We start from the raw sequence: 72,089 nt of genomic DNA, 5'->3' as shown, positions 1-72,089 counted from the left end.
CAAGCACCCTTCCACCACCACCGACATCTCTTGTTCTTGGGCATTCCCTTTTAAAGTGTCCCGTTTCTCCACACTTGTAACAGGTTGGGCTTACTCCAAAGCCAAGGACCTGGTTGCTGGGTCGTGCTGGTGCCTTACAGAAACGAACAATGTGCCCCTCTCTGTCGCAGTTTTTGCAATGCATCTTTCGGCAAGCCCCAGTGTGATGGAAGTTACACTTGTTGCATTTCGGAAGGGTTCCAGCGTATGGTCTCATGGGATTTGGCATGGTGAGGGTTGTGGCAGCATGAACAGCAAAGATCTGTTGCTTCTTAGCGAGGCCTTGGGCTGATTGGTCCTTCTTGTTGTCCCAAAACTTTCTTTCGCTGTTCCCTCCTCTTTCTTGGGTAAGGGTGGTTGTCATAGTGTCATGGTTGGCATGATGGTCAATGAGTTGTTGTGCTAACTCCTTGGCGCTGTCGAAGGTAGTTGGTCTTGAGGCCAGCACGCTATCTTGAATTTCGGGGGACAATCGCCAGAGGTATCACTCCAACTTTTTGTCTTCCGGGGTGACCATAGCGGGACAAAAGAGTGCTAGATCACAAAATCGGTTGGTGTAAGTTGTAAGGTCGGAGCCTGCCATTATGAGATTCCATAGTTCTTGCTCCAGCTTTTGCACTTCACCTCTTGAGCAATATTCCTTCAGCATCATCTTCTTTAAGTCCTCCCAACTTAACGAGTTAGCCACTGCAAGCGTAAGCGACTTAACTCTGCCGTTCCACCAAGTGAGAGCTCTTCTGATGAAGGTGAATGTCACGTACTTGACTTTGCTCGCTTCGGGGCAAGCACAAATCTCAAAGATTGCTTCGGTTCTCTCGAACCATTGAATTAGCGCGAGGACAGCCCCACTTCCATCGAAGGAATCGGGTTTGCCATTTGTGAAGTCCTTGTAAGTGCATTCCTTTGTGCGTACTGCACTATCCTCGTGGTTAGGGTTTGTGGCTCCAGATCCCGCACCACCAGTGCTATTTGTGCCAATTTGTGACATTGCAGCTACCACGGCTGCTTTTACTTCAGCTTGGAACATTTCGGGATCAAACTAAGGAGGTGGCGCTGTGCTGCTCGAAGGTCTGGGTCTTTTCCTTGGTGGCATCGTTCTGTCATGAGTTTGCAAAAAAAAAAATTGATCAGATGGTAAGTTTCTACTAGTAAAGACAAGTCAGTTGTTATAGAATTAGATTTTTCCTGCATTATTCTCTGATTTATGAATGCCTTATATATAATTCATAAAGGAAGTCCATATGAATGAACTTCATGAGTTAGTAGGTTTTGTGGTCTCTCTTAGATTTTTCACGAGTGTGCTCAAGGCGATTGGTGTGGATCGTATGTATTCTTGTATTTGCATCAACCTCTGCGATACTATGGAGAGTTGTTCTACCCTGAATCTCGTTTCGGGAAACTCTACGGACCAGGATTGGAAAAATTCTATCTGCTGAGCTTCCTTCATTTATGTTGTAGAAGCTTCGTTTTCTATTAAACGACATATGTTGGTCTTGTTCTTCGCTCTAGGTTTCCAAGCAATCTACCCAAGGAGGCGTCGAGCCTTGAAAAGTTGGACAAGGGTTAGGATTTGGAACAAGAGTCATCGGGGTTAAGTTCTCCACTTCAGGATCGGGGTCAGAACCATCAGCATAGCCTTCAGTTTGGTGACCATTCCCAGGGGTTGGGTAATCATTCTCTGGCTCCTCTCCGAGTCATTTGGTATTGTCGTGGTTAGGGTAGTACGGGTCGTCGTGTGGATGGAATCCAGCCATGATATCTTCGCGAGAAATGGGGATATAAGAAATAACTAAGCAAACGTACTAATTAGCTAATTATACGATGATCTTTATCAGGTACTTCAACATATTGTTTAGTGCATACTAGTTATATGTATTCGGGACAGGATAGACCTTCGAATAAGCGACCCTAACTCTAAATCCCCAATCCAACGAGAACAGGAAGTAAAGCAAAGATCCACAGATTCTAAGTCTATGACGTCCTGGATACATATAATTTTAATGTATCCCCTAAGCAATTATTGACTTATTGATAAAAATCTATTTTGTTCTCAGATAAGTAATTATAATAATGCCAAAATACCCCTATGGTATTTCATTGTGGTAATGTTGGTAAGTTTTTAGACTTGTTGCCACATCAGAACCATTCTTGGGCAAATTCTAATCACTCCTCGGACCAGCATAGTTGATCAGGCTATGCCACTCCCAAGACTGACCATACATCCCCAAGCTTACCTGTGATATCCAACAATCATTACTTTTGTTTTGTTTTAGAATGATGCTGACCTTAGTATGTATGCATGCATTTATACTTTTAACAAGAAGCTATTTATTTCTAAAAGTATAGTTGTTTTGAAAACTTTAAATCAGAGACCTTAGTCCCGATGCGTTTATAGTTTGTATATCTTATGTGGTTCGATATACTTAGTTCACTATAAACAATGCTCTGACAATCTGTCACACCCCCAAACCAAGGATAGCGGAAACGTCCGGGGGTGGAGGACTTCATGTACAGTATCACAACAATGTGTATAATAGTGCTCAAAGTAAATACAACCATTATAAATATAATTGAAAGAGTTACACCAAAGTATATGTTTACATGTTTAAAAATCAATTACATTATGATGACAAAAGTAAATTGTTGACGGTTTAACGTCCCATCCTCAAAGAGCTGAAGTTTGCCTGTTTCATTGATTTCCTGAGAATACAAGTAGTTTTGAAAAAGTGTCAACAATTAAGTTGGTGAGTTCATAAGAGTTTTGTTTGAAGTAGAAACCGTTTTCCTTGTAAAATCGATATGGTTTGATTTCCAGAAAATCCAATATTTTCTTAGTTAAGTGTGAATAGAAATATTCCTTTATGATGCATTAATGAACCCTAGAATGACCCGTAGAGTTCCTCTATAATCGTCCAGCGTATATAAGTTATATATGGTTTAAATTAGATAAAACGTTGAATATAGTGGGTCTGCCCTAGGTCCACAACCAAACGAGGAACAGGAGATGAGGCAAGCACCATTAATTGTAGGCCAATCGAGACAAAATTCTTATAAGACTCAAACATGTACGCTCAGCGATTATAGTTGAAGTCTAACAGTTCTAGATGCAATATAGTTTTAATAACATAATAACTACCTTAAGTGAACCTGGTACTTTGTATCTGTACCCCTTTTTGTATAAAGACCCGGCACTTTGTATTTGTACCCCTTTTTATATAAAAAACCGACACTTTGTATTTGTACCCCTTTTTGTATATAAACCCGGCACTTTGTATTTGTACCCCTTTTTGTATGAAAACCGGCACTTTGTATTTGTACCCCTTTTTGTATATAAACCCGACACTTTGTATTTGTACCCCCTTTTGTATAAAAACCCGGTACTTTGTATTTGTACCCCCCTTTTTGTACGAGTATGTTATGTAAATGATCATAAACTATACCTATTATAGTTTATTAAAATGTTTGAAATGTATATGTACCCTAACTATACCTATTATAGTTTAGTATATTTCTTTGTGGTGTTTAAGAATCCCATTCTATGGAAGTCAAATGTATAGTACAATATAGCTATGTTTAACTTGTTTTGTCTTGTACTAACGATTATGATGGAGGATTCTTATAAATTCAGCAAGTAATTTCCTATTATATAAATATATCATAACAAGAAATACATGTAATATATGAAGTTATCAAAGTTTTAACACTTTGCTCAACATGTTACAAAGTGTTTTGATAGTTGGAAGCTGTTAATTAATTCTTAGTCCTTCAACATTGTTTTAGAAAAATCATAGAAAAATCATACGAAGTCGAAAACCGGATCCGTAAATTCTGAGAGTTCACAAAATGTGTCTAGTTTACTCATAATTTTTATCAAGATTTTTAATGACCTCAAATTTGGGTGAAAAAGTCCATAATCACAGACTGGTCCGGATTGGTGTTTGAAATGATAGGCAGTTTGGTAAAATTCACCATAAATTGTAGAAAAATCGTATGGAGATGTGTAAGTAGCCATTTTAAAGCTAAGAACTTGAACTATTTTCAACTTGTACAGTTTGGAAAACAAAATTGTTTCAGATGCCCAAAACAGTCCGTGAATGGAGTTGAACTTTTCTGATGAAGGCTGTTAGAAAAGTTTAGTTATGTTCTTAGTGTTTTAACTTGTATTCCCCCCATGAAAACTTGAGAAAACATGAAAATGTAGGGGTGTGAACTCACCCTGAGTGATTTCAGTAGATAAGTGTTGAAGAAGAGAAGTGTTCAACCCAAGAACACTTGAAGAATCCCTTGATGATTCGAAGCTCTAACGCTAATATGATGGAGTTTGTGTAAGATATTCATGATTTGAGTAGAATGAAGTGAAATAATCATAAGGGGGATGAATTATACTTACTAAGAGTGGAAGAACACTTGAAAATCAGCATTGAATCTTGAAATTGGAGTGGAAAAAGTTTGAGAGAAAAGTGGTGTTTGATACTTAGTGAAATGAGGGCAAATGAGAGAAATGAGGAGAGAGGATGTTTGTTCCAGCTCTAAAAACGTGGGAATGAGTGTAAATTGAGTGTAAGGGACATTGAAGTGGCCTAGGTAAGGTGGGGAGGTGTGGTTAGTCAAAGAGTGGTTGTGGGGTAGTTGCTTGTGACATTGGATAAAGCAAAGTCAACACTCCACCTTTAATAATTCACCCATTTGATTTTTATTATTTAGATAATGATTTTCATCAAAATATGTTTAAATTATGAATATTTAGAGTTTATTATGTTAAAATAAAATTTATGGAGAAATTCCCGCTTTAAAATCACGAAAAACGGGCTTAAAATGTTAAAAATATCAAAAATGGGCTAAAAGTGACCAAATTCCGAATTCTGGCCGAGGTTCGGCCTTCTGATGCTGAAACCGAGAGGAGGGAGGGTATAAACCGAGAGAGAAGAAGAGAGAGGGCAGAAAACGAGAGAGGAGAAGAGAGGGAGCAGAGACCGAGAGGTGGGAAGAGAGAACAGAGAGGCGCGAGAAGACAGAGAGGAGAGAAAGAGACAGAAAGCGAGAGGTGAGAAGGCCGGGAGGCGAACAGAAGCAGAGAGGCGAGTAGAGAGACAGAGACCGAGAGTAGGCGAGCAGAGACAGAGAGGCGGAAGGCGAACAAAGAGTGCGAGAAGCGACAGAGACCGAGAGGCCGACTAGAGACAGAGAGGCGGAAGGCGAGAAGGAGCAGAGACTCAGAGGGGCAAAGACCGAGGCTCGGTCTCGCATGCCTCAGCCAACAGAGGCTCGGTTCTGGTCCAAATAGGCCTCTCTTCTTGGTTTCGGTTCCTAAAGCCTATTTTTCTCGTTTTCTCCCCGTTTTGAGCCGTTTTTGACCCGGTTAAGGGTCGGAATGACCCGAATGATCCCAAAAAGTTACGGGAACTTTTGAGAGAGATTTGGGAGAGAGTTCTCACACCTGGAGAGATTTGGGAGAGATTTGACATTCTTGGAGAGATTTCTCATACAAAGAGATATTTGCGAGAGTTTTCACATACTTGGAGAGATTTGGGAGAGATTTGACATTCTTGGAGAGATTTCTCATACAGAGAGATATTTGAGAGAGATTTCACATACTTGGAGAGATTTGGGAGAGATTTGACATTCTTGGAGAGATTTCTCATACACAGAGATATTTGAGAGAGATTTCACATACTTGGAGAGATTTGGGAGAGATTTGAAATTCTTGGAGAGATTTCTCATACAAAGAGATATTTGAGAGAGATTTCACATACTTGGAGAGATTTGGGAGAGATTTGACATAGAGAGAGATAGAGTAAAAACGATTGAGAGAGGTTCCATGTGGGACAGTTGTGAGTGTCCGGCATCGCAATGCATGGTTCGTAAACCCTGTTAAGCCTTGTTTAAGGATCTTACACACTCCCGATGAGTAAGCATCATTGTTTTATCGGTTTGGCTTGCCACTTACCGCAGTTTTTAGGTTAAAGAGATCTAGTTGTACGTACTTTTTGATTTATGTTTTCTTATCAGAATAGCGAGTTGTTTAGTAAATACTGAACGTAAGTCCTAGTACACAAGGGTTAGTTGAGTTGACTTGTTGACTTTATTTGACTTTGAATTGAACAGAATTTGACGGTTGTCACATTAAGTCGTGATAAAAGGAAATAAATATACATAACACATATTTCCATTTACTTGGAAAATATTAGTTTATTATTACGACCACTAAATCGGCTGTGACCAAAAGCCCCGTTTAACGGCAGTATCGGGTAGAATTGCACTGTGTCCTGAGTCAAAACCCTATGTAAGGGTGAGTGGAGTCCATTGGAGACTTTTTACACTCTCTCTCTATACTCTCTCTCTAGACCCGTTTTCACCCCGAATCCGCAACCAAACGCTTCCAAATTGTAAGTCCGCTTACCCTAGGTTATTCTAAACATATTGATGTGTGTTTATAGCCCAATAATCAGACTTAGAAGCAATGGAAAAGGAGTTTATGGCCTATGCATCTCCTTCGGCCGTAAACACCCAAAACAAGGTCAAAATGACCCAAACTTGTCCCAAATGGCTTGGAAATAAATAGAAGAATTAGCCTAGGAGTGTTTGCACATTTAAAACAATCATTTTGTGGCATAAAAGAGAGTTTACAGCCCAAGCACATGCTTAGGTCATAAACACCTCTAAACCTTGTTTAAATGTCCCAAAAACACTCCCAAACCACACTAGGGCTTAACACATAAATTAAGGGCTTATTTCGTTGAGTTTAGATCACTTAAACACATCAAAATGATGGACAAAAATGAGTTTATGTCCCAAGCACATGCTTAGGCCGTAAACTCCCCAAACATGCCCAAAATGTTGGTTTTTGTCCCCCAAATGGCCTTAGACTATTTCTATAAAATGCTAGGAAGGATTTAAGGACTTAAACACAACAAATGGATGGATAAAAAGGAGTTTACGGACCAAGAAATTGTCTAGGCCGTAAACTCCCCAAAACCCACCCAAATGATGGTTTTAATCCTCCAAAATAGCATCATACTTCATTAGAAATCACTAGAAAGGCATTAGGGGCTTTAAACTTCCCAAAACTCTAAGGATTAGAGTTTACGGCCGTAAACTCCTTTAGGAGTGGTTCCTTGGCTGTAAACTCATAGATCATGCCCTTAGAGGCCTCAAACCCACTCATGCCTTTTGGGAAAAGTGCTTAGAATAAATCAATGAGCAAGCTAGAAGCATAAAACACACAAGAATATGACCTTGGGAGTTTACGGCCGTAAACTCCCTTGAGTTAGGCCGTAAACTCCAAAATGGGCCATATTAATGCTTTAAACCCATTCACACACTTGGTATTTGAGTTTAGCAAAGTTCCACAACTGATAGGAGACCCGTAGCACCCTTAAACGCTACCCGGGACCCCAAACACTTAACCAAAACTGTTTTCCGCTCCTTTGAGCGCGTATATTTTTGTAATTAGCATTAAATGTACTAATTGTTTGTAAACATATGTTATCATATGTTAAATAGGTCATTGAGTGTGTTCGAGTCCTTACGTGGCACCGAACGCCCAAACAACACTCTCGTTGGACCTACTTACACCTGGTAAGTTCATACCCCTGAATGAACCTTTTAAATGCTTTTAAATGTTTTATAGGGGGGAATACATGTTAAACATGCCAGTTATCAGGTCAATTACATGTGATTGATAACCCACATGCACAAGATTTTACCACTTTGCACTGTTTTACCGAGTGTGACACTATAATGATTTTTACTTATTTCATAACTTTTACTTATACTGATTTATCCAAATTCATTCTAAATTGGTTTATAAAGGATCCTCTAAGGTTTTTAAACATATTTTACAAAAGAATTCAATTTGTGATTTTCTCTGTACATAGAGGCTTTTCATTAAGATTTCCCTTTTTGACGTATACTTTTACTTGTTAAATACTACTACTTCGCTTATACTTATTTTATACTCTGACTCCTTAACACTTTCACTTATACCTATAGTCGCTTATACTTGATGACGCTTATACTTATTCACGCTCTTACTTAGTGATACGATTGCTTCTTCACTTATACTTGATAACGACTCTACTTCACTTATACTTGATATGCTTTTGCTTCACTTATTATTGCCTCTACTTCGTGATACGCTTGTACTTGTTCGACACTTCTACTTCACTTGCGACCGCTCCTACTTCACTCGTTAGACACTCCTACTTCACAAGAATCACTTATACTTGATACACTTATACTTTACGATTCTATTATTCCACACTATATGAATTCACACCACGATGATATGTCTTCAATTATTACACACTCAGTCGTAGTTAGATGTACGTCTGTGCTTACATAGATACATATAAGTAACGATTGAAAGACTTAGGAAGGCTCATCCGCCCTATTTCCTTTTCTTCGTTGAGATGTGGTCTGGTGGGATCGGGTGGCCATCCGAAAGTCGTTTGGTTAATTACTTATATACTATGTATATGAGTATGGACATACATGAAATTCTCCAGTCAGTTCTGTTAAGAGTCTCTACCTCTAGTCTACACTTACATTAGAAACCCACTCCCTCCTAGTAACACACTATCCTCTATTTGGGATGCATCTTCGGGACGCAGCCTTCTCCTTCGTCTAGTTGGTAACCAGAGTCTCCTGTAGGGAGAGCGGACATTGTGTGTATAGGCCTATATGGGATTGACAACCCCGCACCCTGACTGCTAGCTACATTCCACGGTCTACCAAACCAAGGGGTGACAAATGTCACATTATATAGATGCATGTAGGGCGTCTAGAACTCTAGTCAGTATGGTTACGAGTATCCTGGGTTGCCTTATAATTCATGGCTTTAAGGTAACGATATTTCGTCAGCAATTTACACTGTATGCTGATTAAACCATTTTCAGAGTCACACTGTTTTGACCTTGCAAGATGTATCTTTCATTTGATACTATCTGGGGTCTGTTATCTCTGTTTGACCTTACAAGATGTATCTTTCATTTGATATTGTATGGGGTCTGTTATCTCTGTTTGACCTTACAAGATGTATCTTTCATTTGATACTGTCTGGGGTCTGTTATCTCTGTTTGACCTTACAAGATGTATCTTTCATTTAATACTGTCTGGGGTCTTTACCCATTGTATTCACAGAATCCACTGTATTCACGGTATTCACTGTGTTCACCGTTCTAGACCTTGCTAGACGTATCTTTCATTAGATATTGCCTGCGGTTTGTATTCACTGTTTAGACTCTACTAGTTGTACCCTTCATTTGGTACCTGCTGGGGTCTGTGTCTCCACTTGTTAGACTGAACCAGGTGTATCGTATGTTTGATACTTTCCTGGAGTCTATGGTTCTTTCCCTTAGTCAGCAGTCCTCACTGCTGAGGCATATGATATTCCTTGATGTCGTTGCTTTCCTCAATAATCAAATTCAGTATTTTGATAATGATAGCAATTTAGGGAATACTACTTTTTACCCTACATCACTGACCAGTCTTGGTAGAAGGCTGCTTTTATTAAAGAAAATATAAGATTTTCTGGAAAGGACTCTAATACACTGAAATCTCTTAAACTATTACTTTCTTAAGTTATTTGAATGAAATGTCACTAAATGCTTATGAACTCACCAGCATTTGTAAAAATGCTGATACTCATTTTTCAAATCACTTGTATTCTCAGGTCAGCAATTAGATAGGTACACCCTCGGAGCTGTTGATGAAGATGGCTTAGTACCTTGCCATATTTATTATATTTACTTGCATACTTTGAATACTTGTAATGTAACCATGTAAAATATTACTATTAATGCAATGTTTTGTTGTACTTTGATTACTATAATGCATGTGTTGTGATACTTGACATGACGTCATCCACCCTAGAACGTTTCCGCCGTTTCCGGTATTGGGGTGTGACACCGTGACAACCTTGTTTCCAAAAGGCGTGGTCATAAGTCATTTTTGTACTAGTTAAACACACTTGTCATTCCATCCTGTGTCCAAAGTTGTAACTTGCAAGGCCTGTAGAGGTTGGCATGTTCTGCTTATTTTACTTTCTCTCCATTCTTGTAAGAAAGGCCATATTTTACATTAATTCTTTCCTTGACTTTCTACATAAGTGTTTGCATAATATGAATGCTTAGCTAGTAGAAATTGTTGGTTCGTTTGATGCATATTCCTCCTATATAGCGTTGCCAAAACTCATGGCATTCATGCCCTATCCCTTGTTCTCCTTCTTGCATGGTGTTGGAAGATGGGTACCTTAAAGTTTCTTCTCCTTTACTACTTAATTGCAAGTGAAGACTAGCATTTTTTAGTATCTTAATCTTGATGGTGGATACATTATAGAGAAGATTAAACTTCTTGTTCTTTGCTATCTTCATCAACTCTTCAAAACCAAGTGGGATGAAAGTATTCAAAGGTTGTAGTTTTAAGCATATTATGGTTGTCATAATCTTTCTAGTTCATATGTTTGAATCCTCATGTTGGTTTTGTTAAAATGATCATAAAATAAACTAGTTAATTTTAGTCTTCCCTTTTGCGTTTTAAAATTGTTTTATAAAAAAGATCATTTTTAGCTTCTCAAAATTCCATGAATAAGGTAGTGGTGATGGGTTTTGAGAACTACAACATTCTTATGGTGTACATGCAACCCTAATGCTTTGGATATATGTTTTTCTCAAGTTATACATGCAAATCAAATCATCCAAAGCATGAACCCTCACTAGCATATAGTTTTTAGAATTTATAACATCAAACAAAGTTAGAAAAATACCTTTCACTTGTAGCTTGTAAATCTTGACCTTGAAGAGCTTAGTGCCTCAACTGTTGCACCTCTAGTGAGTTACAAATACCAAGTACCAAGTTGGAAGAATATAAGAGAGGTTAGGAGGATCAAAATCGGTTGGTACTTCCTCTAGGGTTCAAGTGGCCGATTTTAGGAGTCCTACGGGTTCCTTATATAGTTGAGCTACTAGGGTTTCAGGTAAAACCCTAATCTGGTTGCTTAATCCTCAAGCAGACCACAAGATCCTTCCAAAATGCCCTTATGGACGAATTCCATGTGGGCTACTCAAGGAAATTCGTCCACCCCATCCTAGGGATCCTTAAGCCCAACTTTCAATTATTAGATAATTACATACCAGTCCACTTAAATTAATTAGTCTCTTTTGATCTCCAAATTAATTCCAAGATAATTTCTTATCAATACTTATTAAATAATATAATTTCTCAATTAATATATTATTCTTCTAATATATTAATAAGTCACAATTAACCTCTTTCTCAATGATTCATCTAGTCAAGTTGCTATGGTGAAGGCAACCCAAAAGGACCATGCTACTATCGAGTCAAGTACATACCAATTATAGTTATGGGCTTAGACACATAATCCAACAGTCTCCCACTTGGATAAGTCTAATAACTATAACCGCAAGTACAAATTCAAAATCCTATTAGCAATCGTAGATCTCAAAAGCCATTATCGAACTATGACCTAGTCAATAATGTGTCCTTTATATAAGGGATCATGTAGTCCTACGTACTCAAGATATCGTATGGACAAAGACATGGAATAAAGTCATACTAATTGTCTAATAGTTTGTTTCCTGATTTTTGATTTTTTTTGACATAGAACTTAATTGAACACATCAATTCAGTCCTGACCGGGCCCGACACATAAGTAAACAAAAAATCATCGAGGGGCCTAAGATATTGCTTTTAATCCTCTTAGGATAAATGGAACAGATAAACTTTGAGTTGTATGCTTGTACTATTTACTTATTAAATCGTTCACAAGAATACGTTTTAAAACATCAAGTTACTGATGCGCTTACGTACTATCAATGCACAATCAACTTGTAAACAACGCATATATCTCGGTTTAAAGACTATACAATATTATTGTATCTGAATCACATGTGATAAATTCCATTAAGCGATTAATGTGAGTGTGGAGTTAATCCAATACTCAACTCTTATATCAGGAGCACTCATGAACGTTGTAGCAAACCTTTGTTATGTCTAAACACTTAGACAATCTACAAACCAATTCATGATAATCTAACCTCATTACATACTTCCTATGTATGATAAACTTTGTATAATTCGAACAATCTATCACACCCCAAAACCAAGAATGGCGGAAACGTTCTGGAGCAGAGGACGTCATGTAAAGTATCACCACGGTGTAAAGTAGTAAACAAGCAACAACATCATCCATTGAATTAATAGTATAATTTTTATACAAGTGGTTTCTTTCATAGAATAAGACATGAAAATAAGTAATCAAAATAAAAGACGAGTCTTGACTGCTCCGTCTTCTCAAAACTTGGTCATCGTACCTATCTACTGGTGACCTGAGAATACAAGTTATTTTGAAAGAGTTTATGTAACGCCCGGGTTTCAGGGCTAAGCATATTTATCAATATAATAGTCTAGGTCAACTCTTGTAACTCTTTTTGAAGTAATAAAGATGAAATATTTGAGTATTATGTGAATTATGTGTATTTATGTGCTTATTATTTAATTATAAATGTATAATTAATAAAGAATAAAAATAAGCGTCAAAATTAAAGTATGGGATAAGCCTGATATCTTTATATAAAGTTGTAGTGGTCGAAACAAGGATTCTGGGGATATAGAGAATGCCAAAATCCAAGTTATAACGAAGAAGTTATGGCTTGACGAAGTTTTACGGCAAAACCGGCACGACACCGGGAGACGTAAATAGTGAATTTACAATGAAGGGATTTTTAGCCTTAGTGATCTAAACCAAAGTTGTAGTATATGTTAAACCGAGAACATCCATAAAAAGAGCGCCCAAATACGACTTCGTATAAGGAAGTTATGATTTTTCTAAGATTCGGATTGGAAGTGCACGACCCGATATTCGAATTTTAGTTCGAGAGGTTTTTGGCTTACACGACCTAAGTGAGAGTTGAAGATCTCATTAGTAGGAAATCAACGGTAAAAAGACAGACGAAAACAGAGTCCGTATGTAGAAGTTATGAATTTTACGCGGACGTTTAACAGTATATTCTCCTTGTACTGTTAAATTTAAGATCGGTGGAGAATTAGCTGATGGAGTCAAAATGAAAGTTGTAGCTCTTATTAATACCTACGCATGGATATAAAGAACGTCAAAAATGGAGGTCGTATGTGAAAGTTACGGGTTTTAAAAGTCGGAAGTGTGCTGTGCGAAAATGGGTGATGTGGCACAATCTTGGCCATTGCTTTCTCCCCAAGGCTTGCCACCGGATGGTGACATGTGGCACCAAGTTCAGCCACATTTCATCCTATAAATACCACCTCTCCCACCCTCATTTTCTTCACACCTTTCTCATTCTTTCTTCTCTTTACTCCCTCTCTCTCTCTCTCTAGAACCTCTCTCTAGCCCCAAAATCCCTTGAAAAGCCTAGGGACCTCCCTAGCACGAGGCGGAAGCCCCGGAGTGCTTGAAAGCTCCGAGAAGAAGAGCTTTTCGGCTCGGGAACGCTGCTCCAAGCAAATCCTGGTTTTATATAAAACCCATTGTAAGTGAGCTACGCCTACGCTACTTTTTAATATAGCTTTTATTTAATTATAGTAACGTTATTAGGAACTTATAATAAATACTTGGGCTATTATTATGGGTTATATAAGTATTTTTTTAACGCTTATATAATAGTAATAATAGCTAGACTATTAATTAGTCTCAACAAATAATAGACTAAACTATAGTGGTAATAATACTAGGTTTCGTCGAAGGAAATTATTTTAAGAAGCGAAGCGCTGTCTGATTTCGGAATCACCACCTTTTCAGGTGAGTGCATAGTTACTTTCATCTTACACATAGATATGAAGTATTTTATATATTACGTGCTATGTGTGCATATTATATGTATACTTGTTATCTATGCTGGATAAATGTTTTATACAAGTTTTAAATTATTTAAACTGTATATGTATTTTATATCTAGAAATCTGTTGGGGTAAAACATGGGTAGATGTAATAAGACGATGTGTGATAAAATGATGAGAGGCCTCAATGTTGTTGTTGTTGTTGTTGTTGTTGACGACCACGAACTCTTCTAGACATTCCAGTGGAACGCTGACACGCTCGCAACCTGTAGGTGTTTGTGAACGATGTGTTCACCGGTGTACTCCATCCCCCACATGGTTTCCTTTAGGACATTTATTGCTGAGGAATCCCCTTAGCAGTAGTGTCCATCCCGATGATGATCCTTAGGCTAGGTCCCTTATGATAGGTGTTTAGGGACGTAAAGTGAGGATAACGGGAATGGGTAATTGGGTTATTGTTGATTGGTGAAATTAATAAACTTATTTATTGTGGGTTGAAAACCCTATGTGCTCACCAGGCTCCCAGCCTGACCCACTCAGTTTCTTTTATTACAGGTAGTGGCGCATGAGCATAGATGTGATGTTTTAGATGAGGGATTATGGATATAGGCCTGTAGATATGAAATAATGTAGTAACGCTTATCTTGTACTGTTTATGCTTTTGATATGTATTGAACATGACATCCCAAGTCTTTTAATGAAATACATTTCCTTGGAAATGCTTTTCATAAATCTTTATCATATTTGTTTTGGGACAAATTCCGCAACACTTTTATTTAAGATGTTACTCTGATTTTCAAACAAATCATAAACAAAATCGGTCTTTTCTGGCCGTGAAAATGAGGATGTCGCAGTTGGTATCAGAACATTAGTTTAAGCGAACTAGGAATTTGTAGGATTTCTAGACTTAAACTTAGAATGCTAAGCGATGATTGTGAGGTGTGAGCACTAGCTTATTTTAGGAATTGTGCCTAAAATGCTTTTATGTGCTAAATACCTTGTGCCTGGTATGCTGTTAATTGTTCGGATCTATGGTCAGTTGCCGACCGGATCTTGAAACCTTATGTGTTTAGGATTCTAAACGTACGACTACGATATTGGAACTAGCATGTAAACGTTTCGGAGAGATAAGGATGATTTGAACATCAGTCCAAAATAAAGATCTAAATTCACCATATTCGGTGTATAGATCAAGATGGCAAGGACCCGTAGCGGAAACGTAAACGCAAATGGAGATAGGAACCAACCCCCAGTGGTTCAGCAAATACCTGTTGTAGAAGAAGTTGCACCTGATCCAGTCACCATGGCTGGAGTTCAAGCCATGATTTGGGTTATGCTAGCTGAACAAAGGGAAGAAATGAGACAGATGCTCCATGAAAATAGGGACAAACCTACCATACATATTGAACTGACGGAGCCAGTTCCCGAGCAATCCGAGGATGGGAACTACAGCCACCATGTGAGTCAAATAGGGACTCAAGATGAGCAAAGGGATGGCCTAGAAGGGAGAAACAACAAGGATAGACGGATGTACAAAAATTTCATGGGTACGAAACCACCAAGTCTCTCAGGAAGCCCAAAGACTGTTGAGATCATGGACTGGATCTCCGAGATGGAGATGGTGTTTGAAAGCTGCGACTGTAGCGAGAAGCAGAAGACTATCTTCGCTGTGAGACAATTAAAAACTGGAGTCTTGAGCTGGTGGAAGCTATTGGAAGATACAATGCCGCGAGGAGAAGCTCTGAAATGTCATTGGATGAGTTCTTGGAACAACTGAAGGCGCAATACTGTTCAAAGATAGATCTGATTGATCTGAACAATGAGTTCCAAAATTTGAAGAAGGGGAGAATGAGCATCGATGACTATGTTGTTGAATTCATGGAAAAGATAAAGTTGTTTCGATACCTAGTGCCAACCGAACTTTCCAAAATTGAGAAGTTCGCAAACGGACTATCGGCTGACTTTGGCCCAACAGTCAAGATGGCAACCACTCTGAAATCAGCCGTTCGAGCAGCTAAGAATGTGGAGACGCAACAAAAGGAAAGAGGCCTGGAAAGGTCTGAGGTTGGTGAGAACCGAAAGTTCGATGGATCCTCGAAGTCCAACAAGAAGAGTGGATTCTCGATGTCTGGTTCGAGAGGAGGAGGATCAGAAGCGAAGTGGTGTGACAAGTGTAAGAAGAAGCACTCTGGGAAGTGTGATGGAGGGGTCACTTGTTTCAAATGCGGAAAGCCTGGGCACTACGCCAACGAATGCACGTTCACTAAGAAGGTCTGCTATGAGTGCAACGAGGAGGGGCACATTTCAAAGGATTGCCCAAAGAAGAAGGAGGCAGGAAGACCCAACATACCATCGAAGCCGAAGGCGAGAGCCTTCCAGATGATGCTCGAGGCTACGAAGGAAGCAGCAGACGTCGCTTCAGGTACCTTTCTTGTAAATGGTTTGCCTGCAAATATACTATTTGATTCTGGAGCCAACTACTCCTTTGTGTCGCATAAATTTAGTGGGAAATTAGCATTACATGTAGAAAAACTTGATAATGCCCTGATTGTAGAAGTTGCCAGTGGCAAATTCGTACCTATTAGTAATCGTATTAGGAACATCGTCATCGACCTAAACGGAAACGAATTCCATGAAGAGCTATTACCCATAGAGTTAAACGGTTTCGACATCGTCTTGGGTATGGATTGGCTTAGCGCCAATGATGCTGAGATTCAATGCCAAAAGAAGATAGTGAGGGTGAACCCACCCGGAAGGGAATCATTTATGGTGTACGGGGACAAACGTAGAGTGAATTCTGGAATCATCTCCCTGATGAAAGCCAAGAAATGTTTGTCCAAAGGATGTGCATCATACTTGGCATTCGTAATCGATGCTAAGAAGGAAAAGAAAGAGGTGCAGAATCTACTGGTTGTGTGCGATTATCCGGAAGTCTTTCCCGAAGATCTTCCCGGATTACCACTGGCTAGATAAGTAGAATTTCATATAGACTTGTTACCAGGAACAAGAGCGATAGCGAAAGCACCATACCGATTAGCACCGACGGATATGAAGGAGCTCATGACGCATCTTCAGGAGCTGTTGGACAACGGTTTCATTCGACCTAGTTCATCACCCTGGCGAGCTCCAGTGTTATTAATGAAGAAGAAGGACGGAAGCATGAGGATGTGCATAGCTTACCGAGAGCTGAACAAGGCAACGGTGAAGAACAAGTATCCATTACCAAGGATTGAGGACCTATTCGATCAGCTGCAAGGTTCGAGCTACTTCTCAAAGATCGATCTTAGGTTGGGATATCATCAGCTGAAAGTGAGAGATCAAGATATCGAGAAGACTGCATTCAGAACGAAATATGGACACTACGAGTTCTTGGTTATGTCGTTTGGACTAACCAATGCTCCTGCAGCATTCATGGATTTGATGAATAGGGTTTGTAAACCATTCCTCGATAAATCTGTGATAGTGTTCATCGACGACATTTTGATCTACTCGAAAAGCCAAGAGGAGCACGGAAAGCATCTACGGGAAGTGTTGGAAGTGTTAAAGAAGAAGAAGCTTTACACTAAGTTCTCCAAGTGTGGTTTTTGGATCCGAGAAGTCCAATTCTTGGGTCATGTGTTTAACCAAGATGGGATAATGGTTGACCCAGCAAAGATTAAAGCTGTAATGAAGTGAGAATGTCCAAAAATTCCCACGGAGATTCGGAGCTTTCTAGGATTAGCCGGATATTATCGACGGTTCATCCAAGGCTTTTCTTCGATAGCTGCTCTGTTAACAGCTTTGACCCATAAAGGAGCTATGTATACGTGGAGTGAGAAACACGATGAGGCATTCGAGAAACTAAAGAAGAAGTTATGTGAAGCACCGATACTTTCTCTACCCGATGGAGTCGAAGATTTCGCGGTTTATAGTGACGCTTCTGGAGTCGGGTTGGGTTGTGTTCTGACCCAAAGAGAAAAGGTGATAGCATACGCATCTCGACAATTGAAAGAGCACGAAAAGAACTACCCCACTCATGATCTGGAGTTGGCAGCGGTAGTATTTGCCTTAAAGATATGGAGGCATTACCTCTACGGCACGAAGTGCAAGCTCTTCATTGATCACAAGAGTCTCTAGTATCTCTTTAATCAAAAGGAGTTGAACATGAGGCAACGACACTGGCTAGAACTACTCAAGGACTGCGACTGTGAGATACTTTACCACCCAGGTAAAGCAAATGTTGTTGCTGTTGCTCTCAGTCGGAAAGTCAATCTTGAAAGGAAAAGGCCAAGAGCATTGAGAATTCAAGTTGTCTCGACAATTGTGGAAAGTATCAGGAAAGCCCAAGAAGAAGCTTTAGAGAAGAATGACCGAAAGGAAGAACGTTTGGGAAAAATGTTAGTGTTCGGTGAAAACAGTCAAGGACTGAAGGTATTCCAAGATCGGATTTGGGTACCTATGACGGGAGGAATAAGAGATCTTCTGATGAAAGAAGCACACAAGACCATGTACTCAATTCATCCCGGTAGCACTAAAATGTATAGGGACCTAAAACCCTACTAGTGGTGGCCGATGATGAAACTCGACGTTGCAAAGTATGTAGCTGAGTGTGTAAAAGATGCGAGAGTTAAGGCACAACATCAGAAACCGTATGGAAGTTTAGAACCTTTACCCGTACCCATGGGTAAATGGGAGGATATCACCATGGATTCTGTGACTAAACTGCCCAGGACGAAGAATGGTCACGACATGATTTGGGTAGTCGTGGATCGTTTCACTAAGAGTGCACACTTCATAGCAGCCAATGAGAAGTGGTCTATAGATAAGCTCACAAATGCTTACGTGAAGGAAATTGTAAGACTTCACGGTGTTCCTCTTACGATTGTATCAGATTGTGATAGTCGTTTCACGTCACGGTTTTGGAGGAGTCTACAGGAGGAGTTGGGTACAAAGTTGTGTTTAAGTACTGCTTATCATCCACAAACTGATGGTCAGAGCGGAAAAACGATTCAACCACTGGAAGATATGCTGAGAGCATGTACCCTCGAGTTCCAAGGGAACTGGGACGAGCAGTTACCTCTGGTAGAATTTTCCTACAACAATAGTTTTCACTCGAGCATCAAGATGGCACCTTATCAAGCCTTGTATGGACAAAAGTGGTGTACGCCGTCTTGTTGGCTTGAAGCCGGAGAGAAGTAGTTTATGGGCCCCGAGATAGTCCATGCGACTGCTGAGAAATTGAAGGTGATTAGGGAAAGAATGTTAGCAGCCCAGGATCGTCTGAAGTGCTATGCTGACTAGAAAAGACAACCGATAACCTTTGAAGTTAGGGATTCGGTTTTCCTAAAAGTCTCACCATGGAAGGGACTTATACGATTTGGGAAACGAGGAAAGTTGAGTCCAAGGTTTATTGGACCGTTCAAAGTCCTTTAGAAGATTGGGAACCAAGCTTACAAGCTCGAATTACCCAAAGAAGTAGATGGTATTCATAACACCTTCCATGTGTGTTATTTGAGGAACTTCACGGGAGATGTTCCCGACATAATTCCAATCTCAGAGTTAAGGATGGATGAAAACAAAAGCCTGATCGAAGGGCATGAGGCAATTGTTGACCGTAAGATTAAGAAGTTATGACACAAGATGTTTGACTCAGTGCTAGTCCGATGGAAACATTCGAATGGGCCGAATCTCACTTGGGAAACAGAGGATGACATGATGAGTCGCTATCCACATCTGTTTGCTGATGCATGATTCCAGGACGGAATCATCCTAAGCGGAGAGAATTGTAACGCCCGAGTTTCAGGGCTAAGCATATTTGTCAATATAATAGTCTAGGTCAACTCTTGTAACTCTTTTTGAAGTAATAAAGATGAAATATTTGAGTATTATGTGAATTATGTATATTTATGTGCTTATTATTTAATTAAAAATGTATAATTAATAAAGAATGTAGTGGTCGAAACAAGGATTCTGGGGATATAGAGAATGCCAAAATCCAAGTTATAACGAAGAAGTTATGGTTCGCTGAAGTTTTACGGCAAATCCGGCATGGCACCGGGAGACGTAAATAGTGAATTTACGATGAAGGGACTTTTAGCCTTAGTGATCTAAACCAAAGTTGTAGTATATGTTAAACCGAGAACATCCATAAAAAGAACTCCCAAATCTGACTTCGTATGAGGAAGTTATGATTTTTCTAAGATTCAGCTTAGCAGTGCACGGCCCGAAACTCGAATTTTAGTTCGAGCGGTTTTTGGCTTAGGCGACCTAAATGAGAGTTGAAGATCTCATTATTAGGAAATCAATAGTAAAAAGACAGACGAAAACAGAGTCCGTATGTAAAAGTTATGAATTTTACGCGGACGTTTAACAGTATAATCTCCTTGTACTATTAAATTTAAGATCGATCAAGAATTAGCCGACATAGTCAAAATGAAAGCTGTAGATCTTATTATTACCTACGCATGGATAAAAACAACGTCAAAAACAGAGGTCGTATGTGAAAGTTACGGGTTTTAGAAGTCGGAAGTGTGTTGTGCGAAAATGGGTGATGTGGCACAATCTTGGCCATTGCTTTCTCCCCATAGCTTGCCACCAGATGGTGACATGTGGCACCAAGTTCAGCCACATTTCATCCTATAAATACCATCTCTCCCACCCTCATTTTCTTCACACCTTTCTCATTCTTTCTTCTCTTTACTCTCTATCACTCTCTCTAGAACCTCTCTCTGGCCCCGAAATCCCCCGAAAAGCCTAGGGAACCTCCCTAGCACGACGCGGAAGCCCCGGAGTGCTCGATGGCTCCAAGAAGAAGAGCTTTTCGGCTCAGGAACGATGCTCCAAGCAAATCCTGGTTTTATATAAAACCCATCGTAAGTGAGCTACGCCTACGCTATTTTTAATGTAGCTTTTATTTAATTATAGTAACGTTATTAGGAACTTATAATAAATACTTGGGCTATTTAATTATAGTAGTTTTTTAATGCTTATATAATAGTAATAATAGCTAGACTATTAATTAGTCTGAGCAAATAATAGACTAAACTTTAGTGGTAATAATACTAGGTTTCGTCGAAGGAAATTATTTTAAGAAGCGAAGCGCTGTCTGATTTCGGAATCACCACCTTTTCAGGTGAGTGCATAGTTACTTTCATCTTACACATAGATATGAAGTATTTTATATATTACATGCTATGTGTGCATATTATCTGTATACTTGTTATCTATGCTGGATGAATGTTTTATAAAAGTTTTAAATGATTTAAACTGTATATGTATTTTATATCTACAAAAATGTTGGGGTAAAACATGGGTAGATGTAATAAGACGATGTGTGAAAAAATGATGAGAGGCCTCAATGTTGTTGTTGTTGTTGATCCAGTCATTTAGCGGAGTATAGATGACGACCACGGACTCTTCTAGACAATCTAGTGGAATGCTGACAGGCTCGCAACCTGTAGGTGTTTGTGAACGATGTGTTCACCAATGTACTATATCCCCCACATGGTTGCCTCTAGGACATTTATTGCTGAGGAATCCCCTTAGCAGTAGTGTCCATCCCGATGATGATCCTTACGCTAGGTCCCTTATGATAGGTGTTTAGGGACGTAAAGTGAGGATAACAGGAATGGGTAATCATGTTATTGTTGATTGATGAAATTAATAAACTTATTTATTGTGGGTTGAAAACCCTATGTGCTCACCAGGCTCCCCAGCCTGACCCACTCAATTTCTTTTATTACAGGTAGTGGCGCATGAGCATAGATGTGATGTTTTAGATGAGGGATTACGGATATAGGCCTGTAGATACGAAATAATGTAGTAAGGCTTATATTGTACTGTTTATGCTTTTGATCTGTATCGAACATGACATCCCAGGTCTTTTAATGAAATACATTTCCTTGGAAATGCTTTTGCTAAAATCTTTATCATATTTGTTTTGGGACAATTTCCGCAACACTTTTATTTAAAATGTTACTCTGATTTTCAAACAAAGCATAAACAAAATTGGTCTTTTCTGGCCGTGAAAATGGGGATGTCACAGTTTATCAGCATAAATCTAATGAATTCATAAGTATTTTAGTTTCATTTATTTAAAAAAAACTTGTAATGAAAGACTTGTAATTGTTTGAGGAAAAGTTTGTATAAGTATGAAAACCCTAGAAAATCCCATATTTCCTACTAGTATAAAAAGTAGTCTTCTACCAAGACGCGGCTGTTTTTTAAGGTATGCTTCTTTGTAAGAATGACGGTTTTTCCCATATATAACTATTATTATAAAGATATAGTCTACCTCATCGTTTAAGTGAATGTATCACAAAATAAAGGTAATAAGGAAAATAATATATACATTTGAAATCATATCAAAATATATTCTACCTCATCGTTTATATGAACGTGTCACAAAGTAAAGGTAATAAGGAAAATTGTATAATCCTTAATCATGTATCCATTTGTCTAGGATAAACACGGCGTGGTAAATCACCGAACAGTACAACCGTGAACATCCGTAGATGAACACACCTGCTGTAGCGAGCAACCAGGTGTAGGATGGTCAGTCCAGGAGTGTGTAGTAGTATCTCTTCACATAGTATGTAGTAGTGTCTCTTCATATAATATGTATTGGTGTCTCTTCATTTAGTGTGTATTAGTGTCCCTTCATTTAGTATGTATTAGTGTCTCTTCATTTAGTGTGTATTAGAGTAGTGTATGTATTACTGTATGTATGTATTGGTGTAGTGTATGTATTAGTGTCGTGTATGTATTGTTTTGCATTAACCTATGTATGAACGGACTCTTAGTGTGATTCCTTGTACTAGGAATAGTAAATAGTATCTCATAAGTATACCTATTATAGTTACTAGTAATGTACGTGGATAACTGAAAGTATGCCTTTGCTACCCAAAGGTACTAAATTGACTGATAGAACTTTTATGTCTATATATGTATACATAATATATAACTAATATTTAGACGACATTCGGACAAATAACTGATACCCTAAGGCCACATCCAAACAAGGAAAAGGAATTAAAGTGAGCTAGCACTGCTTATTCCATTAAACATTACTTATATAACTATACATATATAGACATGCATTTGACAATATAAAAGTTTAAAAGAAGTTTTTTAAAACCTTTGAAAAGTGTAATAAATAAGAAGTGATGACTTGATGTCAGATTATAAAATGGTTTACAAGCAGTTTATTTGATATAAACAGTTTAAAGTATAAGAAATCTTTTGTCTGGAACATAGTTTGAAATACGTGAAAACCTTTGTTTGAAACACAGTTGTAACAGATTTTGAAAGGAAAGATACATTATGTAAGATAGTCTGATAAAGAGTTTAACATGTATAGACGTTTGAGAAAGTCATTTAAAAGTAGTATGCTTGGTAAAATAGCTAAAAGTGTAGTAAATCGATTTGTGTACTGGTTATTAATCACATGTGATTGATATAATAACTAGTATGATTCAATTTGTATCCCCCCCATAAAATCATTTAAAAACATTTAAAAGGCTAATTAATGTCACACCCCAAAACCAAGAACGGCGGAAACGTTCTGGGGCGGAGGACGTCATGTACAGTATCACAACAATGAAAAGTAGTAAACAAGCAACAACATCATCCATTGCATTAATAATATAATTATTATACAAGTGTGTTCTGTCAAATTTTGATAAACACTAAAGCATAAATCAAAATGAAAGATGCGTCTAGATGGAGCACCATCTTCCTGAACCTTGCATCGGTACCTGTCTATGATGACCTGAGGATGCAAGTAATTTTGAAAGCGAGTATCAACTTTGAAGCTGGTGAGATCATAAGTCTTTAAGTGTCTTAATTTGTATGTAAATACTTATATGTATTTGAAATCTAAGTATTTGTATGTATACGAATTGTAAGTATTGAAAATGTAAATGAACTATAAGTATGAAAATGTTTGTAAAACAACTGTAACCGTTTGAAAAGCTCTAGAAATCCCTATGATTCCTATTAGTAACAAAAGGAGTCTTCTACCAAGACTTAACCATTCTCAATGTAGCCTTCTACCAAGACCTAACCGCTCTGAATGTAGTCTTCTACGAAGACCTAACTGTTCTGAATGTAGTCTTCTACCAAGACCCAACTGTTCTGAATGTAGTCCTCTACCAAGACCTAATTGCTCTGAATGTAGTCTTCTACCAAGACCTAACTGTTCTGAATGTACTCTTCTACCAAGACCAAACTGTTCTGAATTTAGTCTTCTACCAAGACCAAACTTTCATAGTATTACCCTTTTGTACCAGGGCAACTAACAATGTTAATTGAAGACATCCGTAGATGTACATTTACCTCTGTTGCTAACAGCTGGGTATAGGAATAGTCAGTCCCTAAAAGTATACCAGTAATGGTATCAACCGTTGACATCCGTGGATGTGCTTTTACCTCTGTAGCTAACAGAGATTCTAGGAATGGTCAATCCCGCAACGTATCCTTTGGTACTAGGATATTAAATTGAATCTATCTGGTCGATTATGTGATTGAATCACAAGGTAAAGATAAGAATGAGGATTATATAACAGAATCTATACATATAATATGTACTAGTAATTCTTGTAAGTGTACTCATGTAAATGTGATCATGTGACCATATCTATGTAATAATATGGTAATGTTCTAGTTGTAGTGTACGTTCTCTCCATCTAGCAAGTATTGTAATGTACTGTAATGTTCTAGCTGTAGTGTACGTGCTATCCATCTAGCAAGTATAGTAATGTACTGTAATGTTCTAGCTGTAGTGTACGTCCTCTCTATCTAGCAAGTATAGTAATGTACTGTAATGTTCTAGCTGTAGTGTATGGTCTCTTTATCTAGCAAGTATAGTAATGTTCTAGAAAGTATTGACTCATGAATGAACTGACTCATTGTATGGTATCGCGTTCTACTAATAGTTCTAGTATCTTCCTAAACTACCCATATGGTAGTCTACTAGTAATCTAACTGGGACGTATGAACATGGATGTATACCCTTGCTACCTAAGGGCATTGGATGAACTGGAAGGACCTTTTATGACTATATATGTACACATGATATATAACTAATATTTAAACGACCTTCGGACGAGTACCCGATATCCTATCAGACCACATCCAAATCGAGGAAAAGGAAACAAGGTGGATAGCCTTCCTAAGTCTTTTAAACATTACTTATATAGCTATACATATAGAGGCATGCAATTTATAATATAAAAGCATAAAATAAGTTTTGTAAAACCTTTGAACATAATTATTATCTATGAAAAGATCGACTTGATGTCAATCTATAAAACGGTTTGAAGGCATGGGTTTGATAAAACAACTTTAGCATAAGGAAACATTAGTTTGAATCAAAATTGTAAATAAGTTTGAAATAAAACATACTGAGTAAAATGTACAGTGTAATAAGGAGTTTTAACCACATAAAGTGTTTATGAAAAACATTTGAAGTAAACTGTTTGGTAAAACGGCTAATGAGTAGCCAACCATTTGAATGCTGCTTATTAATCACATGTGATTAATATAATAACTAGCATTATTCTACTTGTATCCCACCCCATAAAACATTTAAAAATTGTTTATAAACACTATATTCATGTCAATATGTGTCCTTATATATCATTTAGGACTTATTGTGTCTCAGGACTTCATTCGTGGAACTTCTTATCCGTACGCACATACCCGTTTGAATCACCCACATCAGGTGAGTTCATACCCCGTAATGAATCATTTAACTAGTTTTAAACTGTTTTAAGGGGGGGGGGGGATACAGGTTGAACATAATGATAATTGTGAAATTATTTGTTGTTAAACATTCTTCAAAATGTTACTTATGTCATTTATAAGTTGTCTTTACATTTCAAAACTCTTTTGAAGGCTGTGTTACTTTATAGTTGTACAGAACTCCGTTTTTAAAGTATAAACATAACTTGTTAGACAAATGAGTCTTTTCATCATCAGTACAATTAGAACATTAGTAAACTATTATAGGTATAGTTTAGGAGAATACTATTCATTACTTCTACTATAATGAAGCACGCAATCAAACAATACCAGAACAGAACATAACAAACAAGATAATTTTCTATAGCATGACAATACGCAGACAGGATCTAATTATACCAATGAATCGCTAACGTATTAGTGATAGTTATATTGGGTATACATGATCATATAACTTTAAAGTGAATTACACAGCTTGCATGGATTTGCTCGGGTCGCAGTGGGTTCCCTCAATCCCCTTTCGTGAGAGCGTTTAGTAGGGGTTCTAGCTTTCACATTATGACCGTAATAAAACAAATATGTTTTTAGGTTAATAGTACCTCTGCATGTCATTATAAACGACATCAGGGTACTCACTTCTCCCATTACTTTCATAAAGTGTCGGTAACACTTGAAGGTTAATCTATTTCTCTTCGAGATGGTTATCAACTAGGGAGAATATACTTTATGTATGACAAAGGAACAGTCGAGTGTTGGTAGAAGGCTACTTTCAAAACAGTTGAGTCTTGGTAGAATACTACTTTCAAAAGAGTAGACTCTTGGTAGAAGACTACTTTCAAAACAGTTGAGTCTTGGTAGAAGACTATTTTCAAAACAGAAGAGTCATGGTAGAAGACTACTTTCAAAACAGTTGAGTTTTGGTAGAAGGCTACTTTTAAAAGTTAGGACCATGATTCTAACTTTATGATTCCTTAATGTATACACCATAGAATACGTATATGCCAATAGATTCCGACAGCTAATAGGATGTGTGCCTTCACTTCATTTCCTGTTCTCGTTTGATGTGGTCTTGAACTGAGTTCCCGCAATCTATTATTTACCCGAATCTATATCTATTTATGCTTAGTATACATTAAGTCATCATAAGGATACCAGGTATGGATCAGGTTATGGGACACAGGGTCAATGTAGAGTTTTTCTAGTGCAAAACTTTCGTTTCAAAGTTAGGACTTTTGGTATACAAAACTAGCGATTTTCCCAATTAAGGGCTTAATCCATTTTATTAAGCCAGTACAGTTTTAAAGACTTTAAGTGAGTTAACTCTATAACACCTTAGTTTATAGACCATGTTTATATATACAACTAGTATCTGACAGCTAGTAAGATGTGTTCTCTTCGATGTACGTCCTATTCCCATTGGATATGGGTTTACACCGAGGTCACCCAATCTACTATCTACCCGATATCAAATTATATATAGCAGTATAAACAAAGCTATTATAAAAGTAATCACCATAGTCAATATTTTATTATAAGAAATATATGTTTTCTTAAAAAGGAACTCTCCATTTGATATAAAGGAACCATTACAAATAACTCCATGAGTAACAAGTGAATACACCAAGGTTATATATGACAACGATCTAACAACCAATGGAAGGTGTGCTATCCGCCTTACTTACTGTACCCTATTGGGTTGTGAGTTGAGGGCAGATGCACAAAATCGATTGTTTGTTTACTCCAAGTACATATAACTTGTACCCACTTATTACCCTATTGGGTGTGATAGTAAACTCTATGTGTTCTTAATCTTTTTAATGTTTAAGGTCCTAAACACTTCAAGGAAGTGATCTAGACTAGTATCCACGGCTAAGGAAGGGACTAGGGCTCACTTTGCTCCCTCTATTTGGGTTTACAGCTCAAGAATATGTCTTGGCCGTAAACTCCTTTGAAATTGTATTTCTTGATGATATCTTGGTGTAAACTAGTTGGCTTATGTATAGAACAAGCTAAGACAAGAGTGCTTATAGTATAGAAGCTTGTAAGGGTGCTTAAAGTCCAAGAACACTAGTGTGTGCTCTTGGTGAAAATTGAAGATCTATGAAAACATGATTTTCACGGATGAAATCATGATAGAATGCTAGATTAAGAGGTGTATCAACAAGTCAAGGAAGAATAATTACTAGTTTTGAAGATTTAAGATAAAGATCCGGATGATAGTTGAGAGGGAAATCAGGTTTTCTCTAGCATGGAAAGTGAGAAATGAGGTAAAAATGACTAAGTGTCATATATATACTTCTTAGAGTTTACAGCCGTAAACTCCATGTTTGGGCCATAAACTCCAAACGCTTGGTGTTTTGGGACTTCAATGTTGCACATTTAAACCTGGAGTATACATCCTATGATTACCTATGATGTATTAAATCTCAGAATGCTCAAACGGACACCAAACGGGCTACAAGTTAGTAGAAATGAGTTTGACTTTCAATAAAGTGTTTGACTGTACAGGATAGAAAATTTCGGGTTGTCACATAATCTTATTATTCTGGCACTCGAAACATGCAAAAGTGAAACAACAGTAAACAATTGACACAAGATAGTAACTTTACTCATAAATAAAACTCTTTTATTCAATCATCAAATGTCAATTTTATTTTTATCTATTACAAGTTTCTAAAAAAATATCTAATCACTAAAACTAATATCGTCCTTAAGACCAATGCTTCTCGCATGTTAAAAGCGCTTAACCCTGCTTAGACCCTTTGTGAGGGGATCTGCTGGGTTCACTTCTAACGATACCCTCTTCTACCCGATGTTTGATGAAGTGGTATTTTCTATCGATGTGCCTGGATATCCTGTGATCCCTCGGTTCCTTGGTCAAGGCAACCACTCCTTATTTATCGCAGAAAATCTCCATAGGCTCCTTTTTGGTCGATACGACTCCAAGTTCTCTAATGAAGTTCTTCAACCATATAGCCTCCTTCGATGCTTCACTCACTTCTATGTATACTTATTCGTATGTTGAATCAGCCACAGTCTCCTGCTTGGAACTTTTCCAAGTCAATGTACACTTATTCGCTGTCCGTTTCCATTTTCCACTTTGCAGACTCAGGGCCTGCCATGGCTTCCTTTTAGTTGTTAGGTTCATCCATATTTATTTGTGTAATATCACTAATAAACGTATCACCCTTAGTAGTTACATGGAAACCATATAATACGGGAGGAACACTAACTCTCCTCGCAACAAAGACAACATTGTCACTATGTCTGTACAAGAGATATCCAAATGATTTATACGGGTAGCCGGTGAAAATACAATGCTTACTAGGAGGTTCAAGCTTGTCATGAGTCTCTCGTCTTACGAAAGCGTCGCAACCCCAAACCTTGATATGTTCCAATGAGAGAACCTTCCCTGTCCACTTCTCATGAGGTGTTTTGGCAACCTTCTTAGTTGGGACTAGATTAAGGATATGGGCGGCATTCTCCAAGGCATACCCCCAGAATGAGATAGGTAATGAAGATGGACTCATCATGGAACGAACCATGTCCAACAAGGTTTGGTTGTGCCTCTCAGCCACACCATTCACCTGAGGTGTCCTAGGCGGCGTCAATTGTGAAACAATTCCATGATTCTTAAGATAGTCACGGAACTCGATACTATGATACTCACGACCTCGATCAGATCAGAGCATCTTTATCTTCCTGCCCAATTGATTCTGCACTTCTTGATTAAACTCTTTGAAAATTTCAAAGGTTTCCGACTTGTGATTGATTAAGTAGATATACCCATATATGCTATAATCGCCGTTAAAAGTTACATAGAAGCGATTAGCATCCCTTGTGGTAGATCTGAAGGGCCCACACACATCGGTGTATATGAGATCTAACAAACCCTCACCACTTTCCAAGAAGACAAGATTCACACGTGTCATCCGACTTTAGGTTAAATGACTCCAATACTCCATCGTTTTGGAGTTGGGCTATGTGCTTCTTTTTGACATGTCCAAGATGACAATGCCACAAGCATGCCTTCTCCAAACCATTGGACGAATCAATAAGCAACACATTATTTCCTAAGTTGTCTACAACCATCACAATTTCATATATACCATTACATGGCAATGATTCAAAATAAGATTTACCATTATAGAAAGATTAATATAAGCAATTTCATTATTAAACAAAAATCTAAAACCTTGTTTATATAAACCATGAAAAGAAATAATGTTTCTCGCCATTTTTGACGAGTAGCAACAATTGTTCAACTCTAACCCTAACCAAACACTAAGCAATAACGAATAAACTCTAATCTTGGTGACAAGTGACACTTTCCTATTCCCGATGATCAAGTTTATCTTCTTACACTCAACATCCCTACTTCTTCTTAGACCTTGAAAATCATAACAAATGTTAAAACCACATCCTACATCAAGGACCCAAGAACTAGCATGTGATGAGTTATTAGACTGAATAGTGTAAATAGTTGCGAAGGTGGACTTTATCTTCCCCTCCTTGATGTCTTGTAGATACTTCGGGTAACTTCATTTCTAATGCCATTTGTTGTGATAGTGAAAGCACTCTGCTTCTTTAGGATTAGATGAAGGAGCAGCAGAACCACCTTTGGTTCCACTTGAAGAAGAACCATCAGGAGACCTCCCTTGTGGCTCTTAGAAGGAGCTTTCCTCTTCTTCCCCTTCCCATGTCGAATTGCCACGAAAGGGACAACAATAGTAGCATTTGGTGCGACAACTTTTCCTTTAAAGCTGGTTTCAGCAGTTCGTAACAACCGTTGAAGTTTGCTCAACATCACCCCATCCTTGTTCATATGATATGACAACACGGAATTTTAAACCAATGTAATGACATTCAATCAAACCCTGTAACCCCGCTTTTTTTATAGTTAATAAAATAGCTTCGAAAATAAAATGTTCAGAAAGTCTCAATTGGGATGCCTAAATGATAGATATCGTGTCAAGGTTTTCAGGAATATTCAGAACACTCAAATCTAAGTTATAACAAGGAAGTTATGACCAACCGAAGATTCGTGTGAAAACCGGTAAAACCCTGATAAACGTAAAAAGTGAAATTTCGATAAAATAATTTTCAGCCTTAGGTATCTAAACGAAAGTCGCAGATTATACTAAATCGTGAACGTGCATAAAAAGAACGTCTAAATCTGACTTCGTATGAGAAAGTTATGATTTTTCTATGTTTCGGACATAGCAGTAAACAATTAAAAACTCGAAGTAAAGATCGATAGATTTTTGGCTGAAAAAACCTAAACGATAAACAAAGTCCTCAACAATAGTAGCACAATGGTGAATTTTCATGTGACGGCCTATTAAAAATAAATAATTAAACATAAAGTCAAAACTAGCCGACGGAGTCTAAATGAAAGTTGTAGAGTATAGTTTCACCTACGCATGCATATAAAGAACGTGGAAAACGGAGCACGTACGCGAAAGTTATTCAATTTAGAATTTTGGAAATTTAAACTACGCCCCGCATACCAGAGGACAGGAGCCTCGTCCCACAGCTATGCATGGGATGACGACTCACTACGCCCAGCGTAACTAGGGTGAGTACGCCCCGCGTACGAGGGGGTTTCAGCCCCTATAAAAAGGGTGCAAGGGTTCGGGGATTACTTGCTCATTTCTTCTCTTTCTCGTGCCGAAGCTCTGCGAAAAAACCCTCGGAGCCATCCCGAAGTCCCAGTTTTCATATTCAAGTTCGGAAGGAAGTCTTACGCTCCCGAGATTCCCTAGAATCCTTAGAAAATCATTTTTCTCTAGTCGAAGTTCTACTTGATTTTCGTCTAACCCTCTTCAAACAACCAAGTGAGTTCATACCCCAATTTCCATGCTTTTAACTGATTTTAAATGCTTTCTAACACTTTACCGGGGGGAGGGGGGGGGGGATACAAGTAAACACACGGTTAATCCCGTGTGCAAACATAAATCTTTTATTATACACTTCATGTTGTCTTTATAACTACTACATGGATTTTGTTAACATGCAAACATCTTATACTACCATACCCTCTCGGGATGAAGCTTAATTATGAATATTTGAAGGTTTATTTATATGTTATCATGTCAAGGGTAACGATTTTTACTATAACCTTCGTAAACATGCAAGAACATACAAATCATTATTATACCTTGTCAAAAATGTAGAAAACGATAATTATTTCAGAGACAAACATATTCATTCTAATACGTGACTTAATTGAGAATTCGTGAGTCGTTTATCTTCAAAATACCTTTTAAGGTACCGTTAGAAGTCCTGTTTATACCCAGAATCTCCCGTCCGGAGAACGTGACAAGTGTGTATAGATCTATATAGGACTAATGATCCCGCTCGCTGATTGCTAGCTATAGTCTCCGGGGTGAAAAGTGTCATCTTATTTCGACACCTGAAGAACGTTGCTACAGGAAAATTATGATAGTACGCTTATAAAAACTCACTGGGTAGACAATTATTATGGTATTACGTTCACACGAGAAAAGTAACAGATACAATTCTTTTCACATTCAAACACGATATTTTTATAGTTTTGTTTTACAATAAGACTATACATCATCTTTTGAGCATGTCATAATTGCTTACAGGTTACGGTCTACGACATTTGAGATTGCATTTCACTTTTAGGAAAATATACGATTTTCTTGGTTGAAATACCTACAATTTATACAACAATCATTCATACTCATTTCATACACTTATAAGAAAATATCGGATATTCTGGAAAACATACACGAACTTTCGAATGGCATTCATTTTCTCAAACCACTACTTATGAACTCACCAACTTTGTTGTTGATACTTTTTCTATGAAATAACTTGTATTCTCAGGAAACCGCTAAACCAGGTATCAACTACTTTTGAAGAATAACGCGCTGCCGTTAGTAACATATTTTGGATCACCATATTGTATTTGATTTCCTTTGCAAACATGTAACACATACGATCATGTAAAATTATGGTGGTGTGTACTTTCTTTACTATTCATTTGTCATGATACTTGGCATGACGTCCTCCGCCCCTAAACGGTTCTGTCATTCAGGTTTGGGGGTGTAACAAATTGGTATCAGAGTATTATTTATAGTGAACTGTGTATATCAAAACCATTTTTGATATACAACTATAAACAAAACTAGGCAAAAACACTTTGAGTGAGATTTATACTTTTAAAATGAAACTTTTATAAAGTATACATGCATACATTATATAACAGGGTCAATATCGTAATAAAAACAATATAGAAGTATTATAGATTAGTTGTGCAACACAGGTATGCCTTGGAATATGTAATCGGGTCTGGGATGGATATAGCCTGATCAACTATATTTGTCCGAGAGCCGACCAACATATGCTAGGGGATAGTTATAATGGATACCAAGTCTAAAACTTACCTAAACTATAAACTTTAGAATCAAACCTAATATCTAAATACTATATGAGTATTTTGTAAATACAATAGTTTAACTTACACGTTTAGATTTACATGTTTTAATTTTTAAACAATTCTCATATCTTTATTCTCATGCAGTCACAATGGCTAGATTCATCAACCAGGGGACCCCTTCTACCCAAATCAAGGCAACGAAGGGTGGGTAGAGGATGACCCAGAAGAGGAGGAACCCATGAAAGAGGAGGAAGAGGATGGCCCGGATGGGACAGACTCATAGCCAGAGGTAATCAACCCACCAGCCGTCCGACCTCCTGCTGTTAGAATGGGTTTTCAGGGACCAACTCCTATTTGGGGAAGCCACATTCACCACTAGAGTCAGCAACAAGGAGTGCGTCCTCCCTACGGCATGTGTCGAAACTTCCATAACGTCAGTAATGGAAGTTCAACTGAATGAACACTCCCAATCATTGTAGGCAAGCTAGCTAACCAATCCTACCAATTAGAAGTCTCAGTGAACTGGATTCGTGAAGTCAACATAGAGGTACAAGGTAGCGCTGCCGACATTCGTCGCCTTGACAGGTTACAGGAAAATGCCCAACTCCACATCGACCCACTCCAAAATCAAATGAATACAATTCTCACTGAGGTAAGAGAAATGAGGGAGCAGCAAGCCACCTTTGAAAGGTTCTTAATGGGAACCAAGCAATCAAATGCGGAGTCAAGCTCCAACCGCAACCCACCTCGCAAGTTGTTCTTGCCTGACTCCCAAAATTTTGTTATAGAATAGGATCTCGGCTAAAAGTCTTACTTTTTTCTAACTTTTGTAATAGGACACCTTTAGAAAGGTCAAAATTTTCCTGGCTCTAGAATGTAACCTGATATATGTTTAATATAATGATTTACTTCCTTCATATGTTAATTCCTTGCATACCACTCAAACTCATAAGTCTATCTATAAACTCTTATTATGAATCACACACGAAAACCTTGTTTAGGTCAAAACTAATTAATGAAATGTTGAAAATAGTTAACCCATTAACACACGAATTTCAATTATTTAAGACTTATTGTCTTTCATTATTTCTTTGACAGCACGATGCCTCATCATAGGTTAGCTCGCAGGAACGCGAAACCAACACCGCCACCACCACCCCCAACTTACGATCCCGCTATGGTACAGGCTGCCATCACCATAGCAGTAGCAGCTGCGCTAACCCAAATAAACACTAATGGAACTGGGGGAGCGGGAGTAGTACCAATCATCAGAATGATGGCACTGGCCATGGTCATATTAGGGAATACACCTACAAAGAATTCTCAAACGGGAAGCCAAAAATGTTCAACAACACTGAAGGAGTCATTGCACTTATGCAATGGTTTGAAAAGACTGAGACAGTCTTTGAAATTTGTTCATGCCAAGAAATAAGCAAGGTCAAGTTTGCTGCTTGTACCTTGACAGACCGAGCCCTCACATGGTGGAAGGGCCATGTGAAATCCATATCTCTTCCAGTCGCCAAAGCCATGAGCTGGTAGGACTTGAAGGTCATACTGTTAGAAGAATATTGCCTGAGGGGTGAAATTCAAAAACTAGAGCAGGAACTATGGATCTTGAAAATGGTTGGTTCTAACCTAGCCGCCTATATGGCCAGGTTCAATGATTTGTCAGCCTTATGCCTAGGAATGGTCAACCCAGAGCCGAAGAAAGTGGAAAGGTACATCTGGGGGTTGTCAACCCAGATTCAAGGGCATGTTTTGGCATCCAACCTAGTCACATTCAACAGTGCGAAACGCCTGGCTCAACAACTAATCGATCACGAGGATGAACGGGGTACTATCGTCGTTATTGCTAACCCACCAAAGGAGGTAGAGGACCGAAGGAAACCCTGGAACAAGAGAAAAGGGAAAGCCCCGCAAGAGAACCCCATGAAGCAGCAGTTAGTGACAGCTCACGCTGTTACTGTCCCTACCACCCCCGCACCAATAAAGTCGTACGTCGGCAACCTGCCGAAGTGCAATAGGTGCAACTTTCATCACCACGGACCCTGTCGTAAGATGCATTGTACCAAGTGCAACGTGAAGGGACACACTGTCCGCTTTTGCAAGGAACCAACCCAACCAGCCGCTTTGGCAGCTAATGTGGGAGTAGGTCGTACTTGTTATGAGTGTGGAGCAAGGGGACACTTCTGAAGGGACTGCCCAAAAGCAAACAATGGGAATACTGGTGGAAGTGGTCGAGTATTCGCAATGGGCCAGGAGGAAGCCGTTGCAGACCCCACTAGTGTTACGGGTACGTTTATCCTCAATAACTCATATGCATATATGTTATTTGATAGTGGAGAAGAGATGATTTTTGTGAGTCACAGTTTTAAAAAACTACTCAAACAAATCCCTCAATCATAGTGAAACTTTTATAGTAGAAATGGCTAAAAGGAAAACAGAAAACGCTAAGGAAATATACTAAAATTGTACCTTCTCGTTAAACAATTAATCCTTTCCAGTCAACCTCATGCCAGTCTCAATAAAACGTTTCGACGTTATCATAGGCATGGATTGGCAAACTAATCATCATGCGGACATTTTTCGTTATGATAAGGATGTTCGCCTTAATCTGCCAAATGGAGAAGCCCTCGTTATTTATGGCGACAAACCTCGTATAGTCTCTTGCATCAAGGCTCAAAAATATATGCGCAAGAAATGACACGCGTTCTTGGCACATATTGTGGATGTGAAACGAGGAGTAGAAGACATCAATAGTGTGCCTAACGTCTGTGACTTTCCCGTTGTCTTTCCTGAGGATCTTCTGGGAATACCTCCTACAAGGCAAGTCGAATTCAGAATCAACTGATTTCTTGGAGCCACCCCTATAGCCAAAGCGTCGTATCACTTAGCCTCAGCACAGATGGAAGAACTATCCAGTCAACCGAACGAAATTCCCAGCAAAGGATTTATCCGACCAAGCTTCTCACCTTGGGGAGCAGCAGTGTTGTTCGTGAAAAAGAAAGACAGATCGTTTAGAATGTACATCGACTACCGAGAACTCAACAAACTTTCCATCAAGAACCAATGCCCCTACCACGAATAGACAATCTGTTCGACCAACTCCAAGGAGCAAACTATTTCCCAATATCGATTAGAGATTGGGATATCACCAGCTACGAGTCCTAGAAGGTGATATTCCCAAGACGGCTTTCCAAACAAGATACGATCACTATGAATTTGCAATGATGTCGTTCGGACAAACCAACGCCCATGCCGTGTTCATGGACTTAATAAATCGAGTATGTCGTTCCTTCCTGGAAAAATTTGTGATTGTGTTCATAGATGACATACTCATATACTCAAAGAGTAGAGATGAACATGGGCATCACCTGAGACAAGTCTTAGAGACATTACGAGCTGAGAGACTTTATACAATATTCTCAAAATGCGAATTCTGGATTAGGAAAGTGGACTTCCTAGGGCACATGGACAGCGAAGAGGGAATCCACGTGGACCCTTCTAAGATCAAGGCTATCAAGAATTGGGCTACGCCCACAACGCCAATCGAGATTCGTGAATTCCTAGGTCTCGCTGGCTATTACTGTAGGTTCATACATAACTTCTCCAGCATTGTGAAACCTCTTACCTCCCTAACTCAGAAGGGTGTAGCCTACAAATGGGGAGAAAAACAAGATACCACATTTCATACCTTGAAGCAAGACCTGTGCATTGCACCCATCTTGTCCCTTCCATAGGGGACAGAAGACTTTGTAGTATATTGTGATGCTTGCAATCAAGGGCTGGGTTGTGTGGTAATGCAGTGAGGAAAGGTTATTGCGTACGCCTCATGACAACTGAAAACACATGAGGCCAACTACACCATTCACGACTTAGAACTTGGAGCAGTGGTGTTCGCTCTGAAGATCTGGAGGCACTACCTATACGGTACGAAGTGAACTATCTTCATAGACCACAAGAGCCTCCAGCACATATTCGATCAGAAGGAGCTCAACATGAGCCAAAGACGTTGGGTTGAGCTAATCAACGACTACGAATACGAGATTCATTATCATCCGGGAAAAGCCAATGTGGTGGCAGATGCCCTTAGTCGTAAGGAGTACTCTGGTTGAAGAGTGAAGTTATTATCCTTGATGATCCATTCACACTTGTCAACACAAATCAAGGAAGCTCAACTGGAAGGCTTGAAACCCGAAATCATGACAGGTGAAGCACTTAGAGAGATGGACAAGAATTTTGAGATCAAGAGTGATGGAGTTCGTTACCTCATGAACCGAATCTGGACACCGAAGTTGGGTGGGTTCAGAGAAATGGTTATGGAAGAAGCACACAAGACCCCATATTTCGTGCACCCAGGTTCAGATAAGATGTACCTGGATCTCAAGAAACTCTACTGGTGGCCAAACATGAAAGCAAAAATTGCTACCTATGTGGGAAAGTGCTTGACTTGCGCCAAGATCAAAGTAGAACATCGGAAGCCCTTAGGTCTACTCCATCAGCCCGAAATACCTGAGTAGAAGTGGGAGCAGATTTCCATGGACTTCATAACCAAACTACCCAACACGCAGGGTGGTCATGATACCATTTCGGTGATCGTCGACATGTTAACCAAATCTGCCCACTTCTTTCCTATCAAGGAGACCAATAATATGGAGAAACTAACAAGAAGCTACATCCGAGAGATCGTGGGACCTCATGGATTACCAATATCTATCATCTCAGACCGAGACAGTAGATTCACGTCAAGGTGTTGGCAGACACTACAAAAACCCTTGGGAACTATACTCGACATGAGTACAACCTATCACCCACAAACTTACGGACAGAGTGATAGAACGATCCAAACACTATATGACATGTTGTGAACATGTGTAATCGACTTTGGTAAAACGTGGGACATCCACCTACTATTAGTTGATTTCTCTTATAACAACAGCTATCACACTAGCATCAAGACTACTCCGTTTGAATCCCTTTACACCCACAAGTGCAGGTCTCCTCTGTGCTAGGCGGAAGTGGGTGACACGCAGTTGGCAAAAGAACTAGTGCTAGATAGCACTCTCACTGGTCCGAAAATCATAAGAGAAACGACTGAAAAGATGGTTCAAATTCGAGAACGACTGAAAGCCTCAAGAGATAGGCAAAAGAGCTATGCCGACAAAAGAAAGATGCACTTGGAATTTCAGGTTGGTGACCGCGTTCTACAGAAGGTCTCACCCTGGAAAGGCATGATACGCTTCAAGAAGCGTGGAAAACTAAACCCAAGGTACATTGGACCTTTCGTAATTACTGCACGGATAGATTCAGTACCTTATAGACTCCAACTTCCAATCAAACTTAACAAAGTACATCCGGTGTTTCACGTGTCTAACTTGAAGAAGTGTCTATTTGACGAAACTCTTGTAATTCCACTCGAGGAAATCGAGCTGAATGAAAATCCTAACTTTGTAGAGGAACCCATCGAGATCATGGATATGGAAATTAAAAGAACTAAACAGAGTCACGTACCAATAGGGAAGGTTTGTTGGAATGCTAAGCGAGGACCTGAATTCACTTGGGAGCAAGAAGATCTGATGCAACAAAAGTACCCGCATCTCTTCCCTAGTCCGTAAACATTTGTCCTTGTAAATACTTTTGGGACGAAATTTCTGTAACAACCCGAAATTGTTCGTCGCCAAAACCCGTTCTACCTGAAAAGTCGTCGTTATCAAATTCGTTCCGTTTTCTCTTTGGAGTTAATAATATAAACTTATATGTTTATTTTAATTTAATGAGTATCTAAATCACTCAGGAACTCACGTAATTAGCCCGAATATAATTATTTAATAAGTTTTAAAAATGTCCCCGCCGGGTGACGGTAACTTAATCGGGTGCGACCAAAAGCCGCGTTTAACGTCGGTATCGGGTAGAATTCCACCACGTACAAGTTTTAAGACCTATATAAACGTGTTCTAGCATCCATTTGAAGCTTTTACCTTCTCTCTCTACTCGCTCTCTAACATCTCTCCTAAATCCAAGTTTAAGGGTCCAAAACTCAAATTTAGAGCTTCAAATATCTAAGGTACTTTCCTTAGCTTGTATTGTAACCTCCTTAGCCTTCAAATTCAAGTTCAAAACATGATTTATGACCATATTCATGAGTTTACGGCCAAGGAGCATTCATTGGCCGTAAACTTATATTAAGTGGGTTTTTGAGCCCTTAAACCCCCTCCTTGACAAGTTTGGGACTTAGATATGGCTAAATGGCTTCAAGATATGGACTCTAAACAATTAAAACAAGAACTTTGTGATGTTTGAAGGAGTTTACGGCCAAGGATCATTCTTGGGCCGTAAACTCATATATCTAGGGTTTTCATGCCCTTAAACCCTTCCAAATCACTTATATGTCTTAGTTATGAATTATATAACATTGATAATTGCATTTAGACACTTGAAACATCATTTTTGGGGGAAAAATAAGAGTTTACGGCCAAGACACGTGCTTGGGCCGTAAACTCCTCTAAATGGGGGATTAAGTGTCTTTAAACATATCCGAATGCCCTGAAACTCAACCAATGTCCTTGTGGTAAGTCCTAGAATCATCTAAAAATGGTTTGGAGACCTTAAACACATCAAATGAATCACATATAGGAGTTTACGGCCTAAGCACATAGCCTTTGGCCGTAAACTCATAAAAACATGTCAAAATGTCATTAAACCACCCCTAAAGCCTTGGAATGAATTTTAGAAGTCCATACAAAAAAGTTTTTGGCATTAAAACACAAGGATTTACTCTCTATGAGAGTTTACGGCCATGAGAAGGGTCTCATTAGCCGTAAACTCCAAAAATCCCTTCAAAATTACAAACAAATGCATATAAGACTTTGGTACAATTTTAGCAATCACATGTGATTAGTTTGGGATCCAAAAACACAACTTTTCATGGATTTATAGGAGTTTACGACCATGAGACCATGCTAGGCCGTAAACTCCCTAAAATGTGTCATTTTTATGTTAAAAATCCATTCCATGACTTTGAACCAAACCTAGAAAAATTCCCCTAAGTGTTTTAAGTCACTTTTGCCCATATTTGACCCCACCATGAGTTTACGGCCGTAAACTCATGGAGAATGGGTCTTGTGGCCGTAAACTCCCTAAAGGGGGTGTTCCTTTGAAGTCCCAACTCATTTCCTAAGTCCCTCGCATCATTCATGTCCCTAAACGCCACCCGGGTCCCTCCAAACACTTGTATCGGAGTGTTTTCGCGACTTGAAGCAATTGTCCCTATCCAACAATCAATCTAAATCCTAATTAGATACAAATGTGTATCTTTACATCATAATTAGGAACCTCGTGTGTTTTCAAGTCCCGGATCAATACTTAGCATCCAAACCGTCACATATCTCGTCCGGTGAGTTCATACCCCTACGGCTTTTTCACTGTTTTCAATGTTTTCAGGGGGGGAATACAAGCAAACTACAACTGTTTCCAAATCAAAACATTGATATGTTTCAAATTATATCTGACAAACTTATAAACTCTTTTACGCCTTATGTATTATGCTGAGCATAAGGAATGACTTATCAATTACAACTAAAAGAATTTTAGTTAAGGAAACAATCAAACTAATCAAATTATTATGGGAATAATTTGGGGGTCTTTACTGTTCTTTCTATCATATGTCGATATCTATATCAAGTTATTAGATAAACTATGTCTGATTCAGTTTATCTCCGTATCATTTGAATGTATTGTCAGATAATTTCATTGTATGTATCTATATTTACTGTACTATGTTTCATAATCTTCTGTATGTCGATATCTTATGAGAACCCTGTGAATAGTTTAGTACTGGTTTGTGAGATAGTCACTACCCTTTATGGATGATCAGTAAATTCTCCCCGGAAGTGTAACCAGAGTCTCCTGGAGGGAGAGCGCGGAATTTGTGAATAGATCTATTCGGGACTGACAATCCCACACCTTAACTGCTAGCTAAAGTTAGGCGGGCACGCCTGGGGTTACAAATTTCTGGATATCGTTTCGACGTCTGACAAACGTCAAGGAGGTCACGTTGTCGTATTAGTATGGTTACCCGACTCACAACATGTATTAATATTAGCTTATTCACAGTTTGGGTTTAGAATCTATATCTCTTTCGGGATCGTGATCCCATGGTATTATCAAACTATTTTACATCTAGTACGGGATAGTGATCCCATGGTTTTGTATCTATATCTTATACGGGATAGTGATCCCATGGTTTTGTATTTATATCTCATACGGGATAGTGATCCCATGGTTTTGTAACTATATCTTATACGGGATGGTGATCCCATGGTTTTGTATCTATAACTTGTGCGGGATGTCTTTCCCCATGGTCTTTAACTATATCTTATACGGGATAGTAATCCCATGGTTTTGTATCTATAACTTGTGCGGGATGTCTTTCCCCATGGTCTTTAACTATATCTTATATGGGATAGTGATCCCATGGTTTTGTATCTATATCTTATACGGGATAGTGATCCCATGGTTTTCCAAATCTGTATCTTATCCGGGATAGTGATCCTATGGTTTTCAATCTTTATTTCCATATATACATCAAGTTATCTAGTGTCTAGTCCAGGATGATAGTCCCATGATCTTAAATCTGTACTTTCATATGTGTCAAACTATCTTATATCTCTTTCGGGATAGTGATCCCAAGATTTTCATTATATAGTTTTGTGTGTTAAACTATACTTTGTGATATACGACTGATCTTACAATTAGGAAAATATGGGATTTTCCTGGGGTAAAACACACCACGTAATCGAATTGGTAATGAATGATAACTAAACCAACTTCAAATAAGAAAATATGGGATTTTCTTGGATAACAAGTCTTTTCGGAAACTAAAGGAAGTCGATACATTTTCATAAAACAAAACCGCTTATGAACTCACCAGCTTTATGCTGATTTTCAAACCGCTTGTATTCTCAGGTCCAATTTAGACAGGTACCCGGTGATCTCTTTTGATGAAGACGGAGTGCGTGAAGACTCGTCTGAACTTTTGTTAATATGATGCATATGTATATTTTGTATAACTGTACTTTTGAAACAAATATAAACTTTCATACATATGTACTGTAATGTTTGTTTACTGTGATTACTATGTACATTGGATTTGATACACAATGTGGTAGTCCACCTCGGAAATGTTTCCGCCTTTGATTTTCGGGTTGTGACAGATTGGTATCAGAGCCCTTGTTTATAGTGAACGGAGTATACCAAACCTTACATGGTATAAAACTATAAACACTAAAGGGCCTCAGTGCTCTGAAATAAAAGTATCTTCAAAACTATAAGTATTTTCAAAAGTATACAAGTATACCGAACCGCCGAAATCCGTAACTACAAGTAGAACAAAACATAAGTAAATGGGTGTTGTACATTGCGGTTAAACCTGGGCAGTTATGTAGTCGTGTCTAGGATCAATATAGCCTGGCCAACTATATTCATTTGAGACACGGCCAACATGTGCTTGGGAGTGATTGTGGTACGCAGCATGCCTAAAACTTACCTAATATCTCAAACAACAAATCGTCGCTGCAGCGAACCATGAAATACTATGGGAGTATTTCTCGAGCCAAATCCTTCGTAGAAAATCCTTGTATACGCGATGTTACTTGATCATTCCGCTAGCGATAAAATGTTCTGTCTTGATAACTCTTTCCTGCTTTATCGCTTAGTATGATGCTATATCTATCTTGATGAGATATCCCCTGTTCCATATCGCTTGATTCAATTCAGAGGACTTATAATCCTCTCTTTCCTGATCTTTTTAGATCAAGATGCCTCTGAGAAAGAGACCCAGCTCGAAGAACAACGATAATCCTCCTTCGCCACCACCTTCTCCTCAATTTGATCTCGCATCACTTCAGACAGTTCCGACTGCTGCAATGGTGGCAGCTATGTCTCAAATGAATCCCGGTGGCTCCGGAGGTGATCCCCAGCCCCAAAATCCAGAAGACAGCCAGGAACACCGAAGAGGGGGTTCCTACAAAGACTTCATAAACGCGAAACCCACAACCTTTGATGGCACTGGAGGTGTCATTTCCCTGACTCGATGGTTCGAGAAAATCGAATCAATCTTCGAAATATGTGCCTGTTCGGAGTCTGACAAAGTCAAATTCACCGCCTGCACTTTCCTTGACAAAGCCCTGACTTGGTGGAACGGCCGAGTCAAATCCTTAACCTTACCTATAGCAAATGCCATGGGTTCGGAAGCTATGAAGGAGCTTCTTCTTGCAGAATACTGCCCTCGGGGTGAAATTCAGAAACTAGAACACGAACTTTGGAACCTTAAGATTAAGGGTTCCAACATAACTGCTTATACTTCAAGATTTGATGACCTGGCATTACTCTGTCCGGGAATGGTTACCCCGGAGAGTAAAAAGATCGAGAGATTCATCTGGGGATTAACCCAGCCAACCAAAGGGAATGTCTTGGCTGCAAAGCCAGACACGTACGACAGCGCTAAATGCCTTGCGAAAATATTAATCGATCTCGAAGACAACTCTGATGATGAAGCTACCACTCCCGAGTCGGACACAAGTGGAGGTGAAAGCAAAAAGAAATCTCGGAACAAGCGGAAGGCCCCGAGTACGAAAGGGTCTTCTAAGAAACAGCAAACGGTAGCAGTCCATGCTGCCACTGCCCCTATTGCTTTCTCAGCTGTTGGATCCACAACCCAAATTCCCACCAGTGGATACACTGGTACCCTTCCTTGGTGTGGTAAGTGCAACTACCATCACCGCATCCCTGGTCCATGTCGCAAAAGGATCTGCGACAACTGTGGCAAGAAGGGCCATCTGTCTCGAACCTGTAGAAAACCAGTCAAACCAACGAACCAATCATCGTGGGCAGGAATCAGTCCGGCCTGCTACAATTGTGGTGAAACAGGGCACTTCAAAAGGAACTGTCCCAAAGCAGCTACCACCACTGATCCCTCTGTTGCCGCAAGTATACTTCTCTTTGATAACTCTTATACCTGCAACTCTTTTTGATTCCAGTATTTAGAGGGGAAACCTGTTATCTATCTATTCAAACGTTTTCTAAGCTCAATTCCTCGTATGTGATCGAAATGCGCATCATCGAGACGACTAACCAATGAGATTGAGAACACTAACTTCGTACCTATAGATTGAATCCTCGGTCCAGAGGACTATTCTGTTCCATTTGGTTAAATGAGAAACCTTTCACGAAAATACTTTGATGCTACGTTTAACATGGAATGACTAAGTCTCATTCGTGTTGTCATCTTGGTTTCGAGAGGGTCGCCTATCTATATCTTTTTCCTCGACCTAACTCTCATGATCTTCTGCATCAAACTTTCGTATTGTTTCATGCTTTAAAACTCAAGAGTTTTCCTGATACGAATTACCACATCCCTCGTTTCCATGATCATTGAGAAACGAGAAGTTAGTAGCTCCTTCTACTAAATGTCTGTCCCGAAGAGTTTCCGGGAATTTCATTCGAACATCAAGTTTAGTTCCATGCCATACTCTTCGAGATCTTTGTAGAGATTGATTCTACAACCTTCAGGGTTCAGATGCTCATAGAGCTTGTCAACATCTATCCAGTACATCATGTCTCGAATCCTTAGAAGCTTCTACTCAAAGAAACCCTAGTGATTCCTTGAGGAAACCGAAGTCATCAAGGGTTGGAATTTCCATGAGAAAACCGATTCATAACATAGATTGAGAGAGAGTCAAGATACGAAACGAAGCACGCCCCGATAGTGAGAATTCACTAGAACGCCGAGTAGAGACCCGATTCCACATGAGAAAGTGAAGATCCAAAGTAATAAACTCATTCGTGTCTCATTTCAAACTCATGATCTATATCCTATTCTTTGCATTTCCGGACGAAATTCCCTCTAACAGGGGGATATTAATGTAACAACCCGAAATTGTTCGTCGCCAAAACCCGTTCTACCCGAAAAGTCGCCGTTATCAAATTCGTTCCGTTTTCTCTTTGGAGTTAATAATATAAACTTATATGTTTATTTTAATTTAATGAGTGTCTAAATCACTCAGGAACTCACGTAATTAGCCCGAATATAATTATTTCATAAGTTTTAAAAATGTCCCCGCCGGGTGACGGTAACTTAATCGGGTGTGACCAAAAGCCGCATTTAACGTCGGTATCGGGTAGAATTCCACCGCGTACAAGTTTTAAGACCTATATAAACGTGTTCTAGCATCCATTTGAAGCTTTTTACTTCTCTCTCTACTCTCTCTCTAACATCTCTCCTAAATCCAAGTTTAAGGGTCCAAAACTCAAATTTAGGGCATCAAATCTCTAAGGTACTTTCCTTAGCTTGTATTGTAACCTCCTTAGCCTTCAAATTCAAGTTCAAAACATGATTTATGACCATATTCATGAGTTTACGGCCATCGAGCATTCATTGGCCGTAAACTCATATTAAGTGGGTTTTTGAGCCCTTAAACCCCTCCTTGACAAGTTTGGGACTTAGATATGGCTAAATGGCTTCAAGATATGGACTCTAAACAATTAAAACATGAACTTTGTGATGTTTGAAGGAGTTTATGGCCAAGGATCATTCTTGGGCCGTAAACTCATATATATAGGGTTTTCATGCCCTTAAACCCTTCCAAATCACTTATATGTCTTAGTTATGAATTATAGAACATTGATAATTGCATTTAGACACTTGAAACATCATTTTTGGGGGACAAACAAGAGTTTACGGCCAAGACATGTGCATGGGCCGTAAACTCCTCTAAATGGGGGATTAAGTGTCTGTAAACATGTCCAAATGCCCTGAAACTCAACCAATGTCCTTGTGGTAAATCCTAGAATCATCTAAAAATGGTTTGGAGACCTTAAACACATCAAATGCATCACATTTAGGAGTTTACGGCCTAAGCACATAGCCTTTGGCCGTAAACTCATAAAAACATTTCAAAATGACATTAAACCACCCCTAAAGCCTTGGAATGAACTTTAGAAGTCCATATAAACAAGTTTTTGGCATTAAAACACAAGGATTTACTCTCTATGAGAGTTTACGGCCATGAGAAGGGTCTCATTGGCCGTAAACTCCAAAAATCCCTTCAAAATTACAAACAAATGCATATAAGACTATGGTACAATTTTAGCAATCACATGTGATTAGTTTGGGATCCAAAAACACAACTTTTCATGGATTTATAGGAGTTTACAGCCATGAGACCATGCTAGGCTGTAAACTCCCTAAAATGTGTCATTTTTATGTTAAAAATCCATTCCAAGACTTTGAACCAAACCTAGTACAATTCCCCTAAGTGTTTTAAGTCACTTTTGCCCATATTTGACCCCACCATGAGTTTACGGTCGTAAACTCATGGAGAATGGGTCTTGTGGCCATAAACTCCCTAAAGGGGGTGTTCCTTTGAAGTCCCAACTCATTTCCTAAGTCCCTCGCATCATTCATATCCCTAAACGTCACCCAGGTCCCTCCAAACACTTATATCGGAGTGTTTTCGCGACTTGAAGCAATTGTCCCTATCCAACAATCAATCTAAGTCCTAATTAGATACAAATGTGTATCTTTACATCATAATTAGGAACCTCGTGTGTTTACAAGTCCCGGATCAACTCTTAGCATCCAATCCGTCACATATCTCGTCCGGTGAGTTCATACCCCTACGGCTTTTTCACTGTTTTCAATGTTTTCAGGAGGGGAATACAAGCAAACTACAACTGTTTCCAAATCAAAACATTGATATGTTTCAAATTATATCTGACAAACTTATAAACTCTTTTACTCCTTATGTATTATGCTGAGCATAAGGAATGACTTATCAATTACAACTAAAAGAATTTTAGTTAAGGAAACAATCAAACTAATCAAATTGTTATGGGAATAATTTGGGGGTCTTTATTGTTCTTTCTATCATATGTTGATATCTATATCAAGTTATTAGATAAACTATGTCTGATTCAGTTTATCTCCGTATCATTTGAATGTATTGTCAGATAATTTCGTTGTATGTATCTATATTTACTGTACTATGTTTCATAATCTTCTGTATGTCGATATCTTATGAGAACCCTGTGAATAGTTTAGTACTGGTTTGTGAGATAGTCACTACCCTTTATGGATGATCAGTAAATCCTCCCCGGAAGTGTAACCAGAGTCTCCTGGAGGGAGAGCGCGGAATTTGTGAATAGATCTATTCGGGACTGACAATCCCACACCTTAACTGCTAGCTAAAGTTAGGCGGGCACGCCTGGGGTGACAAATTTCTGGATATCGTTTTGACGTCTGACAAACATCAAGGAGGTCACGTTGTCGTATTAGTATGGTTACCCGACTCACAACATGTATTAATATTAGCTTATTCACAGTTTGGGTTTAGAATCTATATCTCTTTCGGGATCGTGATCCCATGGTATTATCAAACTATTTTACATCTAGTACGCGATAGTGATCCCATGGTTTTGTATCTATATCTTATACGGGATAGTGATCCCATGGTTTTGTATTTATATCTCATACGGGATAGTGATCCCATGGTTTTGTAACTATATCATATACGGGATGGTGATCCCATGGTTTTGAATCTATAACTTGTGCGGGATGTCTTTCCCCATGGTCTTTAACTATATCTTATACGGGATAGTAATCCCATGGTTTTGTATCTATAACTTGTGCGGGATGTCTTTCCCCATGCTCTTTAACTATATCTTATATGGGATAATGATCCCATGGTTTTGTATCTATATCTTATACGGGATAGTGATCCCATGGTTTTCAAATCTGTATCTTATCCGGGATAGTGATCCCATGGTTTTCAATCTTTATTTCCATATATACATCAACTTATCTCGTGTCTAGTCCGGGATGATTGTCCCATGATCTTAAATATGTACTTTCATATGTGTCAAACTATCTTATATCTCTTTCGGGATAGTGATCCCAAGATTTTCATTATATAGTTTTGTGTGTTAAACTATACTTTGTGATATACAACTGATCTTACAATTAGGAAAATATGGGATTTTCCTGGGGTAAAACACACCACGTAATCGAATTGGTAATGAATGATAACTAAACCAACTTCACATAAGAAAATATGGGATTTTCTTGGATAACAAGTCTTTTCGAAAACTAAAGGAAGTCGATACATTTTCATAAAACAAAACCGCTTATGAACTCACCAGCTTTATGCTGATTTTCAAACCGCTTGTATTCTGAGGTCCAAGTTAGACAGGTACCCGGCGATCTCTTTTGATGAAGACGGAGTGCGTGAAGACTCGTCTCAACTTTTGTTAATATGATGCATATGTATATTTTGTATAACTTTACTTTTGAAACAAATGTAAACTTTCATATATATGTAATGTAATGTTTGTTTACTTTGATTACTATGTACATTGGATTTGATACACAACGTGGTAGTCCACCTCGGAAATGTTTCCGCCTTTGATTTTCGGGGTGTGACAATTTCCTCTAACGGGGGGATGATGTGACAACCCAAAATATCAAACTAATATAATGACATCCAATCAAACCTTGTAACCCGTTTTTTTATAGTTAATAAAATAGCTTCGAAAATAAAATGTTCAGAAAGTCTCAATTGGGATGCCTAAATGATAGATATCATGTCAACGTTTTCAGAAATATTCACAACACTTGAATTTGAGTGATAACAATGAAGTTAGGACCAACCGATGATTCTTGTGAAAACAGGTAAAACCCTGATAAACGAAAATAGTGAAATTTCGATAAAATAATTTTCAGCCTTGGGTATCTAAAAGAAATTCGTAGATTATACTAAATCGTGAACATGCATAAACAGAACGTCCAAATTTGACTTTGTATGAGAAAGTAATGATTTTTCTATGTTTTGGACATAGTAGTAGACAGCTAAAAACGTGAAATAGAGATCGAGAGATTTTTGGCCGAAACAACCTAAACGATAAACAAAGTCCTCAACAATAGTAGCACAATGGTGAAAAGTTTATCGAAAAAGGACATTGGATAAAGAAGTTACGGATTATAAATGGACTAGCCGACAGAGTCTAAATGAAAGTTATAGAGTACAGTTTCACCTACGCATGGATATGAAGAACGCGGAATACAGAGCTCGTACTAGAATGTTACGCAATTTAGAAGTTTGGAAATTCAAACTACGCCCCACGTAGCGAGTTACGCCCAACGTACCAGAGGATAGGAGCCTTGTCCCATCGGCCATCATGTCCGAGCTACGCATGCGATGATGACTCATTACACCCAACGTAACTGGGGTGAGTACACCCCGCATACGAGGGGGTTTCAGCCCCTCACTACTAGAAAAATAGCCTTTTATGACGCGCAAACAATGACACTCATTAATATATGTTACGCAACCGAGAGTGACATTAAAAACGTGTTATCTATTCAGAAAATTTAAGGATTTAGGTCACGCATTACTGCGCGCCCTTAAATTATTGTCAGAATAAAAAAATTAAAAAAACACGGAAGGCGCTATATCTTAAATGCACGCCCTCTGTATGTGTCGCTTTATAATTTTTATGAACGCGCGTTCTTTAGTTACAAGCGGGAAAAGAAAAGCCGAAAAAATTAGAAAAGCCCGCTACCTCTTTGACCTAAGCGTTTTGACGCATCTTTTATTCTCCTCACACTGTTGCGCAACCTATTTCAAGGTTACGATTTCATCTCCATCTCTCGACTTCATCATCTCAATGAAGAAAAAAAGCTTCTGATTTTCATTATCTGCTTCATCTCTGCTGTGATTTCACCTACTTCATCTCTGCTGTTCTTGAGAAAAAAGGCCACCCAAGTATTAACTCTTCAAGATTCAGGACCCCAACACCCCATTTACATCTGACCACCAACACCACCACAAACAAAGGTTCAAATCCCCCTTTCCCACCAGTCAAAAATCGCTTCTCCTTACAAGCCCAACATCCGATTGACGGGTTCGATTCTTCTCTTATGGTTATATAAAGGTATGTTGTGCTTACCATCGTTCATCTACCTTTTCTCCATCCACACTCGGTATCTTTTTGTATTTGGATCTGTTAACAGTATACATCTCTTCTTCTTCCTCTCATACCGACGAATTAGGGCAAAATCTTCACCATCTTCAGTCAACTATGGAGGCCAACAACACAAAGAACTATGAGATCTTGCGTGTTCAAGTCCATCGATTTCTTTGTTGGTGTTTCTTCAATCTTGGGTTAGAGAATTGAAATGGATCTGACTGAAGAGATCGAAAACAATGGTGGCATATGGGCTTTGGAGCAGAAGATCGATCAACCAATGGACGAAGAGGCTGGTAGTACAGGTTTAGGTTGATGATGCTTCATCGCCTGTGAGTTCTGTTCTGTAATTCTTTCGTGGTTCTGTTTCTCTTATTATAACTGCTTCTTGGATTTTATTGTTTTGTTAGGATGATTTATTGTTTAATCGGCAGAATAGGGCTAATTATTTATGTTTTTGTTTGAAATCGATGCTTGAACTTGGGTCGGTTTGCGAATTTACTATTGTTGATTGGAAAATTGTACAGGTTTAGGTTGTAGGCTTCTTTATAATTCTTCCCTTACTTCAATTTTGAGTTCTTGTTGATCTTTTTACTTGAATTTTTTTCCCCATTTTGGTTCGACCAGTATGTTATTTTGTTTTAGTGTAATTGACAGCTTAGGGCTAATCATGGTATGCTCAGTTGTAATAATCTCAGTGCAATTCTCTCTAGTTGAATTCTACTTTTCTATTTGTCTACGTGAACTGCCTTGTAGCTTTTGACCTGTGTGTCGTTCATTATGAGATGGAATGAAAAACTACATATTTTCTTTGACTAGTTGATAAAAAGTTTATGAATTTTCTTTGTATGCTTTTGGAAAAAGAAGTTATTAGTTTAATACTTATTCTTCTTTTAACATCATTTGCTGCACAGACTAACAAAATTAGAGCAGGAAGAAAAGAATATAGTAGAAACGAGGAAGAGGAAATTCTTTGCAGAAATACTTAATGCAATAAGGGAACTCCAGTTGCAAGTTCAGGCCTCTCAAAAACGTAGGAAGCAAAGGAATGATGTTGTTCAGGTATGTAAATTATTTCCCTATATTTATATCTATGTATAATCTATAATGTATCTAGTTTTATACATAACCTGATTAGTTCTACTGCCATATGCTTCTATCATGTTGCTATTAAAGTGTATTGAGCTTATTTGGTTTTCTTTTAGATAAGCCTTGATGTTATCTTTTTTGTTGTTACAGGCTTTGGTGCCACTATTGTTGAAAATTCTTGTGTCTGCCCCTCAAGTTATATTTGGATGCTATCTTATTTAGCGTATATAGATGTAACCGAGTGTCCTTTTAATATGTTAAGAACCAAGTTTTATTCAGTTACGTTATCTATAGCACCAACCAATATTGTTCCTCTGTTTTTTCTTGTTTCTGCTGTTCTAATCCCTCTTTTCTTCTCCCCTAGTTCTTCTGTTTTTCCTTGGTGAACAAGGTACACGTACAACTGCGAATATCACCCATTACATATTCAACAAAACTAAAGGAAAAAAAGTAATTGGTAGGTTGAAATTGAGAAATTCGCCATGATTTCATTTGTCATATACTTACTTAAGTAATACCTCCATCTTATTAGATGAATATCCTGATTTAAAGGAAAATGAGCAGCTTGCCATGGCTATTCAAGAAAGCTTGAACATCAACATGAACTCACCACCACGAAATAAACATGGAAGCATGTTTCCTCGTTTGCCATGTTTCTTTCCAAGTGTATACAGGTAGTCTTTTTTAATACTTATTTTTTCTTCCAATATTACCCTTTGCAATCCATCTGAAACATGTGGAATGTAGGATATGTGCAGGTTGCAATGGTGAAATTGGTCATGGGAGGTTTTTAAGCTGCATGGGAGGCGTTTGGCATCCAGAATGTTTCCGTTGTCATACTTGCAATATTCCAATATCTGATTATGAGGTCCAACTCTACTCCAATTCTTTAACAAGGTGTTCCTATATTCCTTCTAAATCGACACCATAAGGTTTATAATTTAAAGACAAAAAAAACATGTCGGATTTGGATTCAGAAGTCCATGAAAATCACAACATTTCTTGTTTCTTGAAAGTTTTAATTTCAAAATTTTACCTTTTTACCCTTTATCATCTATGTAGTTTTCCATGTCTGACAACCGTCCGTTCCACAAATCATGATATAAAGAACATCCTCACCCAAAATGCGATGTTTGCAATAACTTTGTAAGTTCCTTGTTTGTTATTCACTTTTGAATCCCTAAATACATATCCTAGCTCAATCATCTTCGCATAAATCTCCCAGAGATAACTAGTAATTTGATTTTATTGTAAATTAAAAAATGGTCCCTATGCCTCCTGTTTTGACCACGTTTAGTCCAAAATTAAATTCGTTTTCAGTTTCGGTCCTTATCTCAAGTTTTCATATCGATTTTGGTCCTTATTTCAAGGTTTTAAGAACCAAAATCAATATGAGAGCTTGAAATATAAGGACTGAAGTTGAAAAAGTTGTCAAATTTAGACTAAACACTATAAAATCAGAAAGCACATGGACCCTTTTTGTAACTTAAAGTTTATATATGCATCTGAAAGTTTAGATTTGAATAGTTATTTGAGACCTTTCCACATGTGATAAATTCTTCCCAAGTTTTCTATTTTAATGTCAAATCTTTAACATAACTTTGTTCACCTCATCAACTTCCAATCTAAATCAATGCAGCAAAGATGTAGGCTTAGTGAAAGAACTCATGGATGATTGTTTGACTAGTCAACTCTCCAATTTCCTTCGTCCACACGATGTTGTTTCTGCATTGGGCCCCATGTATGAAGGTCATGACAACAGTGGATGCAAAAAATTGCAGTCTCAAATCAACCACTTGGAAGAAACTAAAGGTTTGACTTTTTTTATTATTCCGAATAGCTTTTATTAATCCTTGTAATTATACTTTTATCTTTTTTCTATCAGATGTGCATCCTCAGTTCAGTCCTTGATAAGTGCCTAAGGCTGCTTGGTTTTGAGTCGGCAGCACCTTGCGATACCTCTTGCAAACTCAGGTATGTAGCTTTATTATTCCGAATAGCTCTTGTTTTCTAGTATTAGAAGATCATATGTCTTGATTTCATGCATAACAATAGAGAGATATTGCAGCATCTTTAATAGAGCTATGTAGCATTATAATCCTTCAAATGTGATGGAAACATATGAGGTGCAGTGGATAAGCAAAGAAAACTCTTAATCCCAATGATATCAATAATCTTCCAGAAACTAAATTTAGAAGGAAAACTCTCCATTGTTTGTACGATGCATGATATATTTGCATCCCATGCTATATTATTTAGATGATTTAAATTTCATTAATTGGTTTGAATGTTGGTGTTTAGTAATCAAACTCAATTTATTCCTCTTTTTATTAACAACTTTTATTTATTCATGATCTTCAGCTATCTTCTGCTTGTGGGCGGCTTGTAATTTCAAGTGATGGAGTCTGGGATGCTCTTTCCACTGAATCAGCTCTGGAATGCAGTCGTGGATTGGCTCCGGAATCAACAGCAGCACAAATTGTCAAAGTACGGAAACAAAAAAATGTTAAATTTGTAATAAAATATTATGCAATGGATTCTATTTTTGTATGACATTAAATTTTATGAAATGGATTATATATTTTGTATATGATATTCATTTTTCTATTATGATGCATTAAATGCAAATTTAATTTGAAAATTAGTAAATCTATAAACAAATATATTTTTTTAAACATTTAAAATTATGATACGCAAAAATGTGTGTCATCTTCATTTATGACATGGCCATTCTTGACAGGGGCTTTCTTGATACGCATTGCGTGTCATTAACACGCGCGTCGTAAGGTTACGACACGCGAATGCGTGTTGTCTTCCTTTATGACAGGGCCTTCCTTGATACGCAATGCGTGTCGTAAAGGCGCGTCGTAATTGCACGTCGTAAATGAGCATCGTAAATGCGCGTCGTCTATAGACAACGCGCAAAAGCGTGTCGTCTCTCTTTATGACAGGGGCTTCCTTGACACGCATTTGCGCATCGTCTGAGCCATTTACGATGCGCAATGAGCGTCGTAAAAGGCTGTTTTTCTAGTAGTTCCTATAAAAAAGGGTGCAAGGGTTTCGGGATTATTTGGTCATTTCCTCTCTTTCTCGTGCCAAAGCTCTACGTTTAAACCCTCGGAGCCATCCAGAAGTCCCGATTTTCAAATTCAAGTATAGAAGGAAGTCTTACGCTCCAGAGAATCCCGAGAATCCAGAGAAAATCAGTTTTCTCTAGTCGAAGTTCTGCTCGATTTTCGTCTCACCCTCTTCGAACTAACAAGTGAGTTCATACCCCCATTTCTACGCTTTTAACTTATTTTACATGCTTTTGAACACTTTAGGGGGGGGGGGGGATACAAGTAAACCCACGGTTAATCCCGTATGCAAACATAAATCTTTTATTATACACTTCATGTAGTCTTTATAACTACTACATAGATTTTGTTAACATGCAAACATCTTATACTACTATACCCTCTCGGGATGAAGCATAATTATGAGTATTTGAAGTTTTATTTCTCTGTTTGCATCATATCAAGGGTAACCATTTTTACTATAACATCCATAAACATGCAAGAACATACAAATCATTATTATACCTTGTCAAAACTGTAGAAAAGAGTAATTATTTCAGAGAAAAACATATTCATTTTAATACGTGACTTAATTGAGAATTTGTGAGTCATTTATCTTCAAAATACCCTTTAAGGTACCGCTAGAAGTCCTGTTTATAACCAAAATCTCCCATCCGGAGAACGTGACAAGTCTGTATAGATCAATACGGGACTAATGATCTCGCGCCCCTACTGCTAGACAGTCCCCGGGGTGACAAGTGTCATCTCATTTCAACGCCTGAAGAACGTCGCTACAGGAAAATTATGATAGTACGGTTATAAAAACTCACTGGATAGACAAGTATTATGGTATTACTTTTTCATGAGAAATGTAACAGATACAGTTCTTTTCACATTTAAACACGATATTTTAGAGTTTTGTTTTACAATAAGACTATACATCATCTTTTGAGAATGTCATAATTGCTTAAAGGTTACGGTCTTGGACATTTGAGACTGCATTTCACTTTTAGGAAAATATAGGATTTTCCTGGTTCAAATACATACAATTTATACAACAATCATTGATACTCATTTCATACACTCATAAGAAAATATCGGATTTTCTGGAAAACATACACGAACTATCGATTAGGATTCATTTTTTCAAAAAAATACTTATGAACTCACCAACTTTATTGGTGACACTTTTTTCTTTGAAATAACTTGTATTCTCAAGAAACTACTAAACCAGGTAGCAACAATCATTGATACTCATTTCGTACACTCATAAGAAAATATCGGATTTTCTGGAAAACATACACGAACTATCGATTAGGATTCATTTTTTCAAAAAAATACTTATGAACTCACCAACTTTATTGGTGACACTTTTTCTTTGAAATAACTTGTATTCTCAAGAAACCACTAAACCAGGTAGCAACTACTTTTGCAAAACATGTAACACATACACTCATGTAAACTTTTCAAATATATTTATATTATGGTGGTGTGTACTCTCTTTACTATTCATTTGTTATGATGCTTGACATGACGTCCTCTGCCCCCGAACTTTTCCGCCGTTCACGTTTGGGGGTGTGACATATGATAAGTCATCTTGAACTGTTCATAACAAGGACGTAAAGATTAAAGGATAATATCAATGGCTAACTCTTCATCAAAGTTGACATTCAACTTGATTAAACGATCCACACATCTTTGCATTATTTGCAAGTGGTTCGTGATGGACTCTCCATCCTTCATTTTGGTTTTTATTAACGAGGAAACTATCTCATACCTCTTTTGATGTGCACTTTGATAGTACTTTTCCATCAAATCTTGGTGCATTTTGATAGGGCCAATAATCGTTGTAGAACTTTTCAAGCTTGGGAGTCATAGTGCCTACCATGATGCACGACACCTTTGTTTCTTCTTTGCATCGAGCCCTATACTCGGTGATTTCTTCTGGAGTAGCAGTGTTTTCATTGATCTAGATGAGTTCCTTATCGAGAATCTTTTCCTTATCGTCGTATCTTAGGGCCATGCGAATGTTGCATATCCAATCGTTAAAAGTGTATCCATCAAATGTGACCCTCCCACAAATACCCTAGAGAGAAAGTGGGTTCCAGGAGTTGGTGTTGTTGTTGTAGGAGTTTCAGCTAGACATCTGAAAAAGAAAAGAAACAAAGTTTAGATTATATAAGAATGTCACACCCCTAAACAAGAACGGCAAAATCGTTCGAGGGTGGATGACTTCATGTAGTATCATAACAGTTGAGTAAATAGTAAAGAAAGCAAACACAACCATCATAAATATAATTTTAAAAAGTTACATTATTGATTGTAATACATTTTTCAAAAGAAATTACATTATGAGGATATAATAAGTTTGAAATTTGACACCTTAGCATCCCTTCCCCAAAAGTTGTTGTTTACCTGTATTACTGAATTCCTAAGAAATACAAGTAGTTTCGAAAAAGTAACAACAATTAAGTTGGTGAGTTCATAAACATTTTTGTACAAGAATTGTATGCCTTTTTGTTTAAAGTCATTGAGTTTGGTTCTACAAAATCCAATAGTTTCCAACAACCGGAGTGCATAAGTATTTTCCATACTTATTATAGTGTAAGTAGATTTATATATGTATATATAATCACTAAGGAGTTTGATAGCCCCGCAAACCAAAATGTTTTAATAGTTAATATGAGTTTTATAAACATACTATTGACCCAGACTGCCCGTAACAACATTCTTCAGGCGTTGGTTTGTTATGACGTTTGTCACCCCAGACCTGGCGGTCTAACTGTAGCTAATAGTTTAGGTGCAGGATTGTCAATCCCGTATAGATCTATACACAAGTATCACGCTCTCCCTAGATGAGATTATGGTTTATAATACAAGACTTGAAATGTGAAATTGAAAGTGCGTGAAGTCAAATGTCTCACAAAAGTTAGTATCAAATAGGTTTACGTATGAAAAGTCCATGTTTCTTGTAAAAGTAAGTATTTCCTCTTATTAGTGTTTAAAGTATGTAAAATATCGTGAATATCTCGTAAACTATACCTATTATTGTTTTTCAAAAAGTGTGTTTCATTTGAACGACAAACCTTGGTGTATTACCAACTTTGCATGTAAAGTATAACATTTGTAATAATGTTATTTTACTTATTTAACATTTATACACAAAATGTAGATAAATCATTAAAACTGTATGTAAGGATTTGCATTTTAACATAAGTTTTTCCTGCGTTTCACTTGTATTTTTCCCCCTAAAATATAGTAAACATGTAAAAAAAATATAGGGGTGTGAACTCACTTGGTACGAGTGATGGTTTGAAGAAAATGATGTTTAACCCGGGAAGCACTTTGACTAGAATGAAGCAAGTTTCTCGGGAACTTCAGGACTCCGGGCTTCCGTCAGGGTTTTGATATGTAACAAGGGCATCGGGGTAGTGTCGGGATGCTTAACACTGAGTAAAAGTAGGAAGGGAGAGTAGAATTGAGAACCTAAACCCGAGACCTTCGGTTTCTATTTATAGGGTGCATTTGTGGAGCTCACATCGTGAGCATGGAGTGGCTCACATTGTGAGTTCGATCTTATCCCCTTTCGTAGACCTGACGTATGATAACCCGACTCTAGAACCCATCAGTCACTAGCTCACGTCATGAGCTTCAGGCTCACACCGTGAGTCCTCTGTTAGTGTAGGATTTCGTGTACCGAACATCAGAAATTCATATCTCTCACATACGAGTTCTGATTTTTACGTTTATATCTGCAAGTAGGTGAGAATATACTCTATAACTCTTGTTTAGAGTTCGTCTGCTAATTTATAATTTTATTTTTAATATTACATTTTTAACAGGCTGGGACAGGAAAAGTCCATTAAAAATTCATAACTTCTTCATGCGACGTCCGTTTTCGTCTGTCTTTTTACTGTTGTACTACAATTGTTGACATCTTCAATTCTCGTTTAGGTTGTGTCGGCTAAATATCGCTCGATCTTTATTTCGAGTTTTAGCTGTCTACTGTTATTCTGAAATTTAGAAAAATCATAACTTCCTCATATGAAGTTAGATTTGGACGTTATTTTTATGTACGATCATGGGTTAACCTAATCTAAGACTTTCATATATATTCCTAAGGCTGAAAATTATTTTATTGAAATTTCACTTTTCACACTTAACAGTGTTTTACCGGTTTTGACGCGGATCTTTAATTGGTCATAACTTCTTCGTTATAACTCGGATTTGAGTGTTCTCAGATAAGTATGTATAGAATAGGGAAAATATATAGGTATTTTTGTTTCATCTGATCTTCACGCTCCCAGGTGTATTCAGGTCCTCACTTTGCATTCTAGCGGACCTTTACAATGGGTATGCGACTTTGTTTTGTTCTTATAATTTCATTACCCATGATTTCTACTGGTTCTTCTACGAAGTGGAGACTTTCTTTGATTTCGATTTCATCCGTGGGAACTGCTAGGTTCTCATCCGATGATACCCTCTTTGGCACGAGGAGTCCTTCTATTCGATGTCTGATGAAATGGTAATTTATGTTATCGTGTCTGGATCCCTGTCACACCCCAAAACCGACAACGGTGGAATACGTTCTGGGGTGGAGGATGTCATGTAAAGTATCATAACAATTGCATAATAGTAAAAACAAGCGACAACAGCCATTGCATTTATATAGTAAATTTAATTACAAACATGTTCTGTAAAGTTTAATAGACACCAAAACTATAACAAAATAAAAGAAGGGTCTTGTATGTGCTCCATCTTCTCCAAAAGCTACACCTGAACCTGTCTATCTTTGACCTGAGGATACAAGTTATTTTCAAAACGAGTATCAGCATAAAGCTGGTAAGTTCATAAGAATTTAGTGTCGTTGTTGTGTAAAAGTGTTTACAAACTTTTAGTATAAAAACTGAAATTTATGTTTATGAGTAGTAGAAATCCATAGAAAATCCTATATTTTCCAGAAAAGTACATTGTATGTTAACTCCTTTGAGTTGTGTGTAAGTATTATCATTGAAAACCTTCAGTTGTAAAAGTACGATAATAAATATCATATGAGTAACATAGATAAAGAAAAGTTATGCCTGTTAATAGCAGTAGTGGTGCAAACTTCGATTAGTAATTGACATTTACTTACTTCGGGATGCTAGCTTAGACTTAAGTCTTAGTGTATTAATTTAAATAAAGGTTTAACCCGTCATATAACCAGACTGAATGATAATAGAGAACCCGATGACCTTCCCGGTCATGCCACCCCTAGGCCTGGTCAGCTCAGACTGTAGTTAACAATCGGGATGTAATAGTATTCGCCCTGTATAGATCTATACATGTAGTGTTGCCTTCCTTCCGGAAAGCCCTGGTCACATTGTGTAAGCGCGGTAGAGTGTCTTATAGAGGGATAGTGTGTTATACTTTGGATTAGTGTATCCCCTTGTATTATAGTATAGTAGACTTATAGTTCATAGCATATTCTCTTATACATGTATTAACTTGTAATAATTGCGGTTATAGTGCATATAGTAGTAGTAGAGGTAACGAGCAGTAGTCTTAACTATACCTATTATAGTTAACTTGATTTTATGATTTCCTGCCTTTGAATAACAAAGGTATTCAATAAGATGAAGACTTTCATATCTAACTCAAATATATATGATATATAACTAAGAAATCAACGACACTCGGACAGATAACAGATACCCTAAGACCACATCAAACAAGAACATGAAGTAAGGCTTGCTATCGGACCTAAGTCCTTCAAGTCTTACTTATATAATTATATTGGTGTAGATACAAAAGAAATTTAAAGACAGTTTCGAAAATAGTTTAACAACAGTTTAATCTTAAAAATGCATTTGATAATCAATTAAAACATTTTTATTAGTAAACAGCTAAGAGTGTAGAAAAATCCCTTTTTGATGGTAAATTATGAATCACATATGATTTGAAAATAAACTCGTAGCAGTATACTTGTATCGCTCCCCCCCCCCCTAAAACATGTAAAAACATTTGAAAAGGTTCATTAAGGGGTATGTACTCACCTGCAATGAGTAGATCGAGCGGATGTGTCGGGTGACCGTTTGGTGTCAAGTAAAGACTTGAACACCCTTTAAGACCCTAGTAACATATGAACACATATGTTTACAAGTGATTAGTGATTTAAACTCTAATTATACACATATAGGCATCCAAACGTGATTAAAAGCCTTATGGTTGAGTGTTAGAACGCTACAGAGTTGCAAAGAAAGACTATAAGACCTCACCATGGAGTTTACTCTTTTAAAACTCATCTTGAGTGACTTTACGGTTGGGAGACCACATCCCCCATGAGTTTACGGCCGTAATCTCATGGGAGGAGTGTAAGTGAGTGATTTCAATCCCCTTGTGGTTCGAGAAGTGATTCTAAGGTAATATACAAGGCTATAGGGGTGTTTAAGGTTCCAAAAGAGTACTCCCTTGGAGTTTACGGACCAAGGACCACTCATTGGGAGTTTATGGCCATAAACCCGATGGTTTACGGTAGTAAACTCTTGGACACCTTCAATTCTTTGATTTCAAGGTCCTTAGCTCAATCCTAACAAGTTCTAGTGAGGCTGTAAGGCTTTTTAGGGGTTTAGAGGGTCATTTGGCATGGTTTGAGGGAGTTTACGGTCTAAGCATATGCCTGGGCCGTAAAATCTAGTTTAGCCTTCAAATGTTGATGTTTAGGTGTTCCAAGTCCGAAGTAGCAAGTCCCTAAGCCATATCTTAAGCCTAAATGTGGTTTGGAAGTGTTTTGGGCTTGGTTTGCAAGCTTAGAGGGTGTTTACGGTCTAAGGATGTTCTTGGACCTTAAACCCTCTTTCAGGCCCTAAAAATTGTTGATTCAAGGTTCAAACACTTCTAGGATAAGTCCAAAACTAGTTTCCAAGCTTAAAGGGGACAATTTAGGCACTTTTGCAATCATCATAGGGGTTTACTTCCTAAGGATGTTCTTAGGCTGTAAACTCCTCTTTTTCAGCCTCTTTGCATGATTTTTGAGTTAAAACAATAATCAATGATGTCTAGAACAAGTTAGGGTAAGGGAACTTACGTTTTGGAGGCGGAAACATGCGGTTTTAAGGTGAAATCGGACTTGAGGAGGGACAGTACAGAGAGAAAGTGGGTCTAGTGTGGTAAAAGGGTTCTAAGGAGTGTCCACCCTCCTTTATATAAGGTTTGCGTGTTGTACCCGGTATACGACTATCCGATACTTATGTTTAACGAGGTTTAAACTTTTTACCCAGTTAAATGGTCGTAATAAAAATAAACTTTTTCCAACTAAATGGAAATGTAATTTACGTGCTGTTATTTATTTTATTACGACGATAATAACATAAAATACAAATAAATAAAACATTTATTTATTTATCGACCCCAATTTAACGGAACTTTTATAAAATAGAATATTCTATTAACGGAAATGGGTTATAATGACGGAATAAATTTTTGGGTTGTCACATCATCCCCCCGTTAAGGAAATTTCGTCCCGAAATTTACAATTCAAGCACTTAAGTTATTACAGTACTACAAAGCAAAGAGATGGGGATATTTGAGTTTCATTTGATCCTCGCGCTCCCAATTGAACTCCGGTCCTCGTTTGGCATTCCATCGAGCCTTGACAATTGGGATGCGGCTTTGTTTCATTCATTTTACTTCCCGATCCATAATCTCCGTAGGCTCTTCCTTGAAGTTGAGGCTCTCGTTGACTTCGATCTCATCGAGTGGCATTACAAGAGTCTCGCCGGACAGGCATTTCTTCAAGTTTGAGACATAGAAGGTAGGATGTATGTTACTTAGCTCGTGGGGTAGGTTGAGTTTGTAAGCTACAGGGCCGATTCTAGCGAGAATCTCGAAAGGCCCTATGTACCTTGGGTTCAGCTTTCCACGCTTTCCAAAGCATATTGTGCCCTTCCAGGGTGAGACTTTCAAAAGGACATGGTCTCCCACCTGAAATTCCAAAGGTTTTCTTCGTTTGTCTGCGTAGCTTTTCTATCGATCCCTAGAGGCTTTTAATCGTTCGCGAATCTGTACAATTTTCTCAGTCATTTTTCAAATGATTTCCAGACCCGTGAGAGTGCTGTCAGGAACTCGTCCTTTAGCTAACTGAGTGTCACCCACCTCAGCCCAGCACAGAGGGGATCTGCACATCCGGCTGTAGAGGGCTTCAAATGGAGCTGCCTTGATGCTCGTATGATAACTATTGTTGTAGGAAAACTCCACAAGGGGTAAGTGTGTATCCCACGCTTTACCAAAGTCAATCACACAGGCTCGCAGCATATCCTCTAAGGTTTTGATCGTCCTCTCACTTTGTCCGTCAGTCTGCGGATGGTAGGCTGTACTCATATCCAGCCTCGTCCCTAATGCTTTTTGCAGTGATTGCCAAAATCTTGAAGTAAACCTACTATCTCTATTAGAGATAATAGATACAGGGACACCATGCATTCATACTATCTACTTAATGTATGTTCTTGTGAGTTTCTCCATCTTGTTTGTTTCTTTGATGGGTAGGAAGTGCTCAGACTTGGTCAATCTGTTGACGATGACCCATATGGTATCCAACCTACCCATTGTCTTGGGTAGCTTAGTTATGAAGTCCATAGTGATCCACTCCCACTTCCACTCCGGTATCTTCGATTGTTGGAGAAGACCTGATGGCTTCTGGTATTCGACCTTGACCTTTGCGCAAGTAAGGCACTTACTTACGAAGGTAGCAATATTTGCTTTCATGTTAGGCCACCAATATAGCTTTTTAAGATCCAGATACATCTTATCTGAACCTGGGTGAACGGAGTGTTGAGTGTTGTGTGCTTCCTTCATGACTAAGTCTCTAAGACCACCGTGGCGCGGAGTCCAGATTCGGTCCATGAGATAATAAGCTTTGTCACCGTAGACCTCCAAGTTCTTATCCATTCCATGCGGGGATTCTCCCTCCACATTCTTAGGCTTTAAGGATTCAAGCCGAGCCTCCTTAATATGTGCGGATTGATGCGAATAGATAGTTATTGTTAATGACTTGACTCTTCGACCGAAATACTTTTTTCTACTTAGGGCGTCTGCTACAACATTAGCTTTCCTCGGGTGATAACGAATCTCGCAGTCGTAATCGTTGAGTAGCTCGACCCACCATCGTTGTCTCATGTTGAGCTCCTTCTGGTTCAGTATGTGTTGGAGGCTTTTATGATCAGTGTATATTATGCTCTTCGTTCCATACAGGTAATGTCTCCAGATCTTTAGAGCGAATACAACCGCCCCTAACTCGAGGTCGTGAGTGGTGTAGTTAACCTCATGTGACTTTAGTTGTCTTGAGGCATAGGCAATGACCTTACCTCGTTGCATCAAGACACAACCGAGCCCTTGGTTCGATGCATCGCAGTATACCACAAAATCTTTTGTCCATTCGGGAAGGGATAATACCGGTGCAATGCATAGATCTTGCTTCAGGGTCTAGAATGCCTTCTCCTGTTTCTCTTCCCAATCAAATGTTACGCCTTTCTATCTTAATGTGGTAAGAGGTTTCGCAATCTGAGAGAAGTTTTGAATGAATCTGCGGTAATAGCCAGCGAGGCCGAGAAATTGATGAATTTATGTAGGCGTCTTTGGTGCTGACCAGTTCTCGATGGCTTTAATTTTAGATGGGTCCACATGGATTCCTTCCTCACTAACCATGTGTCCTAAGAATTCCACCCTTCGGATCCAAAATTTGCACTTAGAGAACTTCGCGTATAACTTCTCCGATCGTAGGGTTTCTAGGACTCGTCGTAGATAATTCCTGTATTCTTCCTCGCTCCGAGAGTAGACGGGTATATCATTAATAAAGATGATGACGAACTGCTCTAAGTATGGATGACATACCCTATTCATCAAGTCCATGAACACTGCGGGTGCGTTAGTCAGTCCAAAGGGCATCACTACGAACTCGTAGCGTCCGTAACAAGTTCGGAAGGCTATTTTCGGAACATCCTCCTCAAGCACTCGTAACTGGTGATACCCAGACCTAAGATCAATCTTGGAAAAGTAACTCGCCCCTTGCAGTTGGTCGAATAGGTCCTCTATACGGGGAAGAGGGTAGCGATTTTTGACCGTGAGTTTGTTGAGCTCCTTATAGTCGATGCACATACGGAACGATCCATCTTTCTTCTTCACGAATAAGACCGGAGCTCCCCATGGTGAGAAGCTCGGTCTTATAAAGCCCTTGCTGAGCAGCTTGTTAAGTTGGCCGCATAGTTCTTGCATCTCAGTAGGCGCTAAACGATAGGGCGACTTAGTTGCGGGGGTAGCTTATGGGACTAGGTTGATTCTGGACTCAACCTGACGTTTGGGAGGTAAATCTAGAAGCTCCTCTAGAAAGACATCAGGGAAATCGCATACAACAGGGATGTATTTTGGATATCTCTCATTTTGGCTCGTGTCGAAGACGTGTGCAAGGAAGGTGCGACATTCCATGCGCAAGTATTTCTGGGCTTGAATACTCGAGATGATACGAAGGCTCTTACCGGGTTTGTCTCTGTAGATTAACAGAGTTTCGTGATTCGGTGGATTTAGGCGGATGGCTTTGTCGAAGCATAAAATATCAGCGCGATGAAGACTCAGCCAGTCCATGCCAACAATGACATCGAAACTCTTGATCGAGACTGGTATGAGATCGATGGGAGGTAAATGATCGTCTAACGTAAGGGTACAACCTATCTAAATTTCGTTAGAGCTTTCTATCTTTCCGTTAGCCATTTCTACGATGAATGTTTCTTTTAGTGGTTGAGGGGATTGCTTAAGTAAGTGTTTAAAGTTTTGGTTCATGAAGCTTCTTTATGCACCACTATCGAATAAGACACAGGCATAAGAGTTGTTGAGAAGGAATGTACCCGTGACTACTGCGGGATCCACTACTACTTCGTTGTGGCCAATAGCGAGTAGTCTTCCTGTTCCTCCTTCATTTCCGGCCTTCGGACAGCTTTTCTTGAAATGGCCAGCTTCGCCGCAGCCATAGCAGGTCTGGCTCACTCCCGAACTGGGGACTTGAGAGATAGGTTTGGGTTGGGATCTGCAAAACCGGAAGGTATGCCCTTTCCGGCCGCAGTTGGTGCATTGCAATTCACGGTAGGGGCCGTTGTGATGGAAGGGGCACTTGGGGCACTTGCGCAGGTTCCCAACATAGGTTTTTGCTGGTACCGGGGTAGCAGGAGTGGTGGCAGCATGGACAACCACGATTTGTTGGTCCTTGGAGAGGGTTTGAGTTTTCTTGCCCTTTTTCTGATCCCAACGCTTCCTTTTTTTTCGGTTGATTTGGGTTGCACAGTGGCATTTGTTGTTGTTGTTGGAGTGGAGGAAGTTTCATGATCAATCAACCTGTGGGCGAACTCCTTGGTACTGTCAAAGGTTGCAGGATTTGAAGATAGAACATTTCCATGATACGGGGGCACTAAACCCCAGATGTATCTTTCGATTTTCTTGCTCTCAGAAGGGATCATGTTAGGACAGATAGCAACCTGGTCGCAGAATCTGGCTGTATACGCCACAACGTCTGTCCCCTTCATCTTGAGGTTCCAGAGTTCCTCTTCAAGCTTCTGAACCTTCACTGTAGGGCAGTACTCCCTTCTCAGTAGGTCCTTTAGATTGTCCCAGCCCATGGCATTGGCTGTTACTAGAGAGAGTGAACTGACATGGCCATTCCACCATGTCATGGCCCTTTTAGTGAAGGTGGCAGTAGCGAACTTGATTTTTCTATCCTCGGGGCATGAGCACATTTCGAAAACAGCTATGGCTCTTTCGATCCATTGGGACAGAGCAAGGATTCCTCCGGTCCCATTGAAAAATGTGGGTTTACAATTCATTAAATCTTTATAAGTACACCCCTGTGTACGTGAGGGAATTTCACCATGTCTGGATTTTGTGCCCATTCGGGCTCCACTAGCATCGCTAGAATTCATTTGGACCATGGCTGCCGTCACGGCTGCGGTCACCGCTGTTTCAAACAACATTGGATCGAACTGCGAAGGACGAGGTGGTGGAGGTGGAGTTTGAGTCGCTGGTCTGACTCTGTTTGGGCGCTTTCGAGGAGGCATCTTTCACTGAAAGTTAATAGGGATGATGACAATAGTAAGAGTCTATTGTAAGTATGACAAGAGTGTTTCATGAACTAAATCAACATAGTCCGAAAATGAGAGAGAGAGAGAGTCATAGGAATAGAGTAGTTAATTGCCAATTTACTGGTATTAATGATGTAATACAAGTTCGGGAAAAGTGACCTAACAGTAGGTCTTACATCAAACCAAAAGGAAAATGTTGGCAGTCTAGAGGCCTAATTAGAGTACTTTCAAAGTTAGGAATGTTTACAGAAAAGTTCTCTACAGAGCATATAAAAGAAAAGGCTAGTCCTTAAACCAAAGAGTGAGATGTTTCCACATCTTCTATTGGCGACGGGTCCCCATTGGGCGAACCCTCAGATCTACTAGTTGACGCATAACTTCCTGATGATGTCATTCATGAATCCTTTGACATGCTCGGAGTTCCCTAACTTCGGTTTGGGATGTAGCTAATTGTTGCTGCAGAGCCTCGTTGGTCCTCCTTGTCCTATCCATAGCTTCTTCAAGTTGGTGGATGCGAATAGTGTTGAGATTTGAGTTGGCATCCACTTCTACAACTTGACCAATGGCTGCTTGACCTTGCTCGATGTTCCTGGAAATTCTTCGGACCATGATGGGCAGGACTTGGTCTGCTGATCCTCCCTCGCTTATGTTGTAGAAGCTTCGGTCACCATTGTAAGGTAAAGGCTGACCCTGCTCCTCACTCCATCAGTTCAAGGTTATTGCCCACATGGGAGTGGGACCTTGAAATGTTGGACAGGGGTTGGGGTTTGGAGCTTCAGGGGGTAGGTTGTTAACTTCTGGCACGGAGCTGGCGCTATATGAAAAGCCTTCTGCATGATGATCATCTAAAGGGATCGGGTGACCATCTTCTGGCTCCTCATCGAGCCATCCTACGTTGCCTTGGTTTAGGTAATACGGATCATCGGCGTAGTGGAAGCCAGCCATGCTATCTACGCGAGAATGGGGAGAGAAAGGTTACTAGACGTACTTATCTAGGATACTGATGAGATGGATCGTTATTGGTCGACCCAATATTTGCGTAGTGCATACCAATTACATGTAACCGAAGCAAGATAGTCCTTTGAATTAGCAACCCTAACTTCAGATCTCCAATCAAACAAGAATAGGAAATGAAGCAAAGGTCACAGATTCTGAGTCTATAGCGCCCTAGTCACATGTAACCGTGGTGTATCCACTTAGCAACTATTATCCTACCAGTAACGACCCTTTTAGTTATCACATATGTAGTTAGTAGAATGCAAAATTTCCTATAGTATTCTTGTTCTAACGTTCTTGTGGTAGTGTTGGTAAGTTTTTAGACTTGTTGCAAAACCACAATCACTCTTAGGCACATGCTAGTCACTCTTGGAAAAATGTAGTTGATCAGGCTACATCCACCCAGATGTGACTATATGTCTCTAAGCTTAATTGTGCTGTTCAACAATCTTAATACTTTTGTTCTGTTCTAGTATGATATTGACCCTTTTGTAGTGGTGAATGTATACATACATACATATATATATATATATATATATATATATATATATATATATATATATATATATATATATATATATACTTAATTAAATATTTTAGTATTTATAAGTATTTATTCTTGATCAGAGTGTTTTAGTCCTAAAGTGTTTATAGTTTGTATATCCTTTATAGGTTGATATACTTGATTCACTATAAACAATGGCTCTAATACGAATCTGTCACACCTCAAAACCGAGAACAGTAGAATACGTTCTGGGGTGGAGGACGTCATGTACAGTATCATAACAATTGCCTAATAGTAAAAACAAGCGACAACAGCCATTGCATTTATATAGTAAATTTAATTACAAACGTGTTCTGTAAAGTTTAATAGATACCAAAACTATAACAAAATAAAAGATGGGTCTTGTATGTGCTCCATCTTCTCCAAAAGCTGCACTTGAACCTGTCTATCTTTGACCTGATGATACAAATTATTTTGAAAATGAGTATCAGCATAAAGCTTGTGAGTTCATAAGAATTTAATGTCGTTGTTGTGTAAAAGTGTTTACAAACTTTTAGTATCAAAACTGAAATTTATGTTTATGAGTAGTAAAAATCCCTAGAAAATCCTATATTTTCCAGAAAAGTACATTGTAAGTTAAGTCCTTTGAGTTGTGTGTAAGTATTATCATCGAAAATCTTCATTTGTAAAAGTACGATAATAAATCTCATATGAGTAACATAGATGAAGAAAAGTTATGCCTGTTAACAACAGTAGTGGTGCAAACTTCAATTAGTAATAGATATTTACTTACTTCGGGATGTTAGTTAGACTTAAGTCTTAGTGTATTAATTTAAATAAAGGTTTAACCCCTCATATAACCAGACTGAATGATAATAGAGAACCCGATGACCTTCCCGGTCATGTGCAGTGTAGTGATGTAGTGCCACCCCTAGGCCTGGTCGGCTCGGACTGTAGTTAACAGTCAGGATGTAATAACGTTCGCACCGTATAGATCTAGACATGTAGTGTTGTCTTCCTTCCGAAAAGCCCTGGTCACATGGTCTAAGCGGGGTAGAGTGTCTTATAGAGGGATAGTGTGTTATACTTTGGATTAGTGTATTCTCTTGTATTATAGTATAGTAGACTTATAGTCCATAGCGTATTCTCTTATACATGTATTAACTAGTAATAATTGCGGTTATAGTGAATATAGTAGTAAAGGTAACGAGCAGTAGTCTTAACTATACCTATTATAGTTAACTTGAGTGTATGATTTCCTGCCTTTGAATAACAAAGTTATTTAATAAGATGAAGACTTTCATATCTAACACAAATATATATAATATATAACTAAGAAATCAACGACAGTTGGACGGATAATAGATACCCTAAGACCACATCAAACAAGAACAGGAAGTTAGGCTAGCTATCGGCCCTAAGTCCTTCAAGTGTTAATTGTATAATTATATTGGTGTAGATATATTTTAAAAAGAAAATAAATTTAAACACAGTTTTGATAATAGTTTAACAACAGTTTAATCTTAAAAATGCATTTGATAATCAATTAAAACATTTTTATTAGTAAACAACTAAGAGTGTAGAAAAATCCCTTTTTGATGGTAAATTATGAATCACATACGATTTGAAAATAAACTTGTAGCATTATACTTGTATCCCCCCCCCCCTTTAAAACATGTAAAAACATTTGAAAAGGTTCATTAAGTGGTATGAACTCACCTGCAATGAGTAGATCGAGCGGATGTGTCGGGTGAGCGCTTGGTGTCAAGTGAAGACTTGAACACCCTTTAAGACCCTAGTAACATATGAAGACATATGTTTACAAGTGACTAGTGATTTAAACTCTTATTATACACATATAGGCATCCAAACGTGATTAAAACCCTTATGGTTGAGTGTTAGAAGGCTAAAGGGTTGCAAGGAAAGAGTATAAGACCTCACCATGGAGTTTACTCTTTTAAAACTCACCTTAAGTGAGTTTACGGTTGGGAGACCACATCCCCCATGATTTTACGGCCATAAACTCATGGGAGGAGTGTAAGTAAGTCATTTCAAGCCCCTTGTGGTTCTACAAGTGATTCTAAGGTAATATACAAGGCTATAGGGGTGTTTAAGGTTCCAAAAGAGTACTCCCTTGGAGTTTACGGTCCAAGGGCCACTCTTTTGGAGTTTACGGATGTAAACCCCATGGTTTACGGTAGTAAACTCTTGGACACCTTCAATTCTTTGATTTCAAGGTCCTTGGCTCATTCCTAACAAGTTCTAGTGAATGTAAGGCTTTTTGTAGGGGTTTAGAGGGTCATTTGGCATGGTTTAAAGGAGTTTACGGTCTAAGATATGCTTGGGCCATAAACTATAGTTTACCCTTCAAATGTTGATGTTTAGGTGTTCCAAGTCTGAAGTAGCAAGTCCCTAAGCCATATCTTAAGCCTAAATGTGGTTTGGAAGTGTTTTGGGCTTGGTTTGCAAGCTTAGAGGGTGTTTACGGTCTAAGCATGTGCTTGGAGCATAAACCCTCTTTCATTCCCTAAAACTTGTTGATTCAAGGTTCAAACACTTCTAGGATAAGTCCAAAACTAGTTTCCAAGCTTAAAGGGGTGAATTTACGCACTTTTGAGATCATTTTAGGGGTTTACGGCCTAAGGATGTTCTTAGGACGTAAACTCCTCTTTTCCATCCTCTTTGCATGATTTTTGAGTTAAAACAATAATCATTGATGTCTAGAACAAGTTAGGGTAAGGCAACTCACATTTTGGAGGCGGAAACTTGCAGTTTTGAGGTGAAATCGGACATAAGGAGGGAGAGTAGAGAGAGAAAGTGGGTCTAGTGTGGTAAAAAGGTTCTAAGGAGTGTCCACCCTCCTTTGTATAAGGTTTGGGTGTTGTACTCGGTATTCGACTATCCGATACTTATGTTTAACGAGGTTTAAACTTTTTACCCGGTTAAATGGTCGTAATAAAAATAAACTTTTTCCAACCAAATGGAAATGTAATTTACGTGTTTTTATTTATTTTATTACGACGATAATAACATAATATACAAATAAATAAAACATTTATTTATTTGTCGACCCCAATTTAACGGAACTTTTATAAAATAGAATATTCTATTAACGGAAACGAGTTATAATGACGAAATAAATTTTTAGGTTGTCACAATCCCCCATGATCTCTTGGTTCCTTGGCTAAGGCAACTGGACATTCACTATCACATGAAATTTCCAGTGGCTCCTTTATAGCTGGTACAACTCCAAGGTCTCCAATGAAGTTCTTCAGCCATATCGCCTCCTTTGCTGTCTCGCTTGCTGCTATATATTCTGATTCGCAAGTTAAATCAGCCACTGTCTCTTGCTTGGAAATCTTCCAAGTAATTGCTCATCCGTTTAAGGTATAGACCCAACCTGACTGAGAGCGGAAATTATCCCTATCAGTCTGAAAGCAAGCATTACTATACCTTACAACTCTCAAGTCATCACTCCCACCGAGGGTAAAGACCCAGTCCTTAGTCCTTCGCAGGTACATGAGGATATTCTTTGCCGCAGTCTAGTGTGCCTTGTCGGGGTTCCCATGATATATGCTAACCATGCACAAAGCAAATGCTACATCATGTCGAGTGCACGTTATAGCATACATGATCGAACCTACTGCAGAAGCATAAGGTACTCGACTCATTTCTGCTATCTCGGCCTCAGTACTCGGGCCCTGAGCTTTACTCAGTCTGGCGTTACTCTGGATGGGTAACTCTCCTTTCTTGGAGTCCTGCATGTTGAACCTCTTTAGCACCTTCTCGAAGTAAGTACTCTGACTACGTCCAATTAGTCTTTTACTCCGGTCTCTAATAATCCTTATCCCTAGAATATAGGCCACTTCTCTTAGGTCTTTCAGAGAGAAAAACTTCCCAAGCCAGAACTTCACTTCCTGCAGGGTTGGGATGTCATTTCCTATGAGCAGTATGTCATCCACATACAGTACCAAAAACTAGACTATACTCCCACTAGCCGTTACATAGACGCAAGATTCATCTTCACTCCTCGAAAAGCCAAATTCTTTGACTTTCTCATCAAAGCAAAGATATCATCTACGAGGTGCCTGTTTCAATCCATAAATGGATGTCTTGGGCTTACACACTTTATTAGGGTATTTTGTACTGACAAAACTCTCTGGCTGACTCATGTAAACATCTTCAACCAAACTTCCATTATGAAAGATGGTTTTGACGTCCATTTGCCACATTTCATAATCATGAAATGCAGCGACGGTTAACAGAACCCTAGTGGACTTAATCTTTGCTACTAGTGAAAAGGTATCATCATAATCAACTCCCGAAGT

Source organism: Lactuca saligna, chromosome 2 (assembly GCF_052625555.1).
Source record: "Lactuca saligna cultivar CGN05327 chromosome 2, ASM5262555v1, whole genome shotgun sequence".
Classification (NCBI taxonomy): domain Eukaryota; kingdom Viridiplantae; phylum Streptophyta; class Magnoliopsida; order Asterales; family Asteraceae; genus Lactuca; species Lactuca saligna.
Note: the sequence above shows the minus strand (reverse complement) of the source record.